We start from the raw sequence: 72,089 nt of genomic DNA on the forward strand, positions 1-72,089 counted from the left end.
ATGTATATAATCTATTCCACGAATACCTTTGATATCAACATCAACTAGTTCATAGTTTCAACCATTAACTGGGAGTTTTGTGAAATTAGGACTTTACCTACATGTAACCACGTTGCATCGTATTTCGCTCGTCATAATTGAAAACTTATATGAAAGTAGCTTGTTGCGGTGGTTTCACTTTTACCTATGTTTGACGTAACTAGATTTTGACTAACAAAGGCACAGACGGAGAGCGTTATTCTGAAATCAAAATTAGGTAATATTTAAAGAAGACAGTAAGTATTAGTAAATACAATTTCCTTAAAACCATATTTGGTCGAAATGGATTTATGAATATTTAATCTATTGTTGACTTTAAATAGTTCTGATTTGTTCAAGTATGTTTTTCGTAGTACGAGGGATGCATTCGTAGAAACCATTAACACTAACTTGTGACAAAAAGCTTCTGTCCATAAGATCTGGGGCTACTGTCGACCCCAACTCTATGTCCCAGGAGGCAGCTTATTTTCTGAAGTATGAAAATTCACTTTCCGTCGTACGCTAAATCACCCCGAAGTTGCGGAAACTTTTTAAGAGCGAACCCTTGCACGTCACTCTTATACCTTTTTACAAAACACCTGACAATGCCTGCAAATTCCTCCCTTAGAGAATTGAAATATTGAAATTTAGGGAAACATAACACACAGTCGCCTCGCAGTATAACCGCGAAATAGCAGTATTAATTCAGCAAGGAACATGATTAGCTATTAAACTACTATATCAAAGAGTATTAAAGCCCCGAGATTGAAATTTCGTCACTGCTTAGTTGTCGAATTAATATGCTAATAAAATCTGCTTTGAATTAATTTCTACCGAATATCTAAGTCTTCTGAAGGTATACAAAACATTATATATCAGAATTTTGTTTAGCTTTTATAAAGCAAATATGGCTTTTGAAAGGCATCCGAATTATACGTCATTCGTAGGTAAATGGTGGAAGTTTCTCGCAATGCTATTATCGAGGGCTCAAGAACTTAGGCTGCGTAATAATGCCTTTGGGCCTCCTTAGAGATTATGACCGTTAGACGTCCATGGATGTACGTACAACTAACATTACAACAAAGGATAATTTTGAGGCCATATTCTGAAAAAGCTTGCAGACTAAACCATTAGCTGAACTTAGTTATAACACAACGACGAATAAAAGTGAGTGTCTCCCTTGGTACATGTAGGGGTGTTATCTTAACCTTCACGAACTTTGATACAATTTTTGTAGTGCTTGTATATTATGCATGTAACAGAAAAATTACTCGCTAGATTGCATTAGTGAATCATGAGTCTTATATAGTCTTTGGAACATTCATACATAAAAATCGTTTAGTAAACGTATTCAAAGTAAAGTAGGAAAAGTAAAGCTGTTAGTTTCCCTATTCTTTTATCACCTATTATTATTCCTTACTTAGTGATCAGAGGCAGAATTTACAAGTCCAAAATGCCCCATAAACCAAGGAACGTAAATTCGAGAAACCATGACTGTTTAAAGGGGACCCTGCAATAAATATATCGCTTAATCCCGATGGATGTTCGAAGCCGCAGGGCAGCGCTAATTTGCTATATTAACATTCCCTACATTTACTTTAGAAGTTTCAAGAAATGCCATTAGCATTTTGCTGCGCTGTAGCGGATTTTTTTATCAAATCATTGTACCTCGTTAGATACCGTAAATATCACGGCTACGTCAAAGAATATTGTACATAATCTTGGACAGAAGACCCCTTAAAACGTCTGAAAGCTTCTTAAGTGTTTACTCTTTGGGAAAACTAGGTATAGATAAATGAGGAGCCCCTGAGTCTCGTTTCAAAACGTTATTAATTATTTGAGATATTTCTGCTGACTTTTCCTGCCATTCAATACAAAAATTGAACTTTTGGCGCATACTTATTTAAGTTAAAGGTATAAGCACTATATGGTTGCTGACCTGGTCAGTAAGTTTTACTCATAAATATATCGTTTGCTTAAGTGCACTGAATTTTATAGCCTATGCATGCATGCTAATGTTTTTTAATCTACATGGTAAAAGCCACTCCGGCTCCAGCGACACGCAATATTTTTCCCCCGATTTATTAGCAACTGTGTAAGTTCGGATAAGCTAAGTAAAGTGCATTATTCTAATACAATTATTACAAGAAAATTAAATTTTCTTTTAAACTGATTTTCCAAAACGTGGTTTTAATCAAATCAACATATTTTAACTGAATTAATTAATCCGTATAAAGTTTACGAACTCCGTGCATTTAACTCATGCTTGTTAACATAAAGCACTTATCTATTTAAGGATTACACCAAAAATCTTCGTAAAGAAGGCGCTAATGAAACAGGCACTTACACTTAATGATGTCGTATACCGACGTGTCTGCAATAACGTTAATCTATGCAAACACTTTACTTCCTAACGTGATTAGGTGCCTAATTTACAAGAGGTTAATTACAGGGAGCCATGCTACCGGCTTTTAACGTCTTGGATTATTAATCCTTTGACTGTTTAATGAGCATATGTTATATACACTACAACGCTGTTAATTAACGCGGATTTGCTTTATTTTTGTTCTTGCTGATTCACGCGCGTGTTTCTCGTGTCTTGATTGAATTAAATACTTTGTGTATCCGGATTTGTGATGCGGGTGTCCCCAAATTTTAGCCTTTCTCAGTATGAAATGGAAATGGTTATGTGGTTTCATTGAAAGCTGATAGATATGAATAGGTACAGTGTTATTTAGGCAATCGTTATATTTAGAAAGGATTACTATAGAAGCTTTGAAGGTAGGCAAGTAATTCTACTTTCTATCATAAAACCTCAAAAAACCGCTAACCCTTCAGAGAAAAGGTTGGATGTTACTATTTTTAGATAGGCAAATCTATGAAACGTTTCATTTCAATAAAACCTTAATCTTCTAGGAAATACAAACATAACAAAAACTGTTTCTTCTATATTTGTTTTAATACCAGTAAGTATTCGAACACCCACTAACCCCAAGTTAAGGTACACAACAACATAATGGAAAAGTGGCATAAAAGTTAGAAACTTATATAACATTGTATTAGCATTGTCGCAGTATTATCAAAGCCATTTCTAACTGTTCAGTTAAAATGAACCTTTTCTTAGAATATCTCGACATTAAGGCTTATGTAAAATTTTCATCTGGTTTTCTTTACAATTCATACAATGGAGGATTCATAAAGATAATACGAAGGCTACTGATCCTTTTTTCCGTATGTTAATAAGGGAATTTGATCTGGGTCCGGATATTATTGTAGGTTAAATGTTTGTAGCAATGCATAATAAAATCATTAAGAGGTAAATGGTGAGAGTTACCCATTAAACAGAACTACATACATGTTTATTTTTAAAGCAATGGTACGGAGAATCATGTTATTGTGTTTCCGTTTCAAGTCATTAATTTACAAAGGAAATACCTAGCATTATATGCAGTAAAATTTTAAAATATTGATTTAAGTTTCTATTTTGTTGTAAGCAGTCAATTCATCTTACCGTTTACTTTCGAGAACCTCTTGAAAAGTACAAGTTTCTTAAACGAACTTCGCTTCCGTATTACCAAACTCAAATATTGTTACGTACCAGGAAATATCAATTTCGGTACTCAAACTGAAACTGTGGAACAATAATTGACCTCTTGTTTCCTTGAAACTGGTGCACACAACTTTCTAACCAACTTGGGAGAGGAGCATGCATAATCGCTAGGATTCGAGTAGTCAGAACAACTCTTGGAGTATTCGCAAGCTTGCATTACATCAATTAAAAGGATCATCGAAGCGAGACGGAAACAATTTCGCGGATATGCCCACTATAATAGTTGTAATCCGATTAGTGAAATTAGTTCGTACAGCTTATCCGACTGACCCTTCCAACTTGTTTAGCATCGATGTGTAAGTTGGGACGCAAGTATGAGGAAGGTAATCGATTAATAGTTTTCGAGATAGTATGCAGATATCTGATTTCAGATATAAGATATCGTTTACCGATTTTATGATAACGTCTCCATTATTCAGGACTTGACGTGTTTACCTACATGTTTGGTTTTAGCATTGAGCTATCTTTGGTTGGAAGGTTGGAAGTTTTGTTGGAAGGATAATTCTGTTTACTTATTGCTAAGAAGATCACGTTGAAACGACTGCGCGAATATTGAATTTACGCTTTCAGATTCAGTTCAATATGCCAAATTGCAAAAGCCGAAAGAACTATTTGCTATTGCCACAATATTTTACTATTTCTTACATAATAGAAATGCTAGCGATACATTTCTATAAGTTATTACTTTAATAACGCGAGATATTGCACAAAATTGCTGTCATTTTACTGTTTATCGCATGGATGGAGACGTTAGAGACTCCGTGTGTAGTTTAGAATGAAAAATACTGCATAATGCGAAAGAATAAGGATAAAAATATATTGCAATGGAAAAGTATAGCATAGATACTTACTGGAAATCACTTTCCTACAGGTCGTTTGATCTGCCAAGCAGGTAAGATCGTTGGACTAAACCTATCAGATTTCATGGAATCGATGTTTCTGCAAAATGACCAACGAACGCCTCTACCTCTATACTTAGCACGTTTGAAACGCTTTAATAAACTTTTCATATAAACTTAACTACGTTTAGCGCATTACTTATAGATCATTTACCAGATCACATCAAGCTACTTCCTTAAATTTTGGTTTATCAATCGTCTAACAGCATGTTACGCCATTTACTGAAATTGTTAGTGTTCTGTTTACGTAACAGTTTGTGTGGGTTTTTGTGTAGAATCAGTACCTAAATAATAAATTATAATCTACAGAAAGTGTTACGTAATAGTTGTTCTCAACCAGTATCTGCTCTAAGGATATACTTAGGTACATATATATGTATAAATATCGTACTCTTATACCTTTGTATGAAGGCACGTAGATATATCAAGGGGATTGTAAAAGAGAACTTACAAGTCGCATCGGGTACATAAAAATCCGATCAAGTGTGAACCGTTTGATATGTTTCGCACTAGCTGGAATTTTATCAGCATTCCAATGTGAACAATTTTTTTATGAACATCGAACAACTATGGCGGAGGGAACATGGATTCTCTTTTCTTTTTATGTAAAGAGGCCATGCTATGTTTTTATAGAATTTAGGGCATTTTTAGAAAACAGGGCCAGCTTTAGGCATCGACTTTGTTTATCAGTTTTATAGTAGTTAATACATAGACAACAAACTCACCTAATTGTCATTTAGGGATTACAAGACAACAAAAAGTTTAGGTACTAAGCAGTTCATCTACTTATTTATTTATTCCACATTCTTGGTGAAACTTCAGGGATCTGATAATATTATAATGTCTGCTATAATAAGACCTTATGAGATATCTGTTTACGAAGTCCCACGCGTCCCAGGAGATATAGCCGGATCATAGGGTACCTATCTACGGAAAATAGGGTACCTAGTTATCAAAAAATATACTTATTTATATGAAAATATTTTTAGCAAGGTTGCTGTGAGACTTGTAATAGGTGCCTAATAGGTAATAGGTACACACATCAAATTAGGTAAAGTCATCTTGACCTTCCTGCCCTTATACCAATTTCAGCATTTCCTTCTTCTATAGTCTTCTATGTGACGTCATCTCATAACTACATAGGTAGTTACCTAACTTTCTTTCCATTCATTTCGTCTGGATAAATAAACGATACAGAAGAAAGTGAGTTACTAAAACGAGTTTTTAAAATTATAAAGGTACCATGAAAGTAAAATAAAAGCTTAAATAAAATAACCTTTTCATTAAAATACTCGTAGTAATCAGCATTCATGAAAAAACATGTTTACCTTTTCCGTGGTTCAGCAAGAAAATTATAAAGCTGTTAGTGGCATTCATCTCTGACTAATAAGTAAAATGCAAATGCCACTCCAAGAAATAAAACCTTACTAAAACGTAGAATTTCTTGTGCTTATATAATAATGTTTACTTCAGTAAAACAACTGTAGTATACCGTATATTAGTCCTTCGCCTGTTTTCCTGAGCTTAGTGTTGAGCTCGCTTTTATTATAATTATAAAGTAGCATACTTTCAATTATAATAATTAAAGCCTTAGGCTTTTTCATTCTCAAACTACGCAGCAGTTGTACGCCCTACGAAAGATTATAATGTTTGTTCGTGTTTTTAGGGGGTTTTCAATTAATAGAATAATGAATTATTATTATTTAAACATTCATGGTCACCCGCGATGAAATGCTGGGAAGTATTTATATACTAGGTACTTATACATACCAACTTTTTTTCTCACTTAAAAACAATTGAGAACCACTGCATCCTTGTATACCTAAGTAAGAATCGTACTTCTAAGCTATGCGTGTTTTGTACCCAACTACTTAGTCCTGAACATGGTACGTAAAGGGTGAAGGTTGCGAATACCAGTTACGTTGTAATAGAGTGACTTGCGAAGTAATATCGTAACTGAGGTCTAAATCTTGCATGAAGATGAGAAATTGTTTAATCCAAGCCTCTTGGGGTTATTGCAAAGTAAAGGTTTATGAGGGAGGCCCCAACATTTCAATTTATTATATCTGAAATATGTAGGGTAAACTCGTTAGAGATGGCCATACGGGAGAGATGGCCAATCGAATTATTTTTGGCATGCATAGCTAGATGGCTCTACAATGCTGTCAGTAGACCGCAAGAAACGTTCGGGAACTCAGTGCGACGATGCTGCTGCGCGTATTTATGTTAAAAAGTAAGTAAATCAACTTTTATTTTACAGGGTATTGCAAAAATTGTACAGTGTGGTCATATATCAACATGTAGTACTACTTTTTATTGCATTTTTTAAATGTTTGCTTAGTTTATTATGTTTATCAAATGTTAACGTCTATTCTAACCTCAAAATGGCGCCTGCTAATGTTTAATTAAATCAAAAATTTGATATGGCCATCTCACCCGCACAAAGAGGAGAGATGACCACATAAATTCAGGTTGAGATGGCCATATTATTCTTGTTATGTGAAGTGATATTAATGCGTTTTGTGTTTTGTTACATATGCCAAATAATTATGAGAGAAAAGCCATAGCCACTCGTGGTTGTTGGAGTGAAGATTCACAAAAAAAAAATATGGTTAAACCCAAAGATAAGAAAACTGATACGAAAAGAACGATAAGAATAGAAAAAGGAAAGCTGTAAGGCGTATTAGCGAAAGCAGTTCTGATCTCAGTGAACCAGTATTGTGTGATACATCTGACGAAGAAGATAAATAAAACGAAGCAGATAACTGCGGTGGATGCGGAGAAAATTATTATAAGACTCGTCTTGTGGAAGATTGGCTCCAGTGTCTTATTTGTGACAGGTCATCATGAAAACTGTACCGAGTTTGATGATATGTGCTCCAAATGTGGACAGAATAAGAAAAAAGAAGCTAAAGGAGCCGAATTTCAGGACAAGGGAAAGGGAAAAGGGAAGTCAAGTACTGGTCATCTATCCCGTATAGCTATGGCCAACTTACCCTGATACCCCGGGAGAGATGGCCAATTCTATTTTTTTTTAGAAATTGTTTTTTAATATTGTTCGGAAACCTCTAGAACATAGGAACGACGTCGATGGAGGCGCCACCGGCGATGGCATCGGAGGGGGGACAGCGCGGCGCGGGGGGCAGCCACGTACGAGGATCGCGGGCCGCTCACACACCTTACCGATCAGCTGTGAAAATTGTACGCGTCGCGCGCCGTTTAATTATATAATTTGTTACAAATCATCCGTTGGAATAAACCAGTACCTATATTTCGGAAACAGCCTCAGTCATTTCTACAGCCCAAGAATTCTCCCTAACAAAGTGGTCCTTCGCAAGAAAGAAAAAACAACGGAGGCAGGCGTGCAGTGACGCGTGCGTGGCGATTTTGCAGCGCAGGAAAAAACCAACGTGGCGCACACGTCTCCAAGAAATATATCGACGAGAACGGATAACTGTGGCTACGGATCGGTAAATAGTGTGTCGTTCCAATTAATCATTGCCCTTTATCACTTCTTAAATTCTTCCCGCTTTGTTGGCCATTTAAATCTGTTCCATTTTTTCCCCATATTTATTAGTCATCGCATTCATTTCGTTGCACATATTTCAAGCCTGGTTATCGCTCAAGCCTATTATTGTAGGTGCATCGCTGCATAATTAGTAGCAGGCAAAATAAGAAACCTGTTTACACGGATACGTGTTAGCTTGACCGCTAATTCACTCAAGGTCAACATCTGTCGCTTTGCAATTTATTCAACGCAGTGCTTGCTCATTAGTTACGAATTAACGTAATTATTATTTATTTGAATAATGGACTCTAAACTTAAAGAATTAGTTAAGAAACGTGCAAGCTGTAAAGCTAAACTTACGCTTTTCAGCAATTATTTAAATGTAGTCCTTTCTTGTTCACGATTAAGTGATTTACAAGTAACAGAACTGGAAACCCGACTTGATAAAATGGATTTATTATACAATGACTATGATAAAATACAGGGGGATATCGAGCTGCTGATGGAGGACTCCGCCGAGGCATTGGCTGATCGCGAAGCCTTTCAAAACCAATACTTCTCCTTGGTGTCATCGGCGCGCGAGGTGCGACGTCAGCATAGCGAGCGAAGAGCCAGCGTGTTGGTGAGTTCCGTACAAGCTTCAGATAATAATGACGCCACACAGTCGAAACATAGTGTTGTGAAATTACCACAGATTAGTTTACCACATTTTGATGGAAGCTATCAGCATTGGCTCGAGTTTAGAGACACGTTTGATTCTCTTATACACAAGAACACATTGTTGGATGACATAAGTAAATTTCATTATCTGAGGTCCTCGTTAAAGGGTGCTGCTGCCTTAATTATTAGAAGCTTGGATTTTAATTCTGGTAACTACAGCATCGCCTGGGATTTATTGACGAAACGTTACAATAATAATCGTCTTTTGGTAAATAATCATGTTCAATCGTTATTTAATGTCGATCAAATAGAAAAGGAGTCCAGTAAAGCAGTACGTCATTTAGTCGATAGTACTACAAAAAATCTCAGAGCTTTAACAATTTTAGGACAACCGACGCAGCACTGGGACACCTTAATTATTTATATAATGGCTCACAAATTAGATACTAAAACTTACGTTCATTGGGAAGAATTTAGAAATACGTTATCCGAGGCACCTACATTGTCTAAATTTTTAACTTTTTTAAATAACAGGGCAGACTTGTTGGAATCAGTTGAGGACTCTGAAGCTATTAAAAACAAGACCTCAAACAATAAATCAAATAAGCAAAAAAGTTTTGCCATAACATCAACTGATAATAATAATATTTCAAATAAGGTTTCGAGCTCAAATTGTCCAATGTGCAAACAAAGTCATGTTTTATTTAAGTGTGATAGTTTTCGAAAACTGACGTCAGATGTTCGTAATCAGAAGGCTAAAGAATACAAGGTTTGTCTTAACTGTTTAAACCCGGGCCATTCCGAACAAAATGCAAATTGTGGGCTCGGTGCAAGTATTGTAAGGCAAAACATAATACACTGTTACACGTAGACAAAGACAGCGAGCCGACTACCAGTAGTCAAATAACAGATAATGTTACTTTAACTGCCAAAGCTATACAGAATACTACTTCGTCCACCGTATTGCTTTCCACAGCGAGGGTGAAGGTGCGCGACAGCAGCGGCCGCAGCCACGTAGCGAGGGTGCTGCTGGACAACGGCAGTACCGCAAACTTTATAACTGAGGAGCTGTGTGGTAAGCTGGGTTCACTTAAACGTAACGTAAACTCCAGAATAACGGGTATTAACCAGCAAACTTGTAAAAGCACACAGTCTTGTTCCTTAACCTTAGAATCTTACTCGGGTAAATTTAAAACAACAATTGATTGTTTAGTATTACCAGAGATAACCAAATCATTACCATCGACATTAATTGATATAAGTACTATTCCACTTCCATCAGGCATCTGTCTAGCTGACCCTCACTATTATAAACCGTCAAGCGTAGACATTTTACTAGGTGCTGAACAGTTCTGGAATATTTTAGGTACTAACACAATAAATCTAGGCAAATGTCAACCTAGGTTATACGAATCTAAATTAGGATGGCTTATTTCTGGGTTTATTGCGCAACCTAGTCCATCCCGTGACCAACCAGTGTGTAATTTTGTGCAGGAAATAAAACCTGAACTCACTCGGTTTTGGGAACTAGATTCAATATCAGAAAAACATTCGTTGTCAGCCGAGGAACGTGCATGTGAGGAACATTTTTTACGCACTACTACTCGTGGCGAAGACGGGCGTTTTATTGTTAAAATGCCATTTAAACAGTCACCAGATGTTTTAGGTGACTCATACCAAATGGCGAAAGTTCGATTTCTTTCGCTCGAACGTAGGTTTGAACGTGATCCCTTATTCAAAGGTAGGTATATCGATTTTATGCACGAGTACTTGCAATTAGGGCATATGTCTGAAGTTAGTAACTCAAATGATAACATAAGTTACTATTTACCACATCACGGTGTTACGCGCGAGCAAAGTACTACAACTAAATTAAGAGTTGTCTTTGACGCGTCAGCTGTGACGACTTCAGGTATTTCTTTAAATCACCTACAAATGATCGGTCCGACTGTACAGGACGATCTTTATTCTATTTTACTTCGTTTTCGAAAACATAGATACGTTGTATCAGGAGATGTAGAGAAATGTATAGAGCTATAGATTTAAATAAATCTCAACGCTCTTTACAAAAAATCCTATTTAGATTTAATCAACATGAACCGCTTAAAACCTTTGTTCTTAATACAGTTACTTATGGCACCGCTTCGGCACCATACTTAGCGACAAAGGCACTCGTAAGTCTCGCTTCACAGGCGTCTAATGATGACGTAAAGCAAGCTATACAACGGGACATGTACGTTGATGATTATTTGGGAGGCAGTGACACTGAGTCAGCAACCATACTGTTATGCAAGGAGGTGAGTTCGATTTTAGCATCAGCTCAATTCAAATTAAGAAAATGGCAATCTAATAGCCCACAAGTGATGAAGGCTATGTTGCCATCCCTTGATCAGAATGATAATAACATTCTGGATTTAAATCGTAATCAATCTCATAACACTGCTAAAGTATTGGGCTTAAACTGGGTTCGCGATTTAGATCAGTTAACTTTTTCTATAAATCTACCTCCAACTAATAAAATAACTAAACGTTACATTTTATCTTGCATTAGTCAAATCTTTGACCCATTAGGGCTAGTAGGGCCGTGTGTCGTATTGGCAAAGATAACAATGCAAAAATTATGGTTAGAAAAATGTTCGTGGGACGAACCGGTTTCTCGTGACACTCAAGAATGTTGGTCGTCATTCGTCACTACGTTATCGTGTTTGAATAATTTAAACATACCACGGCATGCATTTAGTGTTAATCATAAAATAATTGAGTTGCACATTTTTACAGATGCATCCGAGTGTGCCTATGGGGCATGTGTGTACGTTCGTTGCCTAAATAATGATGATACTATAACCGTTCACCTTTTAACTTCGAAAATAAGGTAGCTCCCATTAAACATACAACCATACCCCGTCTTGAACTGTGCGGGGCCTTGTTGGGAGCAAGACTGAGTGCAAAGGTAGTAGACTCACTAACTATTAAAATAAATAAGTGTTATTATTGGTGTGATTCGACGATAGTTCTCTGTTGGTTATCTGCATCGCCGAATAAATTAAAGCCTTTTGTTCGTAACCGTGTCAGTGAGATACAAGAAAGTACCGGGGAAAATTCTTGGAGATACGTGTCGTCGAAAGAGAACCCGGCCGACTTCATATCTCGCGGGCTGAGGGCCGATCAAATCGGCACCTGTAAATTGTGGTGGTCGGGCCCAGAGTTTTTAAAATTAGGCGAAGATCGTTGGCCTAAAATGCCAAATACGGGTTCTAATTCCGACATACCTGAATTTAAAGTTCATTTAGTAGATAACTGTCAATCAACTCAATCAGTTATCAGTCGTTTGATTAGTAATAAATCTAACATAAACAAATTAAAACGTATTTTCGCTTATGTACTTAGGTTCATTTTTAATTTAAAAAATCCTAACAGCAGGTTGTGTGGTCATTTATCCTGTGATGAATTAAATGAAGCATTTACTGTTATGTTACGTTTTAGTCAAATGGAAATGTTTTCTGACGAATACAAAACACTTAGTTTAAAAAGGCCACTATCCAGCAAAAATAGGCTTGCTTCACTGTCTCCATTTATGGATGATCGAGGTGTAATTCGCGTAGGTGGCAGGTTAGATAACGCTAACTACAGTTACGACACAAAACATCCAATATTGCTAGATAGTAAACATCACATTACGAAAATATTATTTCGTTGTGAACATCTTAAGCTTATGCATGCAGGGCCACAACTTCTTTTATCACACATTCGTCAAACTTACTGGCCTTTAGGAGGTAGAAATTTATCTAAAGGTACATTCAGAGAATGTGTCAAATGTTTCAGATTTAGGTGTCAAGCGGTGCAACCAGTCATGGGTCAGCTACCACGCACGAGGACACAGCTTGAATTTCCGTTTTATAATTGTAGTGTCGACTACGCCGGACCAATGCTGATAGCTGACCGTAAAGGCAGAGGTGCCAGACTCATTAAATCCTATATCTGTGTGTTCGTCTGTTTGGCAGTAAAGGCTGTTCATCTGGAGCTTGTGACGGATCTCACCAAAGACGCCTATCTTGCCGCGTTAAAGAGATTCGTTGCTCGTCGGGGTAAACCACACAGTATCCTCTCTGATAACGGCACAGCTTTTGTGGGCGTATTTAATGAGCTTGCACAATTCTTGGCTAATTCAAATTTAGAAACCTATTTTGCACAAGAAGCGATAAAGTTTAGCTTTACTCCTCCTTATAGTCCACATTTTAATGGTATAACAGAGGCCGCCGTTAAGTCTACAAAAAGACACTTAAAAACCATTGTTCATTCTTCTCATCTAACATATGAGGAGATGAACACATACCTAGTCCAAATTGAGGCTATATTAAATTCCCGTCCCCTTGTTGCTCTTTCTTCGTCTCCTGACGACCTTACCGCTCTCACTCCTTCGCACTTTTTAATTGGACGACCGCTAATATCCGTTTCTCAGCCGCAGGTACACTCCGTCAACATCACTCGATTGGACCGCTACAAAAGAATTGAGCATCTACGGCAACACTTTTGGAACCGATTCAGTCATGAATATGTTGTCATGTTGCAGCAGAGAACCAGATGGCATGCGTCCACAGGCGAAATTAAGCTGAATCAGTTAGTTCTGATCAGAGAGAAAACGCAACCACCACTACATTGGCTATTAGGCCGTATCGTCAAGGTGTTTCCTGGTGCTGACGGCATCACGAGGGTGGCGGAAATCAAAACCAAGAAGGGCAACATCACAAGGGCCTTCAACAACATATGTCCTTTACCTATTGAAGACGATGTTTCAATCCGGGCAGGATGTTCGGAAACCTCTAGAACATAGGAACGACGTCGATGGAGGCGCCACCGGCGATGGCATCGGAGGGGGGACAGCGCGGCGCGGGGGGCAGCCACGTACGAGGATCGCGGGCCGCTCACACACCTTACCGATCAGCTGTGAAAATTGTACGCGTCGCGCGCCGTTTAATTATATAATTTGTTACAAATCATCCGTTGGAATAAACCAGTACCTATATTTCGGAAACAGCCTCAGTCATTTCTACAGCCCAAGAATTCTCCCTAACAAATATGTTTTTGAATGATAAAAAAATATTTGACGTTGATTTTTACAAGACTAATAACTGTTAATTATGATAAGAATAAAAGACTGATTGTAACAACACTTTTTCTTTTTTTATTATGTCTAGATAAAACTATGGCCAACTCTAACGAGTTTACCCTATTAGGCTCATTTCTGAATTATCATGTAGGTAGGCATTTGTATACTATTAGTTGCAATATAAAAAAATGCACCATGGTATAATTAGATACAGGACAAAATAATTGTCTAGTTTCACACAAGGGGTACCTATGAGAGGATGACATACCTATTTTAGTTATATCTGGAACTCTCCATTCCACGTTAGCATCGTTAGGTACCTGCACAATTTTAGGCGGCTTTTTTAGTTTACTGTAGCAGAAACCAAACAAAATATCTTTTGCCACAGGATACACACAGATGGTATTTTTTGCGACAGTTTTGTGTGCCTACGTTTGCTAAAATTACCAAAAAGGTTTATCTATCTGGTATGTCTTACCTATGCCTAGAGCTAGTGAAGCTCGTCCCTGCAGCAGATGGCTTTGGGAACAGATAACAGGTGTCACAGTATATTATGCCTAGCTAGAGCCGGTGTTGGTTTAATTTATTTATCTGTTGGTAGATATCCTTTTTGATGCGGAACTGCTGAATTAAAGTAGGTCAGTAGGTACCTATATGCGAGTAAAAACCAACAATATGTAAGGATAACATACCCTGAGCGTTAATCGCAAGGACGGGATCAAAAAGAAACTTCCAGTCTTTTATGTTCCGGTGATGGGACCTAATTTGCATTTTTCTTTTTGATTATAACCTTCAGCATTTACACTTCAAAGTATATGGTTACATCGGCTTCTTTTGAGCGTTACCTAACTTACCTACTTATATAGATATATAGGTACCTACCTCAAAATACTCAAACGTTACCTACTTAACTTTATTCCGTCTCACGGCCAGTTTCTTCATCAAAAGTTAAAGTTAGAGTAATGTCTAAAGTTAAAGTAACGGTCAAATTCGTTTTTTCAAGGCTAAAGTGACAGCAAAATTCATAGAAAAATTGAATTTAACCGTTGCTTTTACTTTAGACATTACTTTGACTTTTACTTTGGCTTTAACTTTTGATGAAGAAACTGGCTGTCAGCCATTTACGTAGATAGGTAAGTGTGAAGAATATGATGTTTGAAGAGTCCAAAAGTTTAATTCCTAATTAGGGTTTTAGTTATTCGGCGTTGTTTGGTAAGGTGTTTTAGTTTAAGTATAGTTAACGTGTATTTGGTATGGGTACGTACCTACATATGAGTAAGATTTGCTACAAAGGCTCTGTTCTAAGAAATGCTCATTCTTGACAAGACAAGAGGACGGCACAAACCGCTGGGATAACAACACAATACCTTTCGCAGAATTAGCCAACCTCCATAATAACACCTAATTTAGACATTATATCATGTCATGTGGCGTATCTAAGCAGCCACGTAATAACATCAGCTGTCGGGTATCTAAGTATAGTCGTGTTGTGGTAATTAGGAATGTGGATTACGCAACACGACCATTCCAGTGCGTATATCGAGCCAGCCTGCCACCGCAGACATAAATTATCCGGACAATCGCAAGTAGGCTTTTACAGACTGACTGAAATGAACTGGCTTAGTTCCGTTCCCGTCCTAACTAATGGTACGGGTTTAATCCAATTTAGAACTGATTTTCATATGTGATCCGATTCTGGGCTAGGATTAATGGACGGAATCGTTTTGATTTCGGATTTCTGAATAGTAAAGAGCGTTGTAATTAGGTAGATTTTTTCCTGCTTTTTAGGTAGGTACTTTAGTAGGTGCTAATTACTTTTTAAGTCAATCGATAAAAAGGTGTAGGTAATTATTACGTTCAAACAGATTATTTAATTAAAATTTCATAGAAAAGGACGCGAGTATTCAGGGCAGATACCCGGATCACAGTAAGTATTTCTACAAGACCCAGACTCCGCCAACAATTCGCGAACAATTTTGGTGGAACTCACCAATAGACCATTAGACACCGCTTAGGGCTGTTTTTCTATATTTTATTCGTGTTGATTTAGGAACAAAGAAAAATAGATTGTGCCCGTTTAACATTAACTCAGGCACAAAGTTAAGAGGCCTGGGTTTTTTGGTCATGTATTGATCCCATTAATAGCTTTTTTTTATCAGTCAGTCAATCCTTAGGATTGTTTTATCATAATAGTTATTACTTATATTATTTATATTAGGTAAGTGCCATTGGAAGGTAAAGCATATCAGTACCTACCAATTTTTGAAATGGTAAAGTAGGCAGCAGCAGATGGATCCTAAGTTAATCAACGCTTAACATCTTTACGCGGTACCTACCGTATAATTTGACCATAGAACATGACAACAAAACATAATTATTGGATTCGATGACTCGTAGAAATAATTACTTTCCTACTTCGTTGGAACGAAACATCTAGCTACATAACATCTAAGAAACTGAATACTTAGATAAATAAAAAAATAATTGAATAAGTTGCTGTTACCGCCATCTGTCGTAAGTCCATGGTGTGAGACAGTGAGTATAATTTCACTACAAAAAGATGGTAAGTAAGAAAATAAAATAATGAGGCTCTTATTTTTGAATAAAATATCATAGGACGATGTAAAACTAAATGAAATGGCTAACTATAATAAAAGTAATGGATGAAATGCTTTTCCTTTTTGTTTTTGGAATATTTTACGATAGCAATACTACTATCTGTTGTCAGAAAATCACAGTAAATTAAAAACATCAACGCACCGCGTTTAAAAAGAGATATCTATATACAATTCGAGTAACAACAAAAGAGACATTGTTGTTTTCAAGCTATAGATATTGCTAACTGGTTTACTGAAACGCACCAAAAAGCAAATTGTCATGACATGATGTCAAGTCAAACGTGTTGTCAAAATAAAGTCAAGCAAGCTTGCTTCTCTTTACGGTGTTTGTTGTATTGCTAAATACCATAAAACTTTTAAATAAATAGTATTAACAAAGTGCATACAATGTCCGTATTTTAAAACTAACTTAGGCATTATTGTAAACAAAAATGTGTGATAGCGACGATGGAGGCGACGGGGGCGATGGCGGCTCAGGAATGGATTTGACTGGGTTTCTATTCGGCAACATTGATGAACGCGGTCAGTTGGAAGATGATGGACTCCTTGATGGAGACTCCAAGCGCATGCTGTCATCCCTCACTCGCTTTGGGTTCGGGTCTATGTTATCTGAAGTACTCGACGAAGAAGAAGTTAGCAAGGAAGATCAAGAGAAAGGTATGCAATTGTAGTCATTGCCTTATTTATAAAAAAAAAATATACACAATTCTCTTATCAACAGGCTACATTAGCCCATAGATTGCCTCAAGCATTTTAAAGTTTGGAAAACTGAGACATTCTGTCACACTTAACTTTGAATTGATGATGCATGAAATAACCTTTTTTACTCAATTTTAGTTTAGTTGGCATAATGTACTACAACTGAGGCTTTATTAAACTATTTCAGATTACACACAAAAAAGTCCATCAGCTGTAGACTTTTTTGATATTGACGATGCAGTGGATGATGTAAAGGTAATAAATGCATGTTTAAATTACTGACAGAAATACTTGATAATTCAATTTCAGTTATTTAAGAATAGTACACATTGTATTGTGGTAAGCACTTGCACAATATTGTTTTTTGTTCAATTTTAATATTGAAAATTGTATTAAAAAATGTGACTGTGAAGTCTATGGTGAAAACGTAGATTGGCCCAAAATTTTTATGTTTATGTTTTGTCATGTGTCTACGAACTGGGGAGTAATAGTTTTAAGATGTCACCTGCACTGAGCCGGCACTCCTACTAATGATTATTTTCTTTGTAAAAGAAATTGTAATGATTCCCCTTCTATAATATAATATAATTATTATGTTTATGGTGATGAAGTTTGTCTGGTACTCTTTTGGGTTAATTTTATGTTTTGTTTGGTGGATAAGTTATTATGGTTAAATTGTGATGTTGTATTTGTATTAGTCAATGCAATAGAAATTGTTACATAGTGAATAAAACACAAAAAATGTTTATAGGTAGAATTTGGTATTGTCACTGTTTGTTATTAATTGGGTTATGTAGGAAAGTGAATGTTTAATGTCTATTTGTGATAATGTTGTTGAACTGAGAATGAATTGACAGATTTTCTATATGAAGTACAAAAGCCCACAAACAGCTTATAGCTGTAATTCAACTGCTATGCAGACTTGCACCATAGCACACTAAACACAATCAAAACAAAAAAGTTTATACTGTTTTTCTATTTGAAACAATACACAGTGGTACAACTCAGCCCTTAACAACATCTGTCAAATCATTCTTCAACACAGTATAACGCACACTGACATATTTGTGTTAACACATAGGAAATAGAGAGTAGCACTAACCCGGCTGCACAGAAAGACACAACCGACACAGAGGGGACGGATGTAAAGTCCGAGATAGATGATACAGATTGTCCACAGAGTGAGAAGGAAGGGAGAAATGAGTGGAAGGAGGATGATATCTACCGACAAGGTGGACAGGGCACTAATGATGAGGGATATGAAGGCGATATGGAGGGGGACGGTGAACTTATGCCGCCTCCGCAAACAATACCGTAAGTTTTATTGCAATTTTTTGTAACATAAATATGTATTGCTGTGTCCATCTATTTCACCTATCTCCATTTTCCTGGAGCCTTTGTGCCTTGTACAAACAAACAAAATGTTTCCTCTTTATAATATTGGTATTTTGTATATTTAAAAAAGCAGGTTTGTTAAGACATTCTTGATTTGTAGAACATGAACTGAATTTTATCAGGCGTATACAACTGTATCATTACTAACACATAACTAACGTTTTATGTTCCAGATCACATAAATCGTCAGAAAGGCCAAAAAGATTGGAAACCCCACTGGCAGCTATGTTGCCATCTAAATATGCCAATGTTGATGTGAGAGAACTGTTCCCAGACTTCAGACCTGATAAAGTAAGTTTTTTTCTACGTAAATCCAAAGTAGTGCACTGTAATATGACTATTTCAGTAATACTGCAATATCATGCTGACAATAAAGAATCCTATAAAATAGGGTCTTATTTAGTGGAGTCATGAAATTATTTTTTATTCATTTTGATCTATCAGAGCGGCACTTTTTGTAATGATATGTATTCGTAAGACATATTCCATTTAGAGTATTTACGAAAATTGTGTTTCTTTATTTACTAAAAAGTGTACCTATTTCAGGTACTTCTATTCTCTCGTCTATTCGGGCCGGGTAAACTGTCAAGCTTACCACAAATATGGCGCGGTGTAAAGAAGCGTAGACGACGCAAGCGCAGTGGTAGCACAAGTAGCGACACGCCGCCTACAACTGCTGAGAACCAGGAACCACAGTATGCCAGTGATGATGAGGAGAAATTGTTGAAGTAAGGGAGTTTGTTTTAAACTAATGCTTATTTGCTTGAAAAAAAAAACTAATTATATTATTGGCGTAGTTTCTTAAAATACAAGAATTATTATAGTACACATAGTAGGATTTTCTTGCCGGTTCTGCTCCATACGACCCACTCCCCGGAACCGTGCACCTATCTGTACCTGTAGTAGGCCTACACGAAAAAACCTTTGACTTTCAACAATCAAGATTGTTAATTTTGAAAATGATAAAGTTATGTATTGCTCTTTTTTCCTTTTCCTAACAAAAATCGATTTAAAATGTCGATTGTTATTTAGTCATAATGTTAAGATTTAGTTACAAGATGGTAAATCATTTGAATCATTCCAATATTCCAATTTTACTTTTCCCCACAACAGGCCTATGGAAGAAAACCAGCAATCAAGCAATGATAATAACTCAGGCAATTCGGGCGACAAGTCCCAAAGACCGACTCCTGCGCATTGGCGGTTTGGACCTGCACAGATGTGGTATGACATGCTCAACGTGCCTGAGACTGGCGATGGATTTGATTATGGATTTAAGATTAAGGTAAATATTATTTTTTTCTACATATTCAGAATAGCAGAAAAGGGTTTCTGCCTGTGCTACTGCTTGAATCATAATTTTTATTCGAATAAGGTACTGAAATAATAAATTTCATCTCTGCAACATATACATATAGCATATAATCTTTTATACTAGCTATTCCCTGTGGTTCGTTTGGATGTAAATACTTTCCCTTCTCCAGAAGAAAAAGTAGCCTTTGTACTAAATTTTATTTCAATATTTTTTGTAATTATTCTGTGAAAGCGCGACAAACAGACCCAGCTAGTTTCGCATTTAAAATATAAGTAAGGATATGTGTAATCTATTAGTTAAAACATGAATGCTGTTATTACAGGCCCCATCACCAGAAAGGGAAGAGAAACCTAAAGAAGTTGAAGAAGTCAATCCTGAAAAGCAAGAGAAAGAAGAAGATCCAGACAGTGGTTTCCCTGATGACTCGTTCCTCATGGTGTCTCAGTTACAATGGGAGGATGACGTTATATGGGATGGTAGTGAGATCAAACATAAGGTAAGATATGATAACTATATGGTTCTTATAACTAAAAATACCTATTATATTATGTGGTGTTGCATTTTCACTACCCAAATTTTACAAGAAAATGTGAATAATTTAGAATTTTACAGCAATATATTTTATTACTCGATACGGTTTCTGGTGACTCTACGTCTGTGAAACCATACAATCATAGCGTAATAGTCTATTGTCAACATAAAATGTAGAAGGATAGCGTAGTTTCCCGACATTGAAATGATTTTTTTAAATCAATACGGTAGCCAAAGCCTACAAATAAACAAATGAAAATATATTTTCCTATTTATAATATCATTATTAGAGGTATGTTTATAATATGTCAATTTACTCAGGTGTTAGCGCGTCTGAACAGTAAAAGCAACGCAGCGGGTTGGGTGCCGACGTCAGTGAGTCGGACTGCGCAACAGTTTTCACACCCGCGACCGCAACCGCCCGCGCCCTTGCAGCCTAAACCTCCCACGTATGTACATATTGTTTATGGATAACATAACATTTATTAAGAAACAAATCATCTGCTTTTTCCCAACCTTATTGGGAACGGTTCCAAGTCGTAAATGATGCCACTGATAATAATTTTTCCATGAAGTAACTGCCTATCTGACCCCTTTCAACTCAGTAACCCAGGCGATGTTGATGCATATTGTACATTTTAGTTTCACAATATACTATCATAATATAGTTTCCGATAATCTAAGAAAAAATAGTTTTATTTCCAATATAGCTTCTCCTACTACTAAAATGCCATTCTTGTCAGTAGAATCCAATCCAACTTTTAGTTGCACCTTGTTGTACCTTGAAATAAAGTTACTGATGATATATTACATACTTGTACCATTTCACAGTGCTACAGCAACAGCAAACAAAGATCCGACAGGCAATTCAGCCGACGGCGAAGACAATACTTGGTACAGTATCTTCCCCGTAGAAAATGAAGAGTTGGTCTACGGTACTTGGGAAGACGAGGTCATTTGGGACGCTGAGAATATGAGCATGGTGCCTAAACCGAAGATATTGACTCTAGATCCTAATGACGAGAACATTATTCTTGGAATACCTGATGATGTTGATCCTTCGAAGATTACTAGAGGTATGTGGTGTATTGTTTGTTAGATATAGTTTTAATGTAAGCATACTTATATTTGCAACGCAGTGTAGATATGGTAAACTCTTATAAGCGTTTTAGATAGACTTGAATTTGGAATTTATTATGTACTCTAGAGGTTAGTGAGTCTGGGACAGTAAAATAAATATCACTGCAATATTGGATTCATACAGGACATAATATCTTGGGGTTCAAGTATAATCACGTTGAAATCCCTTATAGCATGTTTTTCTTTCACATTTGTCTTACAAGTGTGGATCAAGATATTACTGCTTTCAATTCAGTCTCTTTAGCGCATCTCTTCAATACTAAATATGCCTAAGATAACTCCTGTATCCCACAAGCTACATAACAAGCTTTATTTCAGAGAGAGGCCCAGCCCCCAAGGTGAAGATCCCACATCCTCACGTGAAGAAGTCTAAAATCTTGCTCGGCAAAGCGGGCGTCATCAACGTGTTACAGGAAGACGCGCCGCCGCCGCCGCCCAAGTCTCCTGACCGAGATCCTTTCAATATTTCTAATGATGTGTAAGTATTTTTTATGCCAAGTAAAGAAGCACTAGTTAATTTATTAGTACTTTAAACTGTGTTTTTTTTTTAATTTGAGGGCTCCTAACACATATTTGCCATCCTGTATTATCAATATACTAGCTTCTGTCTGCCAGCGGTTTCACCCGCATCCCGTTGGAACTACTTTCCGTACCGGGATAAAAAGTAGTCTATAAAATATAGAAAATTTCAAATCGGACCAGTAGTTCCTGAGATTAGCGCGTTCAAACAAACAAACAAACAAATTCTTCAGCTTTATAATATTAGTATAGATTGAAACCATTTTTTTATTTTATTTTGAAAGCGTTTATTTATAATTCACTCTCGAGAGACTCAAAGAAAAGTCAATACTTGGTAAACCAACTTCTTAATAAAACTTGAATCTTTATTTTTCTTTCATAGTCTTACACTAATGTCAAAATCATCAACGAAATTTTTAAGAAAGCACTAATAAAAATTCCCATTCCAGATTCTACATGGCCAAATCCCAAAACCCTCGTCTCAAAGTGGGCGGAGGTCAATTAATTCAGCACAGTACACCAGTAGTAGAACTCCGCGCCCCGTTCATACAAACGCACATGGGTCCCGCGCGACTCAGGGCCTTCCATCGTCCCCCCATGAGGAAACTGTCGTATGGACCTCTGGCGGCCCCGGGACCTCATCCCGTGCAGCCGCTGCTTAAACATATTAAGAAGAAGGCTAAGGTATGTTGGGATAGATATTTGCTGCGGATTTCAATAACCTATCTATGTGATGCTTGGGTTACTAGAGGTAGAATTTTGCCATTACATTTTTTAGATTCCTATCTCTAGTAAGAAATTGGGAAAGTAGACGGGTTATTGAAATCCATCCTTAAACTTGTATAGAAACTGCACAGATTTATGGTTACCTCAGAACACTAGGAATAGTGTACCTTTTCTTTTCAGTACATAGTTCAAATATTATTTGCTTTTCGATAAATTACTGCAATTTCCAGAATGATCCAGAAGTCTCATGTTTTAGAGATTTGACGATTTATCTAAATAAACTATTTTATATAATACTAAAGTACCAGCACATTAATGGCACATAATTTATCAAGCTTTGACTATAACACGGTACACAAAACCCGCATTACCTACTTGCTTACTTACTTACTATTCTTTGCAGCAACGCGAAGCAGAGCGATTAGCTTCAGGCGGCGGTGACGTGTTCTTTATGCGAACTCCAGAAGATCTAAGCGGTAGAGACGGCGAGCTCGTATTGGTGGAATTCTGCGAGGAACACCCCCCACTCATCAGCCAAGTCGGCATGTGTTCCAAAATCAAAAACTACTACAAACGTACTGCGGCTAAGGTATGTTCATATTCTTTTTTCTGGTTCGATTTTTAAAATAGGTGTCGAAAGAATATAGTAGGTAGGTACTTTTTAGAAAGGTAGCTAAAGAAGCATTGTTGATGATAGCGAAACTCTTTGGTCGAAACCAGCAAAAAGTTTGGTCTATCATTGTAAACTCGTATCACAGTTACTGTTATAATGAGCGTTGTGAATGTTGCTTTATTATCTGTATTTTGCCCCGTAATTTATTTAATTGTGATAAATGTCCCATAGGGTGTATTCTATATTCAAGTGAAATGGTGGAAGTTCATAATAATTGTATGTACATATCTTTATATGTAAAATATCAATTTTATTTCAGGAATTCACTGACATGTCACATAATCCATACAGTTTGTATGTTGAACTTTCCACTGCTGTAGGTATTGTAATTATAAACGTGTATTTTTATTTTCATTGCCAAAGGGGTCCAAAAGGGGCGGTGCCAATTCAAAGGTAGGCCTCATTCACATAATACACCAATTTTCATTATGTTTTCGCTTCGCATTTATATGTATGATCTATGAACATGAAACCCCTTATGTGTATTTATTTGATTCTGTGTAGTTCTTATGTGATACGAAAAAAAACAGACAGATATGTTGACCCCAATCGTAGGCAAAACAATGCTCTTTTTCGTTTTTGTACTTTTCTTTCTTTATTTGACTGTTTATTTATTTCTATTGTATGTTTTGTGTAAAGAATCAGTCTATATTTTCTTGCTACTGAAATATGAGCTCTATTTTCACAGGATGAGGGTCCAAAACCGCTTAAGTATGGTGAAGTCGCGTACGCTCATACGTCACCTTTCCTGGGCATATTACCGCCGGGAGCTACACAACCTGTCGTTGAAAATAATATGTACCGAGCTCCGATATACGAACACACACTGCAGCCTTCTGACTTCTTGATTATAAGGACGAGGTAAGACGTGTAAAAAACTCGAATCAAGTTCATTTGAGAATAGTTATAGTTGATATTCAATTTTATGACTTAATCAGAGGTTATAAAGTCGAAGATACAACGCAGACTTCTGCATTTGTACTAAGAAATACTACAATATATTCCATTTGCAAATGTTGTGTTACTACCACTATTTTGCTTGATCGTTTACGCATAATAAAACATGCATGGTTTCAGACAATCGTATTATATTCGCGAAGTGGACGCGTTGTTCGTGGCCGGTCAAGAATGTCCGCTGTATGAGGTGCCTGGACCCAACTCTAAAAGGGCCAACAATTTTGTACGAGACTTTCTGCAGGTTAGTAATGTCTATTACCTTTTTACATTCTATTGTAACCTTTTATATGAAAAAAAACGGCCAAGTACGAGCCGAAATCGTGCGATGAGTTCCGTACTAAAATCTCTTTCGTTTATGGGAGCCCCTTTAAAATATTCTGTTCTAGATTTCAGCATTTGTTGTTATTACGGCAACAGTAATACACCTGTGGAATGAAACTTCAGCTGTCGTACTGTAATATTGTGTGAAAAGGATGGCCTATTGATATGATGACATCTGTCATCATATCAATAGGCCATCCTTTTCACTTTTGGGCACTTAACCTTAATAAAATCACTACCTACTACTTTTCTAATTTCTAAATATTTCCTTTTAGGTCTTCATTTATCGATTGTTCTGGAAATCTCGAGACAAGCCTCGACGTATAAAGATGGATGACATAAAGAGAGCTTTTCCTTCACACTCTGAAAGTTCCATTAGGAAGAGGCTCAAGCTATGTGCTGACTTCAAACGTACCGGATTGGATTCTAATTGGTAAGTACACTATTTATATCCCGCTTTTATAATCCCGAACATATTAAAGTAGGTTTGCTTTTAGATTTAGAAATCGATACATAGTCGATCGCTTTACGAAGTAATTTTAAATTTGACGAAGCCATTTGCCGCATAAGTGTTAACATAATATTTTTTTACTGTAAAGTCAATAGAAGGCAACTTCAGGCACGCAAATCTGCTCGACAATACCCGTACGACTAAATGCATAAGGAGTCAAATAACGTTATGTTACGGAAACTGTACCATAAAAATATTTTTCTAGAAGCCACACGTTCGCCTTGCCTAAACATATCCTACTAATCCTACTTCCTACTAATATTATAAATGTTAAAGTTTGTGACAATGTATGGATGTATGTTTGTATAATATGCATTAAATAATGTATGGTGTTATTCTTTCACGCAAAAATCGGACCGATTAGGTTGAAATTGTTTATTAGTTAATAATTTTCTTTCACTAGGTGGGTAATAAAACCCGATTTCCGTCTTCCCTCCGAGGAAGAGATTCGTGCGATGGTATCGCCCGAGCAGTGCTGTGCATACTTCAGTATGGCGGCCGCGGAGCAAAGGCTCAAAGACGCGGGCTACGGAGAGAAGTTCATATTCACGCCGCAAGAGGATGATGACGAGGAAATGCAGTTGAAGATGGATGATGAGGTATGCAGAGGTTCAAGTGTAGTTGGATATGGTTTATGTTTGACACATATTTTTGGATTTTATGTATGTGAATAATAATTTCACAATGTAGTAGATATTTAAAATAGTAGGCATGCTCTGAAAATGTTTGGTGGGGCACAAGAAAATTTCTGTGAATAAAATCCGAGGGATTTTATATTTCGAATAAATAAATTAGACTGTTATTAAATATAAGTACTAAAATAAATAAGAATTAGTCAACATAGCTTGGCTCTGTGTTGCCAGCAAACATATTTTAGATATTGCCATCTTTTTTTTATTAAAAAAGTAGTAACTGTTTGCAAAAAAATTACACTCATCTTTACACTTTGACATCTTTAATTTACTCATGCTAATGTTCACATTTATCACCCAGGTAAAAGTAGCACCCTGGAACACAACCCGCGCATACATCCAAGCCATGCGTGGCAAATGTTTGCTCCAACTAACTGGCCCAGCCGACCCGACCGGCTGCGGCGAAGGGTTCTCATACGTACGAGTGCCGAACAAACCAACACAACAGCCCAATGAGGAACAACAGCCGAAGAGAACGGTGACGGGCACTGATGCCGACTTGAGAAGATTGAGCTTGAATAATGCTAAAGCTTTGCTGAGGAAGTTTGGTGTGCCTGAGGAAGAGGTAAGAATATGAATTTGTAAGATCTGGTTCTGGCCATATACATAGACAATATATTTTTGTGTGTGTCTATGTTAACGACTACTTATTACCTTATTACTGCGCTGTTGAAGTGAAGCGAATGATTTAAGTTGAAATCCGACATAGAATCGGCATGATAAAAAAAATACTGGGAGCATTTAGTTTAATTTATCTGGGTAAAGAAATATAAATTAATGGTAGAAATGTATTTTGCGTGTGAAACCATGGTAAATATCTAGTTATAACTAGCTGATCCCGCGAACTTCGTCTCGTTCAAACCTTCCCTGGACCTCTACAAACATTTTAAAACCAAAATCAGCTCAATCGACCCAGCCGTTCTCGAGTTTTAGTCAGACTAACGAACAACAATTCATTTTTATTTATATATAGATTATATTTTTACAATTTCTAGATCAAGAAACTGTCTCGATGGGAGGTTATTGACGTAGTCAGAACATTGTCGACTGAAAAAGCTAAGGCTGGTGAAGAAGGAATGACGAAATTTTCTAGAGGAAACAGATTCTCGATTGCTGAGCATCAAGAAAGGTGAGTGTATGAATTAATTTGGTACCTTTTAGAATAGATGGATAAAAAAACTGAATATTGATGTCTGCCAGGTAAAATTGCATTTAGTTTGCCAATAATCTTAGACATCAACAACATTTTATTAATCAATAAATAACACTAATGTATATCTACAGATACAAAGAAGAGTGTCAACGCATATTCGAGCTACAGAACCGTGTACTGACGAGCACAGAAGTGCTGAGTACAGACGAGGCCGAAAGTTCCGTCAGTGAAGAATCTGATTTGGAAGAGATGGGCAAGAACTTGGAGAACATGCTTGCAAACAAGAAAACTACAGAACAGGTAATAAGATTGTATATTTACTAGCTTACTAGCTTCCGCCCGCGATTTCACCCGAGTCGTGAGGGAACAACTTCCAAAAATATAAAGTAGCCTATAAGTTTTTCTGATATACAAATATATTACTGCCAGGTTTCATCCTGTTTAAATCCATACAGTTCTTTTGTGTGAAAGAGGGACAAACATCCATATATATTATATACAAACTTTTGCGTTTATATTATTAGTGGGAATGCATAAAAAAATATAATTATTTTTATTTCACAGTTATCATTGGAACGAGAAGAGGCAGAGAGAGCTGAACTAAGAAAAATGATTTTGGGGCAATCTGAAAAGAAGCCACAAATCAATCAGAACGACCAGCAACAATCATCTAGTCAAGGTATTTAATTTGACCTGCATTATGTCTTTTAGGAACAAAACTGCAATTTTCGTAATTAGCCAAGTTATAAATACTTCCCGCACGCAGATAAAAAGTTTCCGTATATGTTTTAAGTTGGAACCCAACCTCTATACTTTACAACTTTCGGCTCATGTCATTCTGTTAAAGCGTCATTGAGGAAGAAATATACAAGGATCAAATTAGAATATGTGATATATTTAAAAGAAAAGTGTTGTTCATACTATATTTACTAAATACTTTGCCAGCTTTCTTAACAATTATATCATACTTACTTTAATTCTCCAGCAGGTCGCGTCCTCCGTATAGTTCGTACATTCCGCAATGCGTCAGGACAACGTTACACAAGAGTCGAACTTGTACGTAAAGCAGCCGTCATCGAGGCGTACATGAAGATACGTTCCACCAAAGACGACACATTCATACGACAGTTCGCTACCATGGACGAATCGCAGAAGGAAGAAATGAAGAGGGAAAAGAGGAGGATTCAAGTATGTATCTTGTACTCAGATTATCGCTGTCAAATTGTTATCGACCTTATCTCTGTTGAAATAGAAAGGAAAATGTTTAACATGCAACTTTGATATCGAGAGAACACAACGCCAGTCTGAGTTTTCTTTGACCGTGATTTTATAAGTGTGAGTTACGTAACTCTAATAAATAAGCGTTGAATTTCATCTTTTGATGTACAAGTCTTTGAGTATTATTATTTATTGCTTGAAGTATGTTAGTACATGTACTTACTGACTATGTATATTTTACTTACCTAAAAGTATTCTCACAGGAACAACTAAGACGTATCAAGAGGAATCAAGAAAGGGAAAGACTGGCAGGAAATGTCACTGTTCCCGGACCGTTCCCTGATAGTAAGAGTAAGTAATAAGAAATGTAATGTACTCACTAACTTTCATTAAAAATAATATGACGATAAAGCCAAAGTCAAAAATGTATATTGAAAGTTGGCTAGTTTTTCACGTGAAAATTACAAAAGGACAGCACCCCAAAATGCCCCCTTTCACCACTTCCTAGTGTTATCGCTGGGAAGAATAAGCGTTGAAGAACAAACTTCCCAGCGACACAACTGTCTATTACAATTTTATTATAACTGTTTAAGAAGAATACAATATTGTTTAATAAATTACATAGGTACGGTATTACAATAATGATTTTATTTCCTAGGTAATATTTTGTCTTCATCAATGGATCTGAGCTCTCCGTCCCAAGGTTTGATCCCATTGGGTCAAATTAAACAAGAACCAGATTTGCACACTCCGTCCTCTTCTAGGCGCCGTGCTAAGCTGAAACCGGATCTGAAACTGAAGGTAAATAGTTTTAATATTATTGTTATTTTGGACTGTAAAATGTAATAATATGATACATTTTGCACAAACAATGCAGAAGCAAAAATCCATTCAGTATTCGTCAATGCGCAACCAGTGCGCTTAATTTAGACGATTATAATGATTTTTTTTCAAGTGATTAAATATTTAGCGCAAGCTTCACAATCTTTGCACAAATCATTTAAAAAAACCTTACCAAATGGTATACATAGCAGTATAACAGCCAACTTCTAACAAAACTATTCGACAAGAACTATACATGAATATATTTTTTATGTTTAACCGTAGTGCGGTGCCTGCGGTCAAGTAGGCCATATGCGTACAAATAAGGCCTGTCCTCTATACACGGGCGCAATGGGAGGCGGGCCGTCTTCACCGCCTGAGACTGACATCGAACCGCCGCCGCTCGAACCCGATGATGATGATTTGGGCTATGTCGATGGAACCAAGCTTACGCTGCCTACGAAGATTATTAAGGTAAGGTTTAGTAAATTGCGAGTGAATGGGAATGGAACATTGAAACCCAATATACAGGACAGGAAGATAATGAAACCCAATCGTGCTCCTTCCTTCGCCGTTTTTTTTAAGTATTCTGTTTGTGAACACTTTCAAACACTACCGCAGCCTTTAATTATTTCAATGAGGGTTTTCTAAAATGGCGTCCACGAGGTGGCAGCACCGAGTCGTCAGGTCCAGGTAACTGTCAAAGTGCTTATCTTTACTATGAATAGTGAACGATTTTAGTGTTTTTTTTTTATTTTATAATTAAAGCACTGCATTATTGTTTTACTATTGCGGTTGAGTAAATAAAAAAAACTAAATCATATTGTGTTAAAAAATTTTTCAACAAGCTTTTCCTTAGTACCAGTGACTTTTGCACCCTCTCTCTTAGCTCAATTTTTAGTTCGGAAACCTTATTCTGACCGTAGTCCATAATAAAATCAATAACACTTCCAATATAACAGAATTTCAATAAACAATAAGTTCGGCACCTACAATTCCATACTATTTGACAGCTGTTTGGACCAGACGCATACGTGGCGCCACCCGGTGGCAGAAAAAAGGGAAAAAACCCTCATTGAGATTAGGTTCTCAAGGACTACTACTATGTACATAAAGCTCCTTTTCGCATTACAGTGATAAAAGTTTAAGTTCATAATCAAAAGCATTTATTTATATTAGACACTATTTTTCTCCTCAAATATTAAAAAAAAGACAGCTTCTCCTTATATTCCACCCTTAATCTCAACACAGTACAGAAAACAATACAAATTCCTTTTATAATTTTCTAGCAATCAGCAGAGGAACTGAAACGCCGTGGCTCAGGCCGCCGCGCGGGTGGCGCCAGCGGGTCCGGCGAGCCCCGCAGCATGGGCCGCCGCGTCCGACGCGGCACTGCCGGCGACTCCTGCGACTATCTGGTCCGAAGACCCGCAGAAAGACGCCGAACAGACCCACTTGTTACACTGTCATCGTTGTTGGAAGATGTGTTGAACCATATGCGACACCTGCCCGATGTTCAGCCGTTTTTGTTCCCTGTTAATCCCAAGGTAAGTGGTTGTGTCTGTGTCATCAAGACAAGATTATTAAAGCCGAAAGTTCAATGCTGAATGTAGGCCTCGAAATGGGTTCGAGTCCAGAGAGGACATAACATAAAGATATATCGATAAAGACAGTCCCCTCTCTGTTTTGCCCTAAATTCGATATTACTAAAACGACTTTTAAATACCTTTTAATTGCGTGAGTTAATTATGCCATACTCAGATAAATAAACCCATACTAAGAATATTCTGTTCAGATTTCAATAATTAATCTTCTTCGTCGAAATTCAACAACTCTTCTAAAACTATCCAATTATCCATTGAATTTTCAACCTTATTCTCCAACACATTACGTTCTTTTCAGTTGGTAGCCGATTACTACCGCATCGTCTCCCGTCCGATGGACTTGCAAACAATTCGGGACAACCTCAGACAGAAGCACTATCAAAGCCGAGAGGAATTCTTGGCAGACGTGAACCAAATAGTCGAAAATTCGACTCTTTACAACGGTACTAACGGTATTCTAGAGTGCATCGTTTTTTTTACTATTTTTATTTCATCTACCGCTGTGCAAAGGTTTTGGAAAGACATTTTTCTGTTCTGTACCTAATAGTTGCATGCATTTTGTTAATACATTTAGATTGAAATACATATGTATTTAGAAAGTACATAGTTAGATCAGAATAGTGTAATGTTGCATGTATTTGAGTTAGCCTCGAGAATGAAGCAATAAAAAAAAATCTCCATATCTCGAATGTTGCTTATTGAAATAGCTTATAGCTAGAGCCGGGATGTCTTTTATTGCCTTTCCTAAACCATATTGTAATGTTTCTAAGGACCTACGAGCAGTTTGACGGTAGCTGCGCAAAGGATGTTGCAACGATGCGTTGAAAAGTTGGCTGAGAAAGAAGAACAATTGATGAAATTGGAGAAACAAATCAATCCATTGCTTGATGATAATGATCAGGTAAGAATTTAAAGCCTATTTTTTTTTTGTACTTATCTGTAACTAATTTGCCAACTTTGAAATAATTCTTCGTTTTTTGAGCAATTTCCACCCTATAGTTAGATAAAAGCTCGGATTCGTAAAAGGCCTTTTTTGGTACCTACCGTGATTTTTTACTTAAAAATAATATTAGTAGTTACTCCATTATGGTATAAAAAAGTGTAACTTACAAACTTATATTCACAGGTGGCGCTATCATTCATCTTAGAAAATCTATTGACAACGAAATTGAAGATAATGCCTGAAGCGTGGCCGTTCCTGAAGCCAGTCAATAAGAAACAAGTGAAGGACTACTACAATGTTATCAAGAAACCCATTGATATGGAGACTATGGGCAAGAAAATACAAGGTATGGATTACAAACTGTATTTTAAAATTAATTTCTATGGACATACGCCTTTCTACCTACTTCAATCTCTAAAAACTCTTAATCAACATTGTCCGGAATAAATTGTACTTTTTGTTTTTATTTTTTGTAATAAAAGCTATCCTATGTCCTTCTCCTGGGTCTAAACTACCTCCCTGCCAGTTTTCAGCTAAATCGGTTCAGCCGTTCTTGTGAGTTATAAGTGGAGTAAGTAAAAAAATGTAATATAATTTTTTGGTTACTTGTATAAAGGTACGTTTTAGCTTATCTCTATGTCCAGAAATCTTATCCTTGACCCCTTCACAGCTCACAAGTACCACAGTCGCAACGACTTTCTTCGCGACATTCAGCTTTTGGTGGACAACTGTCGCGCGTACAACGGTCCCAACTCACAGTTCACTAGGCAGGCTGAAATCATACTTAAAGTCACTCAAGAGTCGTTGGAACAGGTGAGAAATATAAGATCATACAAATTGATTGAAGTACTTATTAGATCAGATATGGTCAAGATATGTTTGAGGAAAAATGGAATAACGCTTGGTTATACCATCAGAGTTTTTAACTTCTTTTAGTATCGTCAGAGATTCTCTATATATTTTTATGAACCTACGAAGGTAGAATTTCAGTTTCCCACAATGTGTATTTGTGACCTCCTTTACAACGTGTGGTCAGAAACAAAAAAGGCTACAATTCTCGAAAAACTCGATGTCGTTCTGAAACTAAATTAAAACTAACGAAACAAGTACAATACGCGCATGAGTCCATTGATGTGCCAATTTGACCAACGGGGTAAATTTCACGGCTGGTTAATTTAGGTTTATAAACAAATCTTTCTCCCAGTTCGGCGAACACGTGAGTCAACTCGAAGCGAACATTTCCCGCGTCCAACAGAAGATGTTGGAAGAGGCTGATCATTCTGACTTGGACGTGGAAGAGCCGCCGCCGCCGCCGCCCGATGAGAAGCGCGGCAGAGGCCGGCCGAGGAAGCACAAGCCTTCCACTTCCACTGCTGCTGCTGATGGTGAGAGATGTGTTTAGAACTGGTTGTTGCTTGTGGTTTTCTTCTTCATCCCGCACCTGGATATAAATTAGCCTGCTGGGGTACTGCCCACCTCCATCCGCCAATAATTTCTGCCTCTTTACTCTGAAAGCGCAACAAACTTACTTTCGAAATTATAATATTAGTAAAGAATAGGCACTTGGCTATTTTATTACACTGCATTTCATTCTGATGTATTTACGAACGTTCAGTCTCCTATTCATATTTTAATGCTATGAGAATTAATTGAAACGAATGTGCTGAAATGAATGAATGAATGAAATAAAAGGCTCAATCAACCTTTACAGATTTGAAAGTTACAATATCTCGGTTTTTCTGATGAATTTATCTCATTGATTTTATTTTTGTAGGTGCAACACCCAGGAAGCGTGGTAGACCAAGAAAAGATCAGAACTCCTTGGAAGAAGGTAAGAACACACTGTTAACAAAAACTGATACAAAAAAGTTTAAAACATTTTTTAATTAAAAACTTGTGATCTACAGAATATTGACATACCTAATATATTTGTTTTTATATTACTTAGATCTCCAGTACTCGGACAGTGGAAGCTCAGAGCTCGAAGAGGTTGAGCAGAAGGTGGCTGCAGAAGCTATGGTTCAATTGGCTGTACGACCACCGTATCAAGGTGAACAGCAAATAAATACATGTGGTTTAAAGCATATATTTTTCCCATATTTGATTCAAAATGTAAATAAAACTGGAAGACTTGGCATGATTGACAAAAGAGCTAAGGCAACAGAGCTGTGTATTTTATGCATAGACATAATATTAGTAAACAGGACTGCGCATATAAACCCAAAAAACGAGCCGAGTGAAACAGTTAGTACAGAGGCTGTCTGTCCCTTTCTAATAGGGTGACTATGAGATTAAGCTATGTGAGACAAATCCGAATTTGCTAAGATTATTAAACGCAGATTGGTATTGAATTTTTAACTTACGCAGTTTGTGACCTTAAGATACTTATAAAGGCTTTTAAATAATTAGCGGGAATTAGCAGTATAAAAGCAGGAAGATTCGAAGTGAAGACTGTTTTTTTTGTATTTCTACTTCATATACAACGTTATTTTTTGTTTATGCGAAACCTGATACACCTATCTAGTATTTTTATGTAAAGAATCTATGTACGAAATTTCAAAACCGTATCATGAAAAATCACAAAGTTATAAGCTTGTTAAGTTACGGGACTGTCCGTAAAAATACATAATCACCACAAAACGCACACATGCTGCGCAACGCGATAGCACTGTGCGCTCGCGCCCACTATGAACTCGCCGTGACCTTTGTTGTGCGAGAATAAATACCTATTTGTGGTGTCCAACATTCAAAGTTTTTTAGATAATTTTGGGAAAAAATATAACATGGTGTAAAAACTATTGGAATCGATTCAGTTACTGATTCTGAACAAACTATATTCAGGTTTCGCACAAACAAAAAATAACGTTGTATAGACTGCTGAGCCATTTATGTCGCCTTTCTTCATTTTTTGGGAAGCTATAACAATAGTACAACAGTTTTAAAATCCATCACCCATATTTTCACTCATTACAAGAATTCATGGGCACCCTAGTTGTTTGGTTTACGAAAATGTTATTATTAGCTAACCTGTGGAACGATATATTGCAACCACCATAGGATACACTTTTACAAGTATAAACGCAACACTTTTTCACCATTTAAGTAGTTTAAATTGATTTAATACAAAAAATATAAACAAAATTTTAAATGCTGATTACGCGCCAAGAATGTTCAGGGTTACCGCTAGAAAATAAAAAAAAGCAAAATAAAAATTTATGTTGTTTATGTTTTAATAATAAATACGAATAAATTAATGCGATTGTTATTAATTTGTTGACTTACAATTGTTAAAATAAGATACAAATTTTATGTGATTCAATTGTTTTTTGGGAAGACAAAACTTTTGATCACAACATTTTTTTATGCTGGCAAGGTGTTAGAAAGAGACAAACAGCCTCCGTTCGAACTATCCCTCTCGGCTCGGATTTGCCTCTGTGTATTATGCAACCAATTTAGTACCTTAGTGCGTTAGAATAGAGTTCATTTTCGTAGATATATATTTTGAGCGTGCGCAATCTTGTTTAGTAATATTATATCTATGATTTTATGTCAATTCCCTTTTAGCACGAAGTCCTGTCACGAAACTAACAATGACAATATTATGTAGTAGTTTTGTAGTTTATTATTTTATGTCCATATAATATGCCCATTTATTTTAGAAGCGACCTAAAATACTCTATTTTTTACAGACGAAGACCCGCCACTAGGCGAGCCAAGTTTCGACACATCGGAGTTCCTAATAAAGCGAGAAGTGCCGGATGAACCGCCGCAGCCTTCGGACGACTTCGTGGATCTAGACCAACATAGCACTGATTACTCGTTCCCACCTGTTGTTAAGGTAATTTGAAAATGCTGATTTTAAATGTGTTACAATTGTTATAGAATAGATCAGGGATGGCGAACCAATGGCACGCGTGCCTGTGGTGGCACGCAGCTAAATAATTTGGGCACGCCATTATTTTGCAAGTTTTCAATTGTAATTATGACCATATCGACGTACTATGAAATGTTTCTCGTGGATTAAATCGGATCTCATAGGAACTACTTCCCATATTCAGAATAGAGCCTATTTTATTTGGAGATTTGAGCGTTACTGTTAAAATATTTTATGAAAATAAGCCCATCTAAACAAATTACTTCTTGATAATCGTGCATATTTATAGTTATATTTCGCACATTTAATGATTGATGTCGTCGGTCATATTCTCGGTATAAGTCGGTATTATCATTTAAATAATCACGTGAATTCCTAGGAGGAGCCGATTGAGCCTGACATGGGCTTGGAGCCACAAATGTTGGGTGGTACAGGTTTGGAACCGGTGCCGCAGTTCAAAGAAGAACCCCCAGAAAACTGGCAGGTAAGCACCAAAGAGTACATCCATTATTCAATCAATATTTTTATGAAAATAATTAGCGTTTGTTATTTTTTTATCCAAAAGAAATAAGTTAATTCGAAGCACACAATTTGTCGCTTTCATTACTTAAACAAAATCTGCGTATATCTGTCACCTATCTATGTGGTGTTTTGCGATGATAAAATCAATATGGAGCTAATTTCAAAATTCAATCTCTGATCACAAATCAACAGATAAATCCACCGCATATCGGTTGTAAGCAGATAAGTGAGCAGTTTTCTGTAGTCAGACAAGAATTCAACCTTCTTTTTATTGCAGCCGGACCCAGCAATACAAGACGACCTTCAAGTCACTGACAGTGAAGAGGAACCTGAAGATGGACTGTGGTTCTAAGAACATTATAATATTAGACAAAAATTATAATAGTATTCATAGTTTTGTTATGGACTGTAACCATTGGTCGATATAGTTATCGGCACGAATCTTGAGCTCTGACCTTCACCTGCGCAGAAGAAATTTATTGGGTCACTTTTGTGGTATGAAGTGAGGCGTGGGGACGGGCTAAAGCGGTGATTGGCCCGCAGTACATCGGGTCATAGCCGTCACTCGGGATTGGTTCTTTGCTTATAAATCACTTCTGCGCAAAAGTAGGTCAGAGCTCAAGATTCGTGCCGATAACTATACGACAGATTGACTTTAAAATATCTATTTAGTTTCCAATGTCATGTAGTAAATATTTTTATGAAAACAATAATGGATATGATGAGAATATAAAGGCATTTCTGCCGTCACTAAAACCTAGAACACATTGATTGTAATATAACTTTTTGATTGACTATATACCATGGACTTTATACCCTATGAATTTGAGTCAATCTCATGAATTCATTCTTTGGTTGAAATGTTATAGATAGGCTTATTAAAATTACATACATCCTATGAAATAAGAAGATGATTTAAATTAAGTTTATTATTGTTGTTTCTATAAATATTTTGTAAGATTAAATAAATAAATTTTAGTTAGTAATTAGGTATTTTATTTACAGCCAAAACTTTACTCAAATGAATGAAAATATTAATATTAATTTTATTATGCGCTATATTTGTGGAGACTTAGATATTATCTACTACAATACGTTATTAGACTTATTTAGCGAATGAAATACGCTACAAAAATTCGTTGAGCAATTTTAAAAATCTTGTAACTATACATATGTACATAGTTTTCGTTATCCATTCAAAAGTTCAAGAGGTGACGTGTCTCAAAAACTTCATTTTCTACGTGAACGAAAAAAAACAAAAAAATCCTGTTACGACAGCTCGCTTGAAAAGATGAAAGCTGGCTCATACGTCAATTCGGCAGATTTTACGTAACACGTTATATAATCTCCGTATATACAGGACAAATTTTAAAACCGTGAAAACCGCCTTGGCTTATTGGTGGCCGAATAAATTCCAATGGTCCGAGTCGGACTCCGATGGATTGCATAGCCAGCGTAGGCATTTTAATACCGGCGCGGCGAGGATGCATCGAGTGCCCCGCATTCATTGTTCGGACCGTATCACATCGGAGTTACATACTTGAAAGGCTCGCCTATTCTGCGATGGCCTCTTCATTCTTTTTCTCTTATTGATGAAATAGAAGTTGTTTTTGCAGCAAAATGCCTAATCGATCTTGCTAACCATAAAATAATGAACTTAGGCCATCTCTGAACCTTTACGTGCCCCCTACGTGCTAAATCTTGCTACAGGGTGCTCTACTTAAAAACTGCGACATTAGTTTATTTCACCATTATTTATTTTGGTTCAGCAACGATTATTTACTCTGATACGGCTAAGACAACATGTAATAAAACTTAATAATAGTGTAACAGTCACTTATAGGTAAACTCAGCATACATTAAAAGATAAACATGTTGTACACAGTAGTTCAAAACTAACAGTAGGTAACGTAAAAAAAAAACATAAGATCAGCAGTAAGATAGGTTACGTAATGTGGGTACACCTTTGTACCTAATAATCAGGCATTGTTCATGAAAACAACCTAGGAATTGGAAAAAAACCACCATAATTATCTAAAACTTATTCCTATGTCCACGTAATTGCACTACAAAAGCCCAATACCAACGTTTTACGCTTCTATCAGCGAGTATGCTTCACATGGGATGTATAAAACGGAACAGTTTTTCGGATGAGACATTCCCATTCAAATGTATGCTAAACGCCTAACCTTAGTAGCGAGACATATGAATAAAACAAAGCCGTATCCGTACGGTTATCTGCAACTGGAGCTCCGAGTTTCATGGTGTATGGCAACCCAAGTGAATTTGCTGTGGTTGGTATTTTAGGGACGAGGAATTTCCTAGTCTATAGACACCAACTAAAGAACTGATGATGCAACTATGTGCTTAATAGTGCGAATGAACATTTAAAAAATCATTTTCTTTCGTTTCCGTTTTAGAACTGCCTAACTACGACCTAACAGGCACAGGTACTTGATATTGTAGTGTGTACCTATAACGCTTAATTGATGCATATTCTCAGTGGGTACTGAATATATTGGATTGTATAGTTGAGTTTCCAATATGTATCACATTATGCACAAGATTGTTAGTATACAAATTATTCGGCAATTGCTTATCGAATCACATTACCTCTGTGATTATGTATGCCACACCTGCGATATATAGGTACCTGCTTACATAAGATATGTACATACAATACATAGTTGGGTATATCTATTAAAACACATAATGAATAGAATGCATTTGATTGTGATAGAATCAAACTACCGCTTAGATTTTTAAATGTTCGAAGAACAGTTGGTAATTGACGACATCTACATTTCTTGACTACATAAACAGAGGTCGGGTTGTCGCGAAGCAAAGCTATTAGCTATCGATATTCGAGGTAGATAAATCCTCGCTGTATTTGAAATTTGCAATCATCGAAGTGTTCACAGAGAGCCAATCAAATTGGCTCGATGCATAGAATATAAATGAGCTGGGTTTAAACACACCCGTAGGTGCCAATTTTGCGAAATCATACTACTTGAATATTCATAAAAGACTGAATTATATTATCATAATTGCATTATTGCACACGCCAGGAGAATAGCTGTAGGTATAATGTTCTCTAGATTGAAGTGCCTGGTTACTTAGTCAAGTTAGTCAGCAGTTTTCTGGTTCAAATTTAAATTTTGAGCTGAAGGTAATTTGGAAAGTAATTTGAAGTGGATTTTTGTATGATAATAGTTACGTTGATTTTACTTACATGTATTTAATAGGTTGCTAAGCAATGAACTATTGAAGTTGGGGTCTACCCTGGCCGAATAGGTCGATGTTTGATCATGAATACATATATCTGGTCTGACTAAACTCATCGGAAACCGCTTATATATTTTATTGCAACAAAAAATAAATTGACAAAACATCGTAGATCGTACCTACTACAACTTTCCCGGAAACGCGGATTTATTATTCACATAAAAGATGGAAAGCAGAAACATTTCTATTATACGCGCTTTGGCAAGCCTTCGGCAGTTTGTATGAGGCCTGTAATCCGATTGCTGAGCGGCCGCTTATAATGTTGATCGGGGCTTTCCTCCGCTAAGCCGGTTTACTGACTATACAACGACACAATGACTGTTGAATACATTCTTGTATATCGATATATCTAAATTGCTTTCAGGTGTTTTCTTGGGGGAAGTCAAAGGCGACAAATCCCCTGAGGATTATAGGCTTTATCCGCAAAAGGAAATAACTCGTGACTTCCTCCCTAGGTCATCATCATCCTCCGAGCCTTTTTTCCCAACTACGTTGGGGTCGGCTTCCTAGGTCCCTCATATTATTATTTCTAATATTTCTAATATTAATGTTACTTGAAGCTGCTGTACCGTAAGCTCTAAAATATTCATCCTATACCAACAAATTCGAGATCAGTATTTATATAATTTTACCAACACAATGAAAATTGAACTACAAAACATAACGCTCTCCAAAAAGGAAACACCTCAGTTCACCAGGTTTACTTGAATTAAATGGTCCAAATAGGTTTCTAAGGAGTTGCTATTAGCCACATTAGGGGAGCATTAGCAACGAACATTAGAGTGCATTATCAGTGGACACGTATTGCTCGTATGTAACAATAACCGGGTAACAGTTCTGGGAAGTGCGCAGTCTGCATCGCGAACACGCTTCCTTTCAAACTATTAATAAAACTGCTAATGGACGTCTGTTTTGTTGCAGTTTCAGATTTTCAAAACAGTTTTTTATTGTTTTTATTGTTAGTAATCTACATTTCTTGGAAGAAACCAAATCATGTTCTAAAATCCTGAAACAAAATAGATCATAAGTTTCAATATGTAATTATGTACATAGTTTTATCTTTTAATTTCCGTCGTAACAAGAATTCTGCACAACCCTTTACCCGAGCAAGTATCCCATGCATATTTAAATGTCCTTTAGAGTACATTTCCTAAACAATACGTAAAGAACTAAATAAGCCGGACGTGTGGTACATTTTCTACTTGTTTTTCTTCCATCCCTCTTTTGTAACGTTTCTATTATGAGCGAACCCTTGTTTGTAGAATGTATTACTACGGCACTGGTCCCGTCTAACCACAAAAGGTTTATCCCGTAGAAGACGCGTACAATCTCTGTTACACGTATTTTCTTTTCGGTCTCTTAATTCTATGTATATTATACTGACTTCTACTGGTATTTTCTTGGGTTCAATGGATTAATACAATGGATATACTTTTGGAGACAAAGAAATATACATACAATGAAAAGGCTTTATCACAGAAAATGTCATGAGATTTACTGATGCCTGAATATTTATTCCCAGAATTATTTTGGAAAATTTCAATAATATTTTCAGATAATTCGATTTCAGCAATTATGCAACTTTTCCTGAAAATCACGTTCTGTTTTTTCATTAACATTTTTCTGTATATTGTATCATTTACATACCTACTGATGTTTTTCTTTAGCGTGTTTCTATTTATCCAAAGTCGGATTAACAGTGCTTTCTCAGTAGTCTATAGAGTCGACGGCACCGATTCAATGCTCGATTAAAAGACAGCCTATGCAATGTTTTGAACCTTATGAACAATAATACCTGCATAGAAAAGACCTAATACGTACTAAGCTATTTACTTAGTAACACAATAATTATCATCCTGCAAGATCTTTTGATCCTCGAAACGAAAATAGGAAACAGAAAACATTGCTATGTTGTACTAATTCACCATTCAATCATGTTAATTGGGGTTCCTTTGGCCTTCTTTATTAGTCCGTCCTAGTGACGACTGTGTAACTCCTGCTCTGTAATCGCTGATTTGACCGCTTCCAACCGAACCAACGGTTCTCAAACTAATTTTATCTTGGTAATAGAGCAATTCTCAAGTTGGCCTTATCGAGTAAAGCAGCAGAGAAGGCATCTACATATATTTTCGCGATGAGACGAATGTTTTTGGCTGTTAATTGTTGATTTTTGGGAGTATCCTTATATAAAAGATCTAAAGAATACGAACAGGTTAGTAAGTGTGACAGTCTAAATGTATTTTCCAAGAGCTGACTGAATTCTATCAAGGCAAGTTATTTGATTATGTAATTATGATATACCTAGTTCTGTACATATTATTGACAATGGTTGTAGTGTAACTTCGAGTAAATTATTCAAAGTAAATATCTTACTCCCTCACAATTAAGAAATTTTCACGTCACTTTGAGAAACACTACCCTAACCGAAGGGTCCGTATGATGGGTTTGCGAAAGCTATTAGTAGGGACGTTTTACATTGCGCCTTGTCCTATATAAGTGTCACAGCGTCCACTGGCGGAAGGCAATCAGAAAGACATTTTAGACGTCTGTTCGCGATGATGGCGTTATTTCTGCTATGTAGGAAATGTTCAACATTTTCAATTTAAGACTTGTTTTTGTTCGTCGTAGAGAATATTAAATATTTTCTTGAAAATGAAAATGGTCTACTCTTCATTTTTCCACCTAATCTAGCTTCATATGAAAAAAATATACAAAGTATTTCGTAGCAACAAGGTTGTATGTTTCTACGGGCTACGGCGTAGCATTTATGTCGTTTCTAAATCTTCTTAAGTGACGGTCCATTTTATTTATGGTATGTACATGTACTGTTCAAAAAGTTTCAGATATTAAAATTGTTTGCATAACATTAACTCAAATAAAACAATATTTTAATATTATATTAAACTAGAGCAAGAAACTAGTAAAACCAAGAGCTAGAACCCAGTGCGATATAAACAATAGAGATCTTCCAACTCTCAAGTAAGCGCTGTCAAACTGCAGTATAGGAACACGCTCCTTTATTCCAAGTTATATTAAGTCCCGAAGCTGCAACAGAACGCATTACCAGGAAGCGTTTATTAGCTCGTCGCACATTACGTAAGTTTTGTCGGTTAACTTGAGTGCAGTATTACGGTGCGCTCACTGTGCGGTTGCACTTACACCCATTTGAGAGCGGATAGCATTTGTTTTGTCCAGCTCGTGCCACAGAGATGCCCACTTTTACGGTAGCCTCTGGCCCACTGTGCAGACTTTATTTTTGTATGCTTCTGGCTTTAAAATGATGTTATCGTGTTTCCTCGGGTTAAATGTCAACGTTTTCAGTTTGGTTCTCTGTTTTTTGAGAAAGGGGAGACTTTTTAAAATGAGGATACGGACTTTTTTAGCGTGAGGTCATGTTAGTTTGTTTCTGTGGTACTTTGTAATAGTAGGTATACCTAACATATTATTCAGGCATTTATTTTTGCAGCGGTTGCCACAATTCTGTAAGTGACGACTTTATTCAATCCAGCACAATATGACAATCGCAAAGTGTTTGCTCCGAATGGGTCTTTGGAGTCACATAAGGAGGGCAAAGTGTCCATAAATTACTTCTGCTGCAAATAATAAACTCCAAAGTTAGACAGTAAAAAAAACTGTATGTAAAAATAAATAAGTAGGCTAATAAAATTGCTGTACGAATGCTTTTTATTATAAGGCACTCTGAAACATGTGTGTGTCATAATATAAGCTTAAATCATCCAATACCAAGCAGAAATATCCAAAATTGAAACTAATACAAAGTTTAAATGGTCTACCTATATAATATTAGCTATGTAACATGACATTTGAACTATCCCAGGGATTGGCCACGTCCAAATAAGGGTATTAAAATTATCTCCATTCTCGGAATATACAATTTACTAATTGTTGGCAAACAAACCTATAAATTAGTGTTTTGGGAATGGAAACGGCAGTAATATGTAGGCCCGAGGGCGCACTTCACTTTTGTTCGTAACTGGAATAGTCGGGATATTTGATACGATATTCGATTTGTAAAGCCGCGTTGACAGGGACCAGATTTAATTATTCGGAATCGTTTGATAATCGAGCTTTGTGTAATCTGAGTCGAGTGTGTCATTTAGCTTTACCAAGTACAAAGGCTTTGTTGTAAAATTAATTTCATTTGTAGAACTATGATAGCTTTTGTTTAGTGATTGTGGTGCATTTACCTGAAACACTCAGATTTAATTGTAGGTCAACCCACAGGACATCAAATATTAATGTCATTGAAATTATGCTATAGGGTTGTGCTGTAGCTAAAAAGTTAACCATCTTTTAAAAATAAACACTATAAAAGAATATGGTGTAGGAATTTACTTTCCACCATTACATTCATTTATCATTAAGAAGTTGGAAGTGCAGAATAATGGAGCTAATTAATGTGACATTTACAAATGTGGCTATTCCGTTTGGATATATCTTTCTCTTAAATGTCACTGTGGGCGGAGACGTAATAAAGGAACCATTCCCGATGAAACACTATATTTTAATGTAGTTGTTTTACCCTAATATCTAGTAGGTAATTAACCTTTCTTTGTGAAGTCTTATTTACGTTACTTCATGATCAAATTAAGCGTCTTATTTTCTAGTTCTGCTAATGTTGCTTTGCTGAATTCTGTTTTGCAAAAACGTGGTGCTTTGTTTACACAACAAAGGTACCTATTTATAAAGAGAAGATAAACAGAGAATATCATTAGGTGACAGGCATACAACTGGTGATTAAAAAACAATTATTACATATACAGAAATTAAAATAAAATCCTGTTACACCATCAGATCAACATTATAATATTACATCACAACAGTTACAGCAACACACGTAACACGTAATACACCTTCGCTTTACCGTCATGACACGCACAACCTACGCCAGTGTAGGCCTTAAATCACTACAGCAGTTTGTATAAATCATCAGCGGCCGGTAAATATTCTCCGCTGAGCGGTTACTGAACGAACCTTCCGGGTAAACTGCTATATCTGTGGTGATCTACTAGTTGTAATATATGGTTGAACTAGGCAGCTGAGTGCGAAATAGGTAGATAAGTACCTACTGTATGATTTTTGTGTGGTATAAAAGTGTTCTTAAGTAACTATTTAGGAACACGTCAGATAAAAAGTGGCCTATGTCCTCTTTCAGTCAGCTTATCCGTAAACCAAGTTTCATTTTAATCCGCTTAGTTGTTTTGGCAGGACAGACAAATATAGGTACTAGGGAAGTAACGACTTGAGAATAATATCTATTAGGTACTTGTTTAAGTAAGAATTCGTAACCACACATGCGTATTTCTTATCATTGCGTGATCATTAATTATCCGAGTATTCCGTATTATAGCGAGTCATCCTCCCCTGCGTCGTAATGAGGCGTGAATATACTGTTTTTTAAACAAACTGATCAATCAGTGTCCAACCAACGTTTTGTAAAACAAGCTTTAGCTACATTAGCTTTGCGATGGAAATTGGAAAAAGTTTCGTGTAGGTACCTATATTTTTTTAAAACATACCTACACGCAACTTTCTATTTCTTATTATTTTTTTATACTTATGAAATTCACTTTGCTTAATCCCATGATTTCAGTTAAAAACGAAATTCCTATAGAAGTCGAGAAGTAGTAATCTCTAGAATTAAGTACATTGTGGTCATTTTATTTTATTTTATTCAAAAGGAACTTATTATTTTATTTTATTTTATTTTATTTTGGCCAAAAAGTAAGCATTGCCATACAACGTGGCAATGCTGCCAGCCTCTTGGGTACACTCCCGGTGGGCAGCGATGAGGAGTTTTTTGATGCAATTTTTTAAATATTTTTATTTATAGTAAGTGTATATATTAGGTAATAAGTTAGTTGTATGTTGTATATATATTTATTATTAAGTTATTGTAAAAAGTTTTTTGTAAATAAATATCCATTAAAAATTTTACTACTTAAAAAAAAAAAAAAAGGAACTCCAACAAAGGATACACCTTACATGCGTAATTATAAAAAAGTTATTTATAGATTTGTGCTCCTTCAATTACAGGAGAACACATCATGCATACATCATCTTCAGTTAAAATTAAAGAACCTTAAACAATATTAAATTAAACAACACATGTAACTACACTAAGTACAGTGTGGTGCCTGGTGAGCAGTTGCTGACAGCACTTGAGTCTGAAAATTGGAATACTCCAGTGAGTTATGCTGTCCTAGTATTTTTACCTAGTAGGTATTTCTATACATAAAAAATCTTTCCTTAGCATTCCAAGAAAGGATTTAAACTCTGCAGGGAAATAGTACCCTAATATATTATTAGTATTGCAATCTTACCGCTGCCGTGTGGTCTCAGGTACATATAAATCACCCATTAGTTCCCGAGGGCGTTGTAAACCACAACTGAGGGTTTAAATATAGGTACCAAGATATCAAAAGCCTTGAAGTAGTTATGCATCTGTGGCAACGTGGAACGGACAGTTATTTTATGCCAAGTATTAGTAATAAGCCCCAGCATATTGCTACAATACATTTCCATTCTGATTCAAGAGGTTCAAGAGGGTCAACGTATCGGCCGACTAAAGTTGTTAGAACGATAACCATTTTCTTTAAATCCCGTTTGCGAATTACATTGTAAAAGAAGTTGATATAGTGTTGATCTCATTGGCGTTAGTAAAAACTAACGCAAGCAGTTCTTTACAAACTGCTGGCTTACGAATGAACTAGTGTTGAGGAGTTGAACATAATAATCTAGAGCAGATGTAATTAGTAAGATCTCGCAACGATGAATCCCAAACGTAAACTACGTGGTTAGCGTTCTATTTGTTATCGATCTTCAATAACTTAGCGCGGATTAAGTTCCTATCCGTATCAAACATACTCACACCTAGATAGCAGAGAGTCTAGATAATGCCTTAACTGCAAGTTAGCAATTAGTATTCACTTGCGGAACTACTAGTTTGACCTACTTTCGGCTTCCAAGTTGTTCTATTCACAGAAGAAGAAACTTCAAGGAATAGGTGTATTGTTATCACAGGTACATAGTATATTTGATGTGGCGCACATTTGACTTGTATCTTACCTAAATATTTACACAGTGAAAGAAAACATGACATCTGGCTGACCAATCGAATTTAATTGGTATCATCTAGCACACCGAAAGATATTGTGTTTTAAAGAATCCATGAACCTATTGATAAAATACAAGAGTTATGAACAAAATGGACCCAGCCAGTCAATAGCGACAAACATTATGTAGATACATACAGAAGAGAAAAAGTAAGAACGAATTTCTTAAACTTAGTTAAGTCTATTCATAAGAAACCTAGTAGAGTTACCTTCAGTATAAATAAGGGTTATATTCCTGTCATTAGTTGGTCAGAGATGTGGATACCTTATGTAAGGAATTCAAACCTTCGAATATGGTGCGGCTTACAATATCCGAAAATTCCCTTCGAGACATTTTAACACAGTCATGTGAATGTGGAATATTATCGGAGTTCCGGAGATGTTGGAACGTAATATTAAATTTAGGGAAGCCAGAATATGGTTCAGGAACTTGGTGTATATATATAGTTATAATGTGAAATATAATTCACTCTTTTAAAAGTCAGTTTATGAGTACTTTTTGAAAAGTTTGAAAGCTATACCCTTCTAAAAATCACAGCGATTCTATAATTTTAATTCACTGCTTTTGTTATAGGCATTACTTAATTACTATGTAGGTAGTTTGAATATAGGTAAAGGAGTGCCTACTTTTTTACTCTTAGTTATATTATACCATAAGTAAAGATGATAATATTAATTTGAATACTCTCTAACATAACATAGACTATAGTATCATCATCCATGGTATCAAAAAGTTAGGGAGCTTTTAATGGGTATTCCGTTGCATATCGGGTCGAGTCCCGTGAGTGCACTATGGAATGTTTTTATTAGGGTTCTACTCTAAAACGGTCGGGAAAAACAGAAAACTATGCAGGACGAAGAAAAACAAACTAAAAATGTAATGTTACTACCTCCTATAGATGTATAAAAGAGTAGTTATGTTACGTAAGGAGAAAATCGTTGTGGTTCAGAGCTGTCCTCGGGTCTTATCTTGATAAAGGATATGTCCCATGCCTGTCACTATGGATTAACCCATAGATTTCATGTTATTGGGGAAACGGATTCAGTGCGTCTTTACTTCGTGTTTTTTCTCAGCGATATGTTTAATTTTATTGTCTTACTGCCAGGAAAACGGAAAAGGAAAACATTTCATGAAGACACACAATATGAGCAGATTTTCGCTAAGCTTACATGGTGAGCAAAGCCGTGGTCATAGGAAATAAGATACGATTATACATAAATGAACCAAAATAAAAATTCTATAGTACGCAACAGGTACAATAAAAGTAGATAAAGCTTCTTATCAGCTGGACAATATTTCTTTAAAGAGATCTTATTAGAGGTGTTTTGTGTAAAGAGTTAGGTTATCGCAAAGGAGAGAAAAAGGCTTACCGATAAGTTACTTAGAAAGTTATTAGAAAATTTTCACACTGCATTTTCAAAAATTGAGTTCCAGAGATTCGTGCGTTAGGTCTCGTGTTAACTCGGCTTTACGATTCGCTATGTTCAGTGTTGCCAGCATGTCCCCATATTGGGCAATATTTCATGTAATGCTCTGTTTTGTTTCCAGCAAATAGTGGAATTTATTGCGACGGCGACAAGCGGGTTTATTATCATTTAGTTTATTGCTCAGCGAGGAATGCGATGATATATTATGGCCTGGTGATTGTTCACATTGCTCTGTGAATAGTAATGCCAATTGCTGCTATTCATATAAAAACCCTGTTTTTTTAATCAAACTCGTGGCAGGTATTCATTCCAATAGGTAGATATTTGTTTGAATCGACAACAAACAAATTCGGCGAAAATGTCAGCTTATTTATATTGCAAAATTAATTTGAGTCGTAATAGTTAGAAAAAAATATTTAATTGTGTAAGGTCATCTGTTTTCTACTATTTTCAAATTTATGTTGTTTTGCTGTATTAGTTATGTTTGTGACAACCTTTGTACTTACTAAAGTTTTTAATACTTGTTATTATTTATACTACATTTTAATTGGATATTTACAGTTACAATGAATGTTGTTACCTTTATTTGTACAAATAACATCCATTTTCGAACGGTCTGCTTGCAAAAAATAAACATCAGGTTGTGCTTGCAAACTATCTAAATTGACGGTTTGTGTTGGTTTTATCTCGTTTAGTTAAATTGTTAAACGCGAATTTATGACGTCAATTAGCAAAACAAATGAATAATATTGGATGGCTGATTTTAATCGCTTTGTTACTTGTCAGCCTAGGGCTGAATGTACTAAAACATTTGATTTTTTTTTTATTAGTGTTTTGGGTAACATTACAGAAAGGTGACAAACACATTTTCTATTTGTATACGTACATTGTTAGACTGTTTTTTAGAACAGGTTTTTTTTAATATTTATATTAACATATTAACAATTTATAAACAATTTCTTTTAAATTATCGTTTAGTTTAAAATTTTAATGTGTCAAGCATAAAAATAAAACTATTTGCATATCCATTATGAAGTTGGTAATTAATGAAACTGTTAGGTCGACGTTTTTAAATAAAAACTGGTTTATGCTTAAGTAGACAACTTGTGGGTGGTGTCAGCTCAGAAGGAACTTCTAGGGAGATAAATTGTAGCCGTTGACTGATGGCTCCGAGTTGCCAGAGCAAAAAAACAACGTTGATTGACTTGCGGCCTCCCGATCTTGGAGTTTTGAACACTTTTAAATATCAGATTTTGTTCACTTTTTTTCAATCTTTGTACCTTTGTCTTAGTTTGTACGAAATATTGAACTTGCGTTTTTTTTTATTTGAATTATATTTTGAGTCTTAGTAGTAGACTCCTAAAAGTGTACTGATTGAACATTATAATACAACAGGAGCCACATAAATATGGCAATTCTATGATAGATAAAACTTGAATCTCTCTAAACATATCTCAGCTATTTATAGCTTCAGCTTATCCAGTATAGTTTAAAGAGGAAATGGTGTAATCAAGTGTTCCAAATGCGACGGAAATGCGATCGGAGCTGTCTTCTTGTGAGAGAGAAAGCTAGTCAGTATTTCATTCGGTTAGAAATTACTCACGGATTGCTTTAATAGGGTAAGACTTTTGGTGCGCATTTATTTGAAGACTTCGTTGTCTTTGGAGGTTCTAAGAAAAATCTTTAAACGGGAAACCATTGAAACAATTTTCTGTATCAAAAGATGTTTTTAATTTATTTAAGATCACAGAAATATGCAAGATTTTGTGGACGCATTTTACCATAAGGTAGGAAAATGCGTCAATATCTGCAAGAAATGATGTATAAGTTGGTAGTACTGAAACAAGTTTTAATTTCAGAGTTCCTTCCCCCCAGTGTTATCTTAACGAAATCTACCAGGGCAGCATAAACGCAGGGAGCATTATGTCAGCTGACGTCAAGCATTATTTTCAAATTCCCTTTACCGGGTCCTGCCAGTATTAGAGCGGCTTAAAGGGTCTAAAGACGTAATTGTATCAAGCGGCTTGGGCGGGGTCAAGTGGATTAATATGCTTTTGAAGCCAGCAACCTGAAGATAAACTTAATGTTAAACAGGCTTATGGCACGCTGCGTAATCGCTGATTGCGATTTGCATGGTACGCTGAAATGACTTCATAATCTATAACGTTAGGCCTCTCTCAACGGAAGGCGTCCTTCCTGAATGAATTAATTGTATCACGCCGGGGGATTATAAGGGATTATTCGGTACTTTATTTTCTTCGGACTTTTTTCTTTAGCAGCGCAAAGGCAAAACCGTCCTGCCTGTAATTCACAACTTTACACTACAGTACCTAAGGACACAAACAAAATTGCAGCTAACACAAATAGAGGCATTTAACTGAAAACAGTGGAATTACTCGACCCAATACTTATACCGCTTGCAATCTTTGGTCCATTTTTCATATTCTGCAATACACATAACTTCCCACACTGTTAAAACTGATCGCTCGGTTGGACGGAGAGGGTAAAACGTGGAAAACCTAAACGAAATTTATGTTTTCCAGAATGTCACCCTTTATCGAACGTTTCCATACAAAATTTCGGGATGAGGCATAAATTGTAGCGTCGGACCGAGGACGTTTTATGGAGCTTTGAAGAGGATCCCGTGCGCCTTTAATATCGAACTGGGTCGCTGTGTGTTTTATACTGTTTATCCGGTGGTCGGACTAATGGCTGGAGGTGAGAGGATGAATATGAGGTCAAAGATGCAGTGGCATAGACGACATGTTAGCAAAAGCTTCTTTTATGCTGGAAAAATATCCAAACTACCAACAACTCAAGCAAGTTTTTAAACGCTTAGGTTTAAATATTCCTTAGTCCATTATCGACTTTTTAAATTCGAAATTAACTTTTGCGAAATGCGGTTCGAATTCTCACTTCTAGATCTTTCGTAGACGCGAACTTTAAGCTGCAGAGTGAAAGCAAATAGTCAGTCACAGCTGACGAAGATTAAATTAAATGGGGAAAGTTTGAAGAACTATCTCCTTTCAGATTGTTGGATTGACGACGCAGACCGATTGTCAGACGGATGGAGAACCGATACTGAACTGAATCCAATCGAAATGTTTTAGTAACACAGTGTACAGCACTAAAGAATTTATAGTGAAGACTGAACAACCTTGTTGGACTTGTGTTGAGTGTTTGCGCGTCTGTAAAAATATATTCCATTCATTATTGGATTTTCATTTTCAATCCAGATTGAAATTTTTTATTTCAATATTATGTTCATTTGCAGAATACAAGAAAGAGTTGCTCAATGCTTTAAGGAAACCCAGAGATTTGAGATGGACGTTATTATCTGGTATAGGTACTTACTTGCCTGAACCGATAAAAGCGGCATTGCTTGTGAGTAAATAATAGTTATTTACAGCTATATTTACAGAACTATTCTTGAACTATTTCGGCACAGAGGTCCTAAGTTTACTTACGAAAGAAAACAAATAGCTTGGTATATCTGCAAATATTGGTGTTAGCAAAAACATTTCGCATCAGAACCAAAACAAAAATAACTCATACAGAAAATAATATTCGTTCTGTTCCGTAGCCAGCATAATTTCTTGGCACGACATAATAAATGATGGTACGTGTGTAAACATACAGGTACTATATATTATGAGGGAGATAATGCCAAAATCCCGGAACACAAAAACATATAGATATAAATACGAAAGAAAAGGGACCGATTCCCCGTTATTGAAAACTTCCGTCTTTCTCATCGGCCTTTGATTCGAGCGAGTCGGGCAAACAGGTGTCATATCTCAATGGAACTTTTTCCCGTTCCCTAATTCGATCCAGCAAATGATTTGGAAAGGCCCGATTGGATGACGTCATTATTCATTATGTATAAATGCCTATGCACGGGTTTGTATAGCTGGCAACGGAAGGGAAACGTCGGGGTTGAGGAAAATAAATTATTAACTTTTCACGGAAATGTTCGGGTAAACTATTTTGCGCGGTTAGGAAAATAAGAATTGTGGGCGATTTGTTGTCGCTTTTCTTAGTACAATACTAACAAGTAGCACACAAATGACTGACAAATGAATGACAATACGAATTAGCAATTAACTTTTAAATTCGCTTGCGCCTTCCCATTTGCTATTTAACAGCACAATTTCCAATTCAATTATGTGGGTAGTTAACCTAGGTATTTAACAATTCTAAACGTACCCTGAAAGTAACCTTGGTTTAATTCTAAAACGACTTTAGTGAATGAACTCCCTTGACACCTCACTTTGATAATGTCTCAAAATTTATGGAGCAAAAGATGACGCCACAAAAAATATTATACCGCTAAGTAACGTATTGAATATTTTTTTCGCCAACTTATTGTTCGCTTGGCACATTTAAGTTAATGTGCCGTGAATAATTGACATGAATGCGTTTAAACACCTAATACGTTTTGGAGAATAATATTACTCCTATACAACACTGTGAGCAGTGTTTCGCAGTGTTTAATGGTTCGGAATCGTGATAGTTGAACTTAGTACCCGCATTCATAATACAACGTTTGGGCTATGAAGTTAGCGTTTGCTTGCGTGGAAAGATGTATGTGCCTTTCTTGGTAAATTATGCTACTTACCAAGAATAGGTACATAGGTACACACGCACATAAAACAATATGAACACCAAGTTTTTTTGATCTAATCACAACTGCTTCTTTTGTCTTTATAAATAGAGAACTCATAGGTACCTACCTCCTTCTTTTAAAAGAATTTCACACGAACTGAAATATTCTATTAGCCCAAAAATCTGGCGAGCAACGGAACTTTCCAATATTCGTTTAACTCGGATATCGGGGAAACTTGCCTTCATACACGTAATACAAATCACGGCACTTTTCCAGGTAAATAAAATCAGCGTCGGTTGGCATTGACGGATCGTTCGCCCACCTACAATGAACGATCGGTGGCAGGAGTTGCGAATATGTTTCCTCGAGCTGTTAGCTGACGCTTCGAGCATGAAGTATTTAATGTCCATAGGGAAATACTTACTGGAAATTCTCGTTGTTAATCTACATAATGTTTTGAAAATATCGCTCATTTTAATTGTATCTATTTTCATTTTTATATCTTTCGTTCAAATCGCTATTGTGACACCTGATTTTTGTGAAGTGGTGAAACAACACGATATATGAAGCATGTTCCAGACAGATCCAGACAAATCCGGTGCTCAATCAGAGATACACCAAAGCATATTTTTAAATCTATAATGTTAAATATCTTTTATGTATATTCGTCGCTATAAATGAAGTAAGATAATCGCTCGTTTCGTGGCCTGATAAAAGTTATGGGATCCAAGATCTAGTAACCGTAATGCCGTAAATGCTGTATGTACATATGTATAATGTGCAGAGGAAGTTAACGTGATCTTTAATGTTGTGTGCGATGTAGCTAGTGTGTCTTTGTTCGCGTTATTCATATGGAAGTTTACTCTGATGTCACAGAGTATGAGGTTATTGATAAAATGTGTACCTATCTGTATATTTTGGTAGACTGTTTAATTTAGGAGTTGGATTTATCGGGACTTCGAGATTGTAAGTTATGCCTAATGGGGAACATTATTAAGGTGGTATAAATTGCCATGGAAATATTCGATAGTTGATCAATATCAAAATATTACTTAGATACCTCATAGTTATTGTAAAAAATTATGTTGCTTAAACAAATAGCAACTTTACCCAAGGAAATAAGTACATATTTTTTCCTACTTTTAAGGTAATACTTGGCGTCTCTCAACCCTTTCCGCTTTAAACCTGTCATTATTAATTTAGACTACGACATTCTATGGAGCCAACCATTTTGAACCCTTCATTGAGTATTCTGTAGGCCGGTAATAAATTTCAAATTAACAAATTTCTGGCAAATTGAATTTATAGTCCTCTCAAAACATGCGAAACCCCAATTTAGTAGGAAACTTTGGAATTAGATGTGAAAAAGTTTGTTTAAAATTAATTCTAAGAAAACACCTTAAATCTTCAGTACAATGAAGCCTAGGAAGTATGAAATTCAGGGGGGAATTCATTTTCAAATAATATTTTGATAACTTAATTAATATTTTTTTAATTACTACAAATAATATTGAAGTGGAATTAAATGTAATATATTAATTTGACTGTTTTACAGCAACAATGCAAAATTCTATCGCATTTGTGATAAAACAATTGTTGCAAAAAGTTTTGATGTAGTCAGTGGAATACTCCTAAGATCAACTTTTTGCCCAACCATCGCTTTTCAAATGTTTTATAACCGAACAAGAGGCAGCAAGAAGTTGCGGGGTAAAGTTATCACGTGCTGTGAACCTAGCCGTCGCCAGCGAAAGTTAGGCTAAGACTAAGCTATAAATATCCTGCTCTGGGCGCCAATAAATTAATGTTGCCAGCATGAGTACGAACACCAGGTTGAGGTCTATTAACTTTCTGTGTAAATTGTAACGTAAATCCTGTTTTGTTGTACGTTGAGTGCTGGCTGGTTACTTACGTTTTGTGATCGTATTTTTTTTATGGAGTTGCCAGCTGGAAAAAGGGTTGAAGTTGCTATGAATACTCCTTAGTGAATATTAATAAGGCAAAAATACAAAATGTTCGTAATAGAATGTTTTTATTAAAACGTTTACGTAATAGAAGCGAAAATCATATACCATGTAACTAATTCATATTTCCTCAATATAACTGACGTTTCATGTAAAAGCGACTTTGAACAGAAGATTAATTCATTGTCTGGTGTTATGTTTCTCAGAACCTTTTGACTCGAATGCTAATAACACACAAATAACATAATACTCAGAGAGGAAGCCGCTATCTGTGTATCACTTCCTCGTAAAAGCAACCACGCGAATTCATATTAACATAACTATATCACCTGATTTTGTATATTTTCGTGAAGCTAATTTGGGTCTTGTAGAATTGGAGATAGGTAATTCAGACTTCGTCAAAAGAAGACTATCATAAAAATACGTGTTCCTCAATATAAGCAAATCAAAGACACGCTTTAAGAAGTTTTGGTGTCTTTCCAAGAAATCATAATAAGCATAAAATAGAATTCAATTCGTAAATTGGTACCTATTATACGTCCGAATACAAATACACACAATTTATGTTACCCTGTTAACCACAACAAAGACTATACAGAATGTAGCTCCCAAATTCAATATCATTGTCTCCCGACAATTTTGATGAAACAGATACGTACACTGTTCGGTTCCGGAACGCATTCACAAGTTTACTGTTTATTTACAGCCACACATAACCATATGAAGCAAGTTGCAACTTCGCAATTTACGATCAGATCCGTTTCGATGTTTCGATCAACAAAGCTATTTCTGACAGTTAAAACAATTGACTACGAATTCCCCGAATTTTGCGTTGTTTTAAGTCAAGAATGATAGTTGGAAATTCGAATTATGTCATCCATTGCTTCCATTTCATGCATGATTTTGTTTGTGACTGTCCGTATTGAGCACATGTTGAAAAAAGTTTTAAATAATATGTCTCAGTGTAAGTTGTAGAATCACAAATGGTAATCAGAATCCCAAAAGTTTTTGAACGTGGTTATATTAACGGCCATTGTGATACCTGATGGGTTTTCCTGGAACCCGAACTAAGCTTTAACATTCATTTTACAGCTACAGATTAAGCTGATTATTTCATGCAGGCTGCATTAATAAAGAGCATCCGCGCGAAATCTCTGCCAAATTAGAAATTAAATATTGAGATGCGTTACGGTACTAGGTATAACTGTAGGTACACAGCTAGATAAATAAATAATATGTAATAAGTTACATATACAAGAATAACATTATGTAAAATCCAAAAATTATTACATTATATTATTTTGTACAAGACACAGCATGAGTAACTGGATCACAAGAGTACATAAATTACTCTACCTATCTGCTAGGTACACGAAAAGTTCATAATAACTAGACTTGAATTTCTGACAATGAAGAAAATTATTGTAGTCTGAATAGAAACTTTGTCCGCTATCAGTATTGAAGATAAACACAGTGCGGCGTTTAGATTCATTAAAGCAAAAGTTACGCTCTGCAGTTTAATTAAAGTTTTGTATATTCACTAAAGGCTTCCCGCGGTGCTGCCCGCATCTCTTCCTACAAACTTGTCCAAAGGAATGTGGCCAGGATATATCTATGTTAGTTACAAAATTTTATGGAAGTTTTAAAACTTGTGCAATTTTCTTAAAGTTAATTTCCTTAGGGACCTGCGGTTGATGTACGTTCTTTTGTATATTTTCCTTTATTAATTTTGTGCGGTCGACTTGGTTAGAAAAAGGATGGGCAAAAGGGAATTGTGGTATTCTATCCATCTCTCACCCCGAAAGGTACCTGCGGACGGTGGGTTCAGCTTACTGTTATATAAGAGAAACTTGACAATGTTTTTTGTTGACTTTAGTGTACTTAGGAGTTTTTAAATCCTCACACTAATATAATTAAGTGAGCTATGAAGAGATTGTAATTTTCTATTAAGTTAAAATATGAATAATGATCAAATTATTCTGCCACGCTGGGACTCAAATATCAGTTTTAATGACTCTAAAATGACCAATTTCTGCAGTTCCTACTAGGCATGGTATTCTAATTATCTTATAACGAACTATACTTCGCATTTCACGATGGCCCGCGCATTTACATACACTAACAAGGTACATGCGATCTCATTAAAACTTAATAATATTACACCGTCATACTTTGTTTTGTCATATTTTGTTATAATTTGAGAGAAATTAGTTTTTCGCTGTTTGTCCGGGGCCTCTAGGTTGTCCCATATTATTTTGTGGGTTGCTGAGTTCTCAGACTTTGTTTGACAAACCATGTGGTTTTATATACCTACTGTTGTTTATGGTTTTACTGTTACAAGTGAATTTCCTTTCTGGATGTCCACATGGCTAGCAACAACTTTCTGATAGTGCATGTTTTACTACGCTGAAATATCTTTGTTTTATATAATACGCCCTCAAAATGAACATGTTATTACAAAACAAGGTTCGGCTTACCATTAAATAAACTTCCGGATACAGTATTTGCTAGTGTAATCAAGATAAATGATAGTCAATCATTCACTACCGCATTTGACTAACCCGTACTGCTGATACTATCCATTTTTATAATAACCTCATTTGTAAAGCCAGTTAATTAATTTGAATAATATTTCACCGGTCACGCATGACTGATGTTGTGAAAATATTGGTTGCATATCCGCTTTGTACGCGGTTATTAGTTTGTAATCCTAATAAATTACTCGTATCAGCTTACTCGACTATCAATACATTTTACGATGAAAATGATAACGTATTTTAAAATTAATCATGGCAACGCTCTGATATTACAAAATGCATAAGAGTACATTTTAGAATCTAATATAAAATCTGCAGCGTGTCCGTGCTACTCATATAAAATCTATCGTTCACCGAGTTATCCGTGTGAAATATTATTTCCCTCACGATAGACCAGGCGATGATAGCCGAACGTTACCGAAGTTTTACGAAAGACGCCGAACAGGTGTCGGAAAATTTATTTACCTGACGCCCGGGTCACATGTTATTTCTATGGTCTATATTAGGGTAGCCTTTTACCGCGAGTGGGGTCACGAAACTGCCTTTAATAGGCACTTTTGTTGTGAACCTAACAAAGGTACAGGCAACGAAAATATTAGAGTAGATAATATTATGTGCTCAGTTTTGCCATTCAACATCAATATAAACAAATAAAACTGGTAGTTTGGTTTGAAGTTGGTCCCAATATTGTAAACGAAGAATATTAAAGTTGTGTTGCGCATATTTCGTGACTATAAAAACAATTATTTATTCACTCCCCTGAACGAGATATTATATTCTGATGATTGAAAAATCTGCTCCTGAATAATATACAACTAGTAATATTGGTTGTACACATGAAAATCTGTTTCAGTGAAATATTTTTGCTGATAAATTGGAGAACATCAATTTTACTGCACCTACTAGTAATTTAAGGTTTTTTTTTACAAACACGTTGACCGACATGGTACCCCAGGATATAAACACAGCAAAAATTCATGCAATTTTCAAACCGCCCAAAACTTCTACATGTCGTCATTTCATTATTCACTCCCCTTTCACCATCTCATCTGTTATACAATCCATCCAGCGTCATTCGCTTATCTAACATTTCCATTAAATAAAAGCTGATTATTTATTCACAACAAAATCCAGCTCAAGTTTTTCTTCAATACCTTTAGAACATTTTTGCTGTGGCTTCAAGTTTTTCCACAATCTTCGCTTCCTCTTATACGTCTATCTAGTATCTCTTTTAGGCTTAAAGAATGGAGCCCTATTTTCCGAGCGCACGCCTCTTTTGTTTCGTCCACATTCATTAATCTATATGGGAGAGCTCTCAGCCCACGGCCTCCGACACCACTCTATACTACTGCATTACTTCCCGAGGTACTTTTTTCACTTTTAGCGCCTAATAGCTTATTAATGTTAGCAGTTTCAGTTCCCGGTAATGCCGGGAAAGGGTTTAGAAATTATTAGAGCGTGAATTTTGGTTAAAAACGTGTCGAAGTCTTTCGAATTTTAAATTTTTATTATCGGGATCAAACATGAGCGAAAATCAAAACGATGAACTGGCCCATTTGTATTAAGCATTCTGGGGAAGCAAAAAAGCCTTACGTTTCCGAAATAAAAAGGCACATTTGGTATGAAATTATTAATAATTTCACTTGCTACCGTCGGCAGCAACAATAAATATTAATTATTTCGTTAGTTTGCGCTTTATTTATTCATGTCTGGTGTATTGAATAAACATTAAAGTCACTTACGGATAAAATATAGTAAACGCACAGATGGCACAAAAAATAAATTGCTCGAATGCTGAGCTGACTGTTAGGTACATATACGGCCATAACAATAACGAATTATTTATTGGAATAACTATAGTTGCGTCTCGCGTTTTTAGCCGCGCCTCAAAGGATTTTCATAGCATATTAAAACTAGGTAGTCTCCAGAATAACAAAATCTCAATTGGTTAAGCCATTTTGACGAGAATGCGTAACGAACAATCATCAATTTTGCAATGAAAACTATTGGTATGACACAGCGACTATTGTAAAACACTAATATTCTTAGTTGATTTAAAATTTACTCAGAGATGTAAATTAAAAAGTTTCTCAATTAACTCAGGCCTTGTAGTAGAACAAATCCAAACAAAATTAATAATAAAACAAAAAAAAAATGTTACACTTATTAAAAGCTGTTGTTGTATTTTATTACTTCATTTCAAGTAATCAAAATTCTGAGCGTAATTTTTTTTCGTCCATAAAGTTTCAGTTCACGTAGCTCGTAAAGAAAAATACAAATGAAGTGATGAATTACGTATAATGTTTTGCAAACCGACGTTAATAAATGATGATGTAAGGAAAACACAGTAAACAAGCTCTACTTTATTTGATTAAAATGTTTATTGATTCATGTTTTAGAAGATAAGGTATAATGTTTGGGAGCTTTGAAAATGGTTACGTTACGTATTTCATAATTGTCTGTCCGGCTTTCACATCAAAACTACTGAAACGAACCTTTTTACCACTCTATTAATCTATTTCATCTTTATTTCTAAATAAACCGGAATATATAATCGTATTGTCTGATCACAACTTGAACACCGATGTTAATATTTGAATAATTCCGCGTAAATTTACCGATAATTTCTCGGAATCCCAAGGGGAAAACCGTACGGAAAGGAATAAACATTTATTAAATCATGCTGTATGTGAGAGTTAGAAATGAGTGTTTTATTGCTGAACCCTGTGTGGCCACGAAAGTAGCACACATGTTCAAGTTTATTTGATTGATATTCAGTTAGCCGGGAAAATATAGAATGTTTTTCAAAAGATTTTCTTCCTTCTACCTCAATATATGTAAATAACATAGTGTAATATATATGTGTGTGCAACAATTTATTGTACACGATTGCGCTTTGCAAAATAGAAGGAGAAAGTTGTTTATTTTCTAAGTTTGTGTAGTTATAGGGAATCACTAAATGGTAAAAGAGTCCGGAAACGTTACATTATAAGTACGATAGGTGGACATACAATGAATCTTCTACACAGCCATCCAATTGGCCAACCTAAGTACGGAAAACCTTTATTGTAAAAATATTAAAGTAAAGAGGTAAACTTCGCTTATTTTAGAGCTTCATGTTAGCATTATGAGCGACGGCTGTCGTAAAACGTCAAAACAATATTAACACGGAAAGTGCTTACATGACGTCTTTTACGATCGTTAAGCTTAGTGCGAACCCCAGAGTATTCCTTCGCGGAACACTCGATAATTAGCTCCGGTATTACCATAACACCTTATTTATATTACGTCGCGTGCTCCATTTTGGTTGCTTTAATTATAACAGGGAATAAGCTTATGAAAATATGCTATTACTACAGAAAATATTCCTTATATAAACCTACGTAATTACAGCCTTGTTAGATAACATTCGATACAACCACGCAGGCATGTATAACTAGAAAAACCTTTCTCGAAATACCACGAATGTCGGATTATTACTTAGTAAGGAATTCTCTTGCTAATATCAGAAATCGCCTTTATTTTTCCGTAATACAAAAGTTGCACGTAAGCCCTCGTGCCGACATCGAAAAACTCGTTAAAAATCAATACGTAGCGGCAATGTTTACACGTAGTCATAGCGAAACCAGCCGTATTGGATGTCGGCCAATAGCGGCGGATATTTGTCTAAAGCCATGACAACCGCGGATACGCACCTGCGCTACGGATATTTGGTCACATACACAACAAACATTACGATTAAACGCGAAAATACTTAACGATGAATCAAGATGCCAAGAAAATCGCGAATAACCTCTACGGAAGAGTCAACGCGCCGGCTGTCGAGAGATGCCGAGTTAACTTTTGCACGGACTTAGAAAAGTCAGTTTTGATGAGCAACTTTGAGAGGCGGGCGTGGAACCAAGTTGGGCCCGACGATGAATGGAACTTCTACTGGGCCTCCACGCAGACGTGCCGCAACTTATTCAGCGTCGAGAGCGGGTACCGGATGAATGACAACCAAATAATAAATCACTTCCCAAACCACTACGAACTGTCGCGGAAAGACTTGCTTGTGAAAAATATCAAACGCTACAGGAAAGAACTCGAAAGGGAAGGCAATCCTTTGGCTGAGAAAGCCGAGGTCGCGTTACACGGAGGTCAAGTGGTAACTCGGTATGTTCATCTAGACTTTGTGCCTGTTACGTTTGTTCTCCCAGCCGACTACAACATGTTTGTCGAGGAGTACCGTAAGTCACCGCAAAGCACCTGGATCATGAAGCCGTGTGGAAAATCCCAGGGAACAGGAATTTTTCTCATAAATAAGTTATCTAAATTGAAGAAATGGTCTCGTGAAGCAAAAACTCCTTTCCATCCGCAGCTGACCAAAGAAAGTTACGTTATATCGCGCTATATAGACAATCCTCTACTAATAGGGGGCAAAAAGTTTGACCTGAGACTTTACGTGTTGGTCACTTCTTTCCGACCTCTGAAGGCTTATCTGTTCCAACTCGGCTTTTGTAGGTTTTGTACGGTGAAGTACGACACAAGTGTTACCGAGTTGGATAATATGTACGTACATCTTACTAACGTTAGTGTGCAGAAACATGGCGGTGACTATAATAATATTCACGGAGGGAAGATGACGGTGCAGAATTTGAGATTGTATTTAGAAGGTACGCAAGGCAGGGCGGTTACCGAGAAGCTGTTCGCGGCGATGCAGTGGCTCATTGTGCATTCCCTCAAGGCAGTGTCATCAGTGATGGCCAACGACAGACATTGTTTTGAGTGTTACGGCTACGACATCATTATTGACAATCAATTAAAGCCGTGGTTAGTGGAAGTCAACGCGTCTCCTTCTTTAACATCTACGACAGTGAATGATAGGATATTGAAATACAAATTGATAGATAATATTCTGTCCGTGGTGTTGCCACCTGATGGTGTACCAGATGTTCGCTGGAATAAAATACCAAACGCCGAAGCTCTGGGTAATTTTGACTTGTTGATTGACGAAGAGTTGTTAGAGAAAGAAGAACCTTCCTCACACAGTCGTGCCGTGAAAACTAAATATAAATGAGTAGAATACAAAACAAGTGCAGTGAACTTATCTAAATAGATTATGTTTGATGAACAATAACGTTGCCAACTAGAATTTGCTATCAGTAGTGGTGTTTAAGCTCTTGGAATATATTAATAACAATACGATATTTCAGTTCAAAGCGAACCTATACCTACATATATGAAATAATATAACAGAGATGTTAGTGAATTGGATAACAGTGCAAGTTGTAATCCTGTGGTTAGTGTAATGCATACATATACCGTTAGGCTTAAGTTAATTTCTAAAATATTATTTACGAAATAACATTTTAAAACATGTTTCGTTATGGTTTTTAACCGTACTATGAAATAGATTCTTGCAATTTTCATAAATAAACATTATGGCGATTGTGACACATATTTTTAATCACTTATTTAATGAGGTCTTCTTGCGAACACACTATATACATCTCCATGTAAAAACGTCTAGCACAAAAACTAACCGGGCACTGACGCAATCTCTTTTAATTAAAAACTATTTTGTGCCGTATCACATGTTGCGACCTCGTAAAGCTGCCACAAGAGAGTGTAAAATTAGAGAGTACATCAAAGAAGCCTTGCATACGTTGCGATTTGCATTTTAAAGTTTGTGGTGGAAAAATAACACCGTCGGGCCATTCTATATGCTAAATAGTGAAGAACTTCCGACCGGTTAATGTTGTACAAGTTTATATCTGCGGCGACCGACGGAACTTGGCTTTGCTGGCAACTTTATAATTTGGCGCTCCGAGGACTCTTTGGGAATTTACGTGAGGGTTTTTTTAACATAATTCAGAGTAGAGGCTTTGTGTGCGGTTTTGCAAAAGCAGATCTGGTGCTGTTTAAAAGAGTTTATATTTCCGGCCAGATTTGGAAAGAAACATGGCGAAACGATAAGGGTATCTAGTCGACTACGAAATTCGAATAAAAACATTATTGCGCCTATTTTAGCAGGCATGTATGACATTTATGATTTCCCCTGTACCGCTTAGCTGTAGGTAGAAAACAATTTGACATTGAAATGATTTAAAAAAACAATATGCTTGATATTGTTTTTGCTATATAATAAACAAGAAACAAAAGTAATAGGTACTTATTACCGATTCGACCATCGATGTGGTAGTCGTTTGCCCGTATGTGGAATTTATTTCAAATTGATGAGTGGCTCGCGTCATTTGCAGTCTGTAATGATGTACGATCATGAGGTACAAAGGCCGCAACGCGTGTAAAGAGCAATTTTGAGGTTCAAAATGAATGCTAAATGACTTTCATGAATGATCGGCTTATATAAAGTATACTTATATGTATATAAAAGTACATGTATAACCAGGGTGAATAAGTATGCAATTCAATTTGTCAGCTTTAAATTGTCAAGTTTCAATTATAATTTGCATAGCCTTTTGTCTTTGTATCTATAATTTAGCTTATTGTGTGTCATATTGCACTTAAGATCTGTTTGTAAATGAAAGTATATCACAACGGCGCATGGATGTATGTAATAAAAACTTACTTAAGATATTAATTGTATCCGATTTCATGATGATTGAAAAATAAATGGTAAGTGGCGAAAACGTTTCTGAAATAAAACCCGGAGCATATCAAAGAGAGCAAATACCGTAAAATAATGGATTGACACGAAAATACGACAAGTACGTGACGTTGAAAACATTAAAATTTGCACTCAGCGAGAATAATGTGGGATCAAAATAATAGACAAAATGTAAAAGCAAATTCAATTTTTACAATGAATAAAATATTTTGACACATATACTACTGTTGTTTAAAAAATATGAATTCTATTACGTGAATACAAAATTGATTACAATATTCAAATCCCTTGTGTTTTATTCAGAAAAAAATTGACAGACCACTGAAATGAATGATTGTAAAATGGGAAAAAACTTAATCCGATTATGAAAACATTGTGGTACATGAAAATTTTAGTGGAAAAATTGGCGCGTGGGATGGCAATACGGCGTCACAAGTGTGCTCTCGTCTTAAGGCGGAGTTCAGATAACAAGTACCTACTTGAGTCGGTCGTCATATTATCAAGATTATTGTAAACTGTTTAACAGACCGACTGACCTTGTGAAGATATGATGACAGCTATTTTTATACCTATTGGTTTACTTGCAAAATATTTGAAAGATAATTTTGAATGTTGTTGCTTTAATCGGGGTAATTAATGCACAGTGATTCACGTTCCATACAAAGGCGGCCATAAATACGAAACTCACAAATACTTTTAATTAACTTATTTTACACGTTGAAATATGTTACGAGAAGTGTAAATTATTAAAATTATAACATAACCACATTCATTTAAAAAATATATCATACTATTTAGGTGTAAAAATGTCTCGCAGTAATTTTGTTTTAGACGATAAACCTAAAACATGTCATACTGCGACTTTTAATGATAAATCTAAATAAATAATGGTTGTTTATATTAAAAACAACCATAAAGGAATAAAATAAAACAGCAAAAATACATGAACAACCTTTTTTGCAAATACACACAAAACACAAAATATACCAGAATATATTCAAGCTCAAAAGTATTTACTACAAACAGATATAACAAATCTAGAACATATTTTGATAGCACACCTTTTGTTTTTGACAGGTAACTTTCGTAAACCTGTTAGGAAGGGATCTGAATGAAGAAGTTGATGGTTCAACTTTGTCAGACTTCTGAGATACATGTAACTCAATTCGCTCTACATCAATATTTTCAACTACATTCAGCCAATCTGAATATTTCTCTATAAACTTAGACCTACTACGATTTGATTTTGCCCAATAATGAGAAATTCGTTTACATACATTCATAATTTTATTACTTAAAATCTCTAGTTTGATATTTATGATGTCATCCGAAAGGCACGATGTTTCGGTCAAAGTATTCAGGACATGTTGCATTTTTCATTTGGACTACCCTCTTTAGAGTGCCAAATGTCAAAAATAGTCGTCCTCGAAACAGATCATTTGAAAACTTTACCTAAAACAACATGAAAGCTGAACTTAAAATATAAAGTTTTTTCAATACTATGGACATGCATACTTTGACACTCCTTTAAACCAAGAAGGGGCAAAAAGATGCAGATGAAACTTATATGGTTTTATAAGAACATCCTCTTTATTCGAAAAACATTTGCCTCAAATGCAGCACTGAGCAGCAAAAAGTTATAGGTCCAAATGAAATCAAAGTATACCAAACAAATCTACAAAAACGATACCTTCAATAAAAAAATAAAATAAAATATTAAGCGCATTAAAAAAAATAAAAAAGTAGTTAATAATAGAAGTACATACCTTGGTCTTGGACCTCCATACTATCACCATACGTAAACACTTGATTTGGAATAGTGACACTCAAAAACAAAGTGTTAAGTTTTGATGACTCACACGTTGCGATAATTAGACTCGAGATGCGCTAACTTCCGATGCACAAAAGTGGTCAATAAGTTGACCTTATGACACGGATATTTAGAGTTTTTGGAAGCTTATTTACTTGTTAATCACTTAGTAAGTAGATCTAATGGGGATAAGCCAATGACATTTTTCGATTTATGGCCTTAGAGTGAATCACTGTGCAATGGTCCCAACACAAAAGAGATAAAAATATTTTGTGACATAGGTACGTAGTCGGTTAAAGAGATAAATGTTTCGGTTTATTTAGGTAGCATGCATGTATTAACACATTTTGTATATTTATGTGTTCACACGGTACTAAAATTAAAATGATACTAAAACAATCACCTAATAAACCACAACACATGCGACAAGTACACCAACTAATATTCACAAATATGAAATTCATCTTCAAGCAAAAAAAGCGCTTGACATCTAAACGTAGCCTTACCGTCTAATATATACGACAGCGCTTTACACCGCGCCACGCCACCTAATGCATGCTGCATACTTTTCCGTCGCATATCGGGGTACCACTATGTGCATTACTTATGTAGTTCCTTCTACGACTTAAAGGAACGCTTACTTGGAACCAACGCAAATTGTAACAAGTACGAGCTTTGAGATTTCTACCGTGTGTATTAATTTTTAATATTATAACGTAGGTGGAGTTGTGGGAATGTGTACCTATGTATGTATCTATGTACGTATCTGTGTAAGCATTCAAGATGATTTTTTTGGTTAGGTATTATAATTGAATACGCTTTCTAATAACAATGGTTTCTTAAATTATTTAAGCGAATAAGTTGAAATAAGCATTGAAAACAGTAGGTATCTATTTCTATTGGTGTTTGCGAACTTTTAATAAAATAGGCAGTTTAGACAGCAGTTTGCATTTAGAGAGCTCATGGCTAAGTAATAGTAAGGCTAGATCTATCATAAAGGTAGACGACGCTTGGCGTAGTCGGTTCGTGGACGAGTGACCATTCTATGTCAAACGAGTTCCTTCGTGTTCGGAAGGCTAGTTCCGTTGGTCTCAGCTGTTTACCGTACAGTTTTACCAAGAGGTTTCAGATTTACCCAGGTTAAGGAGATCAGATGAGCCGTCGCTCCGTGTAAAACAGTGGTACTCAGCTGCACCCTGGTTACACTCGAAGCCAGAGCTGGCTTCAAGAGCAAGAGCTTGGTAAGTTAGTTGAACAAAAGGTATATCTGGAAATAAAGATAATGAAAGCAATTTACGTATGCGTAAGTTATATAAGTTACAAAAGTTCTTTACTATTAACCACCAAAAACAGAATATAAAAATCTACGCAAGCGCCTATTAAAACCGAACTAATTCATTTTCAACTACAATGGATGAAATGGACACAAAACTTTTCAGCCAGCGTTGAATGAGTTAAAAAAAAGTCGGTGGCAAAAAGTTTGGGATGCGGGCAGTAGCCAGGGTATTTTACCGATCGATAGCATACCAGTGAGCTGCCTCCTGCATATTTTAATGTCACGTTTTCGCCCAAGGCTCAGAATGCGAAATAACTTCGATTGAAAAATCCACGAAACGCTCCGTCACTATCAAGTTATTAATCACATTGCGGTGAAAATATACTATTACCTATACAGAATTTGGGAACTTTTTTATATTAATCTTATAGTCATTATGATTAATGAGTTTTGTTAGAGTTAAGTAACTTTTAATTAAGTATTCTGTATAGAGTTTGACCGCGTTATTTCAAAGTTATCTTGAATTTTACTTTCTGTAAAAACTGCTTGAAGTTTACATACCTATTTTACGACAGTCATAAATCTAATTTCTTTTAAAATAAACTCATGTAATAAACCTAGATAAAAATGAAATAAAATTTATATTCTTACTCTGGCTTTATGGTAAATACGTAATACGGTTTTACAGGAGCATAAACTAGGGGTTGACAACGCTGACGTATTCCTGGTAATAATCAAAGTAAGAAACGATTTAGAAAAGGTCTTAAGCCGACTAGCTTTAATGTTCTGGTTTAGTGATGGTAATAATGTTAACACTCTCAGCTTACTTGCCTAAACAAGCTGTTGATTTGCATCCGTACCAAATTCAAGGACAACTTGTGGCATGGTAAAAAGATGTACCCTAACTGAACAAAGCTTTTAATTCAAAACGTTTTAATGCAAAATGTAATAATATTTCGAGTACCTATGTACTGTTCAGTGGGTAACTAGTAAAATATAGATAACAAAAAAAATGAGAATCTAATGCGGCGACATATTGTCTTCAAATTCTTAAGGAGATTCTATTTCAAAAACAATAAATTTGGGATTCACTTTTCGGTTGCTTAAAAACAAATTGGCCAGGTATAGTTTTTATCTCCTAATCTGAACGTTGGACCGACTGTGTTATTTTTGATAGCTTCACACCTGGAACCACGGTAATTTCCACTGCATTGGCAGAGTGGTTCATTCTCTTCAGTAAAGTAACAAACGCCGTTGTTCAGACAATAATTGAAGCACATGTTGATGTCGCACCTCGCTCCAGAATAACCTGACTCGCATCTGAAACAAAAACCGTGTTGAAGAGAGAGAAGAGTCATCGAAAACCACCAGTAGCTGGAGTGTCATAATACACTTTACCTGCAAGAGGGTTCCCCCTCATCACTGACACTGCAGGTTCCTTGGATGCAATAGTTCTGACAGACTGACACATCGCATCTCTCACCGATGTAGCCAGGTGCGCTTGTGCAAGATGTGGCATTAGCTTTCTCACCATGAACACAAATGTTGTCATTGTTGGTGGCATTCTCTTGTAGCAAACTAGTTAGAGTAGGACATTCATGAATTCCTTTAGTTTGTTCTGCAAGTGTATATTTGGCCACGATTTTTGATGATTGCTGGCCTCCAGTCTCGGATTCATGAAGTCCAAGAAGATAGGGTTTCGGCAGTGTATAAACAAACAATTTTACACCATGATCAGCCCAGTAAACAAATTGGTTTGAGATAGACAATGCTGTTGGAATACGATCATTACCTAGTGCTGAGTCGGATTCGTTCGTACCATTCAAATACGCATGATTCAATTTGTAACTGTGGGCTTCATTACGTCTCGTATCAATCCAAAACATTTTCCTTATCTGAGGGTCGATGACAAGATGATCAGGCTCATGGATATCCTTATCTATCACAACTTCTCTTGCTGAGCCATCAAATCGAACTCTCTCTATTGTAGGCTTCGCAATGTTTTTGTTGGTCCAGTAAACAAACCTGCAATTTAATGTCAGTTATCAATCACAATTACTTGCACGTGTATTAGTCACCTAACTCATCCGAAACTTAGAACTTTATTGGACGAATAGCAACACATACGTTATATTAGATACTAGGCGTCCAGTATTCTAGATAAAGTATTTTATTTGATGGAAATTATGAAAAAGTATTTTTGCCTCCTGACGCTTTTGAGCTGTGAAAAATTTCACAACTACCAGATTTCATGAAATTAAATTCCAATGGGTTGATTTACCTACGTCACTTATTACTCATAGTAATCTGGCCTGCACATTCAGACCAGTTTTCCCAACTGTTTTGGGTCCGTGTGATCCGGGCCGCGGCCCAGGAGCGAGTTTCCCCCTACCCCTTCACCGCTATATGTAACGAAGAAAGGACATATCCCCATTCACAATATATGCATTTTAAAATGTACTAAGAATAGGTTTTTTTAGGGTTCCGTACCCAAAGGGTGATTCGGGACCCTATTATTTTCGCTCCTCTGTCCGTACGTTCGTCTGTCACCAGGATGTATCTCATGAACTGTGATAGTTAGAGAGAAGAAATTTTCACAGAAGATGTATTTCTGTTGCTGCTATAAAAACAAATACTGAAAACTAGAATACAATAAATATTTTAGGGGGCTCCCATACAACAAACGTTACGGATTCCGATTCGCACTTGGCCGGTTTTTTTTTAATAGGTGGTGCTCTTCCACTGCTAATTCAAGCAATATCAAAAACAACGTACCCTTCACAACTGTCCACTGCAATAGAACTTGGGATTTGATCAGGCAACTTAATTACAAGATTTTGTTCACTGACGTCGCATTTAGATCCAGACTTTAAAGGTATCGAAAAAATATTTATTTTCTGAACCCAGAAAAGTAAATTCTTGACTGGGTCGTAGGCTATAGTCTGGATCTGTTTCCTGGTAAGTATGAGCTCGATGTCGTTGGATGTGAAGTTCAATCGGTATACGGAAGAGTTGTCTGTCTGTTGGTCGACGATCAGGAGCGTGTCGTGGAGTGCGTCGTAAGCTAACGCCGTGAGGTTCTTAAACTGGAGACTTACGATGCTGTGTGTTACCGCATCGTTTTTAAAAAAATCTATTCGTTTTTCTGTAGCCATTGCGTAGTCTGAAACAGAAAAAACCTGTGTTAGAAACGTGCAAAGTGGCTCTGGTGGATTTCACCTCGGTCAAACACGCAACGACAAACTTCCTTTACATGTATCCAAATGTTATGCCGAGGGAAATTATTATTCATATATATATAGATAAATCGGATAATGAGAAGTTATTTTTTGCATGTCATTTTGAATTGAAATGTTTTTAATAATATGATGATCATTTACTATTTCTGTCTGTTACAGACAAGAAATGAATCACGTCTTACTACAAATACTTACATTAAAAATAAATTATATATGTCGGAGCACCAGAAGTGGTTAGAATCTTTTGATACACTTGCATCTTGTCAGGATATGAAATAATACCACAGTAGTTGTTCACATCGTCTATTATCGTTCAGTACTTCAATAATCACATTGGTTACAATAAATCGGATACATTTCCAAGATCACATAGTCTGAACTTGGTTTCTCTTCGAGATTCCATTTAAAATTATTTCAATTGACGTTGGCACCTCACGTCACCAAGACGACCACAAACAAGGGACCAGCCAGCAATATTGGGCCGCGCTGTGGGCCGCGCCGACACGGCCATCCTGCGCTTTACACGTCCTCGTGTAAGTAGCACTGTAACAGAAATAATACCAAGGAACATCTTTTCGTTCGGCCACACCTGACCATATCATTAAGCTCAGCTATTGTGAAACTTTATTAAAACATTTGTTAAGACTAGGATGCTCCCTTAACCAGGGACATTTCATAAATAGGGGGTTCCCTCAACCAGGTTCCCTTAACCAGGGTTCCTTTCACTAGGGACTTCTCTTTACCAGAGGCTTCCCTTAAACAGGGGCTTCCCTTAAACCAGGGGCTTCTCTAAACAGAGGCTTCTCTTAACCAGAGGCTTCCCTTAACCAGGGGCATCTCTTAACCAGAGGCTTCTCTTAACCAGAGGCTTCCCTTAACCAGGGGCATCTCTTAACCAGAGGCTTCCCTTAACCAGGGGCTTCCCTTAACCAGGGGTTTCTCTTAACCAGAGACTTCTCCTAACTGGAGGCTTCCCTTAACCAGGGGCTTCCCTTAACCAGGGGCTTCTCTTAACCAGAGGCTTCTCCTAACCGGAGGCTTCCCTTAACCAGGGGCTTCTCTTAATTAGAGGCTTCTCCTAACCGGAGGCTTCTCCTAATCGGAGGCTTCTCCTAATCGGAGGCTTCTCCTAATCGGAGGCTTCTCCTAATCGGAGGCTTCTCCTAATCGGAGGCTTCTCCTAACCGGAGACTTCCCTTAACCCAGGGGATACTTTTTTTTTAAATCTCTTTTTTTTATTATCGTAGCCACTTAACCAGCGACACGATTTTGGTCACTTAACCAGTAACCATTTTTACACATTCCCAACGAATCTAAGTAATGTGGGAGAGCCAAGAAAGTACCGAGACTCTTTACAGACTGTTACTGCATGAGCTACGACTACAACGTAGAATGATACCAAGTGTAGTAGGACTAGACTACTTCCATTAATTCTTCTTTTTTTTACTCAATAACTTAGTTCATTGATCAAAGCAAGCTTAGATCTGATTTTATCAAACAACCAATAGTGGTCTAATTACAACATACTTTCTATCTGATGTTCATCAGACAATTCATCAGGGATAGACTTCACTTGTTACAGCTTAGCGAATTCGATACAGTAACTATCAACAATTCAACTGCTAAAACTAAATGCTCACTATCGGTATCATTATCTTCAACTGTATCTGATAAATAATCAAGTTCAAATAGCACGTCGAAACTAAAAACTTCGTTTAAACGTACAAACGTACAACTGAATCTCAATAGTCTGCTAATTCAATCGATAAACGTCAAATGCAATGTTTTTAAATACACTACTGCTTCATATTTTAACGCGACGTTCATAATACATTAACAACAAAACAGATCACCTGATTAACTAGCATAGGAAAACTCGTAAAGTGTCGAATTGACAGTTCACTGTTGGTTCGCCTTTACCACCGCAGAATCGCACGGTATCCTGGCTTGCAACAGCGCGTGTCAGCAACCGCAGCTGCGAGCCATCAGCTCACACGGCGTTAGCGTACGTAGTTGATCACCTTCTCTCCTTCAGCCTCGGCCATCAACATCTGTAGTGATAAGACAAACATGCGCATCGGTAACCAAACATTAGACTTCAGACTTACCATCCGTTATTGTTAGAGATGAGAGCTTAAGTTAACTAACTACATCCAGCCCAGTCCT

The 72,089-nt window shown here is 36.3% G+C and overlaps 3 protein-coding genes across 8 annotated transcripts in view; 2 read left to right on the top strand and 1 right to left on the bottom strand.

The window, feature by feature from the left end:
• Positions 1-16,671: 16,671 nt before the first annotated feature.
• Positions 16,672-36,953, top strand: LOC110375900 (transcription initiation factor TFIID subunit 1). 6 transcript variants are annotated; one of them, XM_064038372.1, is made up of 36 exons: positions 16,672-17,077; positions 17,307-17,374; positions 18,201-18,433; positions 18,688-18,805; positions 19,061-19,242; positions 19,628-19,799; positions 20,152-20,325; positions 20,682-20,809; positions 21,192-21,436; positions 21,819-21,978; positions 22,469-22,703; positions 23,149-23,334; positions 23,782-23,811; positions 24,107-24,279; positions 24,496-24,616; positions 24,972-25,129; positions 25,611-25,806; positions 26,201-26,464; positions 26,895-27,028; positions 27,184-27,352; positions 27,617-27,731; positions 28,038-28,240; positions 28,534-28,621; positions 28,929-29,071; positions 29,378-29,566; positions 30,382-30,639; positions 30,995-31,148; positions 31,467-31,597; positions 31,823-31,985; positions 32,310-32,452; positions 32,844-33,024; positions 33,414-33,470; positions 33,588-33,689; positions 35,329-35,477; positions 35,893-35,997; positions 36,313-36,953. In XM_064038372.1, the coding sequence occupies exons 1-36, from the start codon at positions 16,852-16,854 to the stop codon at positions 36,385-36,387; spliced, it is 5,628 nt and encodes a 1,875-aa protein (XP_063894442.1). In that variant the 5' UTR covers positions 16,672-16,851; the 3' UTR covers positions 36,388-36,953. The 6 variants fall into 6 exon arrangements, with proteins under 6 accessions (XP_063894442.1, XP_063894454.1, XP_063894449.1 ...); XM_064038384.1 differs by having other exon boundaries at positions 30,995-31,139; XM_064038379.1 differs by having other exon boundaries at positions 28,041-28,240.
• A 23,746-nt stretch (positions 36,954-60,699) lies between these two features.
• Positions 60,700-62,159, top strand: LOC110376852 (polyglutamylase complex subunit TTLL1). Its single transcript, XM_021335469.3, has one exon. The coding sequence runs from the start codon at positions 60,749-60,751 to the stop codon at positions 62,045-62,047; it is 1,299 nt and encodes a 432-aa protein (XP_021191144.1). The 5' UTR covers positions 60,700-60,748; the 3' UTR covers positions 62,048-62,159.
• A 4,947-nt stretch (positions 62,160-67,106) lies between these two features.
• Positions 67,107-72,089, bottom strand: part of LOC110376545 (protein cueball) — a 9,193-nt gene continuing 4,210 nt past the window's right edge. The window contains exons 2-4 of the mRNA XM_021335045.3: positions 69,460-69,847; positions 68,083-68,709; positions 67,107-68,004 (exon numbers count right to left, since the gene is read on the bottom strand). Of these exons, the coding sequence (XP_021190720.3) occupies positions 67,788-68,004; positions 68,083-68,709; positions 69,460-69,847 (1,232 nt within the window). The 3' untranslated portion in view covers positions 67,107-67,787. The remainder of the gene's footprint in view (positions 68,005-68,082; positions 68,710-69,459; positions 69,848-72,089) is intronic.

This window comes from Helicoverpa armigera, chromosome 2 (assembly GCF_030705265.1).
Source record: "Helicoverpa armigera isolate CAAS_96S chromosome 2, ASM3070526v1, whole genome shotgun sequence".
In the NCBI taxonomy this organism is placed as follows: Eukaryota; Metazoa; Arthropoda; class Insecta; order Lepidoptera; family Noctuidae; genus Helicoverpa; species Helicoverpa armigera.

Coding starts and splice junctions, on each gene's coding strand:
- LOC110375900 (XM_064038372.1), top strand. CDS start 16,852: ATGTGTGATAGCGACGATGGAGGCGACGGGGGCGATGGCGGCTCAGGA. Junction 17,375..18,200: donor ATGCAGTGGATGATGTAAAG/GTAATAAATGCA, acceptor GTTAACACATAG/GAAATAGAGAGTAGCACTAA. Junction 20,326..20,681: donor GTAGTGAGATCAAACATAAG/GTAAGATATGAT, acceptor CAATTTACTCAG/GTGTTAGCGCGTCTGAACAG.
- LOC110376852 (XM_021335469.3), top strand. CDS start 60,749: ATGAATCAAGATGCCAAGAAAATCGCGAATAACCTCTACGGAAGAGTC.